The 72,089-nt window shown below is 41.6% G+C and overlaps 1 pseudogene; it reads right to left on the bottom strand.

Annotated features, from left to right (window-relative positions):
- Positions 1 to 50,503: 50,503 nt before the first annotated feature.
- Positions 50,504 to 51,139, bottom strand: LOC148031422 (uncharacterized; annotated as a pseudogene).
- Between the last annotated feature and the right edge of the window lie 20,950 nt (positions 51,140 to 72,089).

Here is a 72,089-nt window from a genome sequence, read left to right as displayed (position 1 = left end):
GAATATTCTGGGGTTTGTTACCAAGGGTTTCCCGAGTTCGCCATGCAATGGAACGTTCATAAGCTGAACCCACTAAGATTGACCTGAAATATCGATTCCTAGTTTTCAAGGTCTCCTAAAGCATTCTAGCATCAGGTTTTGGACATCCTCTTTATGTAGAGATACCCAATTTGAAGCAGACCCATACTACACTTGGTTCAAGGAGAATGGGAAACGAGAGGGACGCCTTGCTCAACCTCTTTGCCCATAGGGCATAGTCCCATTCCGGCCCCCTAAAATGGCATGAATTAGGGTTCTAACCTAACAATTCCTAAAGGTCAAATGTCGATAAAACCTTGTGAGAAGCCTCCCAGTTCTCTAGGACCACCCTAATGAGACCCGTGCAATATCAAGACTACAAAAGCTTTCAAATCGACACTTACAATCTGTACTCATTATCCGACGATGGCATACCATACATATCTTTTAATCTCTTGTTTGCATCCAAGAGAGAGAGCATCACTAACCTTTTTTCTTCCCTCATATCAGCATTTGCTAGGAATTTCAACTTGGCAATAGTAATCACTGAGTCTGGGCTATCAAACTTCAGTGTAAATATTCTATCCAACCATTGATCCCCTAGCTTGGGATCAAGCACATTAAGAACATGCAAGAAACCTATATTTAGAGATTTTACTGTAATGGGGAGTAAACTAAGAAGAAAAGGGGCCATACGTACCATGCCCATGCATCTTGTCTGCCAATCTTTTATGTATCTTGGCACGTTCCTTTTTCAATGTCTCCTCTCTGTTCTCAATAGAGACTATGTTTAATACCAAATCCTCAACCTTTTTGAGTTCTGAAGTATACTCAACCTTCACAACAAAAGAGAAGCTTTTAAATTTTACCCTAAAAAGGAAACTTATCTATTATAATCCCTCTTAATAACAACCATGACATGTATTACCTGAAATACCAATCTTGCCAAGTACCCCCTTGTCAGTGGATACCATTGTTGTTTTCCCTTGACATTGCTATCTTTTGCTCTCAAGGACTCCAACAGTTTTAGTTGATCCTGGGGTAAGGCACTCAAGAATGCATTGATGTCACACTTGAAGATATTGTTGCAGCTCCAAAGTACATCCCGCAAGCTAGGTTTCACGATGGCATACTCGTTCATGCTAATAAAGGAAAATTTGTAAGATTGAGTTCTATAGATAAAAATATAGATGTCAATTCATTGTAACAAATATTGATACACTCGCCTATTGAGTCTTTGGAGTCCAGCAAGAAGAGCAATCTCTGAAAGCCGTGTGGGATCAATAACAGAACAAACAACCCTGACATGGCAAGGTCTATTCTCTTTGTACATTTGTGAGATCAACTCCATCCAAGAAGTCAACCGATGATTTCCTTCCCATACGTAAAACATTTTACCAGAAAAGAACCTGAACTCCGGTTTTGCCAAGACCTCCTTCTCAAATTCTGCATCCACTTCACGCCATAGAGGAGACCAAGTTGACACTATGGTAGGGGTCACTAGTTTTTCTTCTCCTTTATACTTACATACAGACACAACAAATGAGCCCTTCTCTGGTAAATAACCCTCATATTGAAATGCACTTTTTTAAGAGGACATGTCTGTACGAATCCCTCTAACAACAGCATGTGCAATCATACGAGACAAGGGGATACGAGGGCAAACCTCTTCAGATAGAAGTCTACATTGACTTATTACATCTCCACATCCTACCATTTGCATATCAATATCGAAAACCTAGCTTGTTGCTTCCTCGTCTTCCTCCTACACCAGTTGAGACCCTTGCTCTACCACTGTGTCATCTCCTTCTTCACTTTCTTCTTGCAGTTGAGGATCTGAAGTCCCCACTACAACACTCGAAGTCTTTTCACTTTCTATAGTTGGTGTACCCTTCTCTAGAACTGTAGAGAGGGATGATCCACGAGTTCTTTTTTGTGGAGTGGCTACATTATCTTTGGATGATCTTGCATGACCTTTGCCTCTAGCCTTTCGTGGAGACATGATTGAAATACCACATAAAAGAATCAGTACATGTGTAGCGCTTGAATATATATCTATTTGTATTACTTGAATATGCACAAAGAGTACCTGAGATTGGCCTTTCAAAATACCAGCAATATCTCTACTGAGATGCTCAACACAAGTAGATACGTGTGAGAGACTGGATCGTTTGACCTGCAACATTTGAGACACAAAAGTCTCATCTCACTCTGGCTAAAAAATGCAAGCGTTTTAAAACGTTGTTACAAAATGCAAACAAAGTATAAAACACTGTTACAAAATACAAAGCACTGAGCTTGTAGAGAGTAATCCATTATTAAACGGCCAAACATTGCAAGTATAATGGCAGATAATGTCTTAAATCAAGAAATAATGTCTCAAACTCTATTCTTGGAGTACTTGGCAACTGTCCTGTAGCGCTGAAATGTAACATTTTAGTTTAAAGAGCAAGTCTAATTACTATACTCGCCTTCAAACGTTGTCTGCCCAATCATAGACAAAAGCCTCATCCATTTTTTACTGCATTTTAAAACACACCCTAATCTAGGTGCAGTCCATGTAACATCCATGCAACTTCACTTGCTTGCATCATGACTTTTGCTTGCATCATCTGGGCTATATCATTACTTACAATGGCATACAATGGGATCATCCAATTTCACTGCGTTTTCTCTCCATACAATGGCATCATCCAACACTTTGTGCTCCACATAAAATGGCATCAATAGCTCTGCATACATTAGCATCATCCAATTTCACTGCGTTTTAAAACGCAGCCCTTTTCTCTGCTTGTAACAGATCATGAGTTATCCAGTCATACTGCAGAAGTTGCAATCCTTAATAGATGTGACATTACATTATGGGTTTCGCATGTTATTGCAATCCAAGCTCAAGAATTGTGTTTTAAAACGCACCACTTAATCACCCAGTTCTCTGGCCTCTGCAGTTCCATTTCCTACTGTATGTCAACACAAGCTCGAGCTCCATGGCAGCAACTTCAACATAACCCAGAACCAGCCCTTTCCTGTACATAACTTGGAGTGCTGCCCAACCTGGAGCGACGTGCCAACAAAGCATTTATGGCCAACTGAGCAGCCCAACCAAAAGGCAACCCTTGGGAAAATTTTCACCCAAGGCAATGTACTTGTTAGGGTTATCAAGAAAGTCCAAAACTTCTTGCAATTTATGGAAGGTGTAGAGGAGTAAACAGGAAGGGGCTCTATTGCGGCAAATGCAGATAAAAATAGCTTCTGAAGCTGCCAGAAGTGTGGAGTATCACAGTTATGTTGCACCTCCCATCATACATAGGCATATCAAGAGCTCAAATTGACTTGGATAGTGGATGTACTGTCAGGATTTTTGATTTTAGGATTTCACACCTGGTCTTGGTGAGGATTTGCATGTCTTTGATGGCTGAAAACACACTATAGTATCAGCTTCAGCACCATACTATCACAAGCAATGTGTATAGATTTTGTGTTGTATTGCTTGAGTTTACCACAAGGGAACAGGCTATTCATAAAGCAACCCATGGGCCTGTCAACAAAGTATGCAGTACCCAGATAGGGGAAGAGAAATTGGTAACTATTTGGCCTGATCAGCACCGGCTACATCCTGAATCGTAACACCAGTCTCAGGTACAGAGATGTCATTTGTAAGCATGACACTGGCGCGATGGCCATCGACAGCAGTGAGCTGCAGGGTAGAACCATCCTTGCTGAAGTAGACCCTCTCCACTTTGCCTTTCTTGACAGCGTTCAGAAACTCGCTGTAGCGCCATTGGGTGCCCTCAGGAATTGAACCATGATGTGCTTCTGTGAATCGAATTGGCCATCATAATAGCACATCATAAGTGCCAGAGAGAAGCACATCTTTGTACAACGGAGCTTTCTTGAGCAAACTTCATACTTCTTGAAAAGCATTGATGGCTATTAGAGCTATTAGAGGGCCGCCTTGTAGGACTCGAAGAGGAAGCCCCATTGCGACTACGACTGCGTTTTGAAACGCACTTGAAACAGGCCATACATACGGAGCTTTCTTGAGCAAGTATTCATACTTCTCTCTCGCCTACACAGACTTCCTCTTGCAAAGTTTAGAGGGCCGCCTTACTGGACTTGCATCACTCGCAGATCCCCTACTTTGCGATTTGTAGAAGGCACATCAGCACTCTCTATTGCCCACTGTGTGGTTATGAATTGTGTTTTAAAATGCACTAGTAAACCTTGTTGGAGCCAGAGCAGGCCTTGTAGAAGCCCCAACATGACTGAGAGTGCATTTTGAAACGCAGCTAAAACACACACTCTAACCTCAAACACACCCAAGAGAGGCGAAGCACCTACCTTGTGGCTTTGATCGATGCAAGCTACAAGCCTCTGGCTCTTCACAGTCGACTCACAGAAGCAGCACCCCTGTTCTACCTGCGTTTTGAAACGCACCCATATTGACACACAAAACTTGCTCTCGCTTGCTTGATCGGTCCGCCTTCTCCTCTGTGCAAGGTTGTTTTGGTCCTCCTTCTGCTTGCTTGTTTGGGGGAGAGAGAGAGAGAGAGAGAGAGAGAGAGAGAGAGAGAGAGAGAGAGAGAGAGAGAGAGAGACCGCAGATTCTATTTAGAGGTGTCTTCTTCTCTGTCATGTGAGAGTGTGTGTGTGCCCGTGTGTGTGTGAAAGGACCATTAGTGTGAGAGCGTATTTTTGTGTTAGTAAATAAATAACACTATAAGAGAGAGTGTGTGTAATGATTGTCATTGAGAGAGAGAGAGAGAGGTGGAGTTAATGACCATCAGATGTGTTTGTGGCCATTACTGTGAATATTTAGTGCAGAGGGGGACTACAGTTCCTAATTAGAGGTTTCCTTTTTTTGTTGCAAGAGAGGGAGAGAGAAAGAGAGAGTGTGTGTGTAATGACCATCAATGTGAGAGAGTGTTTGTGTGTGCTAGTAAATAAAAACACCAAAAGAGAGTGTGTGTAATGATTGAGTGTGTGTGTGAGAGAGAGAGAGACAGAGGTGGAGTTAATGATCACTAGACGTGCTAGTGAACATTAGGTGTGTATATTTAGTACACACCTATCATTATGGAAAAAGTAAAGGTTATTATTAACATGACTGTTTAACCTTGACACTTACTATTTTCATATTGAGATCTATTTTCATATCGCCATCTTATTACAGTTACTTGAAGAACAACTCTTCTCTTGTTCCCTTTGCATAGATTGTTCTTCAACTCTATTGAGGTTCTAACTATGTCTATTGGCTTCTTAAGAAGACATTCACACAGACATGACTATTTACCTATTTAGCAACAATGCCAAACCTTGTGCAAATCAAATATGGTAGTTTCAGTACCTTGTCAATAAGGTATGACTCATGTTTCTGTGAGGTGGCATTGGAAGAGCTTAAGAGTCACTTTGAGATTGGTGATGATATTGATGTGGAAGTGCAACATGCAACAAGCAACCCGGGTGTGTACACGACCATGCCATTGATGAGACTAGAAGATGGTAGCAAGGTATTCATACTAGATGGTGGATAAAGCAGTGTCTATAGTCTCCAAGTTAAGCATATCCCTCTTATAAAGTAAATGACTGACTCAATGAGTGTGCAAGTTCTACTGGATAGGCTTCGCTTATCTAGTTCTCTTCATGTTGCATACTCATCTGTCAAAGAGATACAAAAGGTAGATGAGCTACCAATTACATACAATGGCTACAATATGTTTGAGTTGCCACCTAAGCCGATCGAGGGCAGCTCAATGCATGGAATGGACCAAAAGAATGATGGGCACACATGGGCAGATTACACTACTATTTCTCAAGATTTCTTCAATGGCATGGTGAGGATGAGTAGATGTTGTGGTTATCTTAGATGATTCTCCTTGGAATGTCCATATCTAGAGAGGACTGGTATTGCTAATGAGACCCAGTGGAAAGGTAAGTTGAAGAGGCCTCCTTCATCAATTGGCCCTTTGCAGCCTGAGGTTGGGACCCTGAGGTGTACACATTGTGGAATGTCTCCTGATGTAAAGGCTTGTGTTGCATATATATACTACTGTATTCCCTTTGACAAAGTGAATACCACAAGATGTGCTATTCATGTTGGTTTTCATGATCACCCTGTGCAAGATGGCTCGTGTCAACAAAAGCAAAAGTAGATTGAAGACATGGTGCAAACTCGTGCACAAATAAATCATTCCGTGTCATGTAAAAGCATTGAAGTGTCTGTTGGTCAAGATCTTGTGATGGAAATGTTGATTTCAAAAGAAGATTGCTCCGAGGATTTCAATGAAGCCAAGTTGCATGAGGTGCTGGAGAACCTTACCCCATTGTCTCAGAGAAGAAGGATGCAAAGGTCAGTAAACATTGCTAGAAGAGACAAGCGACATGCTGAAGGCGGGCTTGATGCAATTTTGGCATTGAAAAGAAAGTGCATGTACCCCTTCTTTCACAGTATTTTGTTTCCGCAACAGCTTGGAGATAATGTCATGCCACACATATTCAAGATGTCTACAATTGGACCAGGCTCAGGAGTTGACCTTGTTAATAGAATGCAACCTGGTGGATCTTTGGGAGATCAATGGATCCACTTTGACCATGTGCATACGGTGAAAGGTTGGAACACAATGGGAGCTCATGTTTATGATCCCCATATTCGAGAAATAATGACCATTGCAACCTGCGAGTTCAAAGTGGAGGATGAGCATGCACAAGTATCATTTTGAAAAATGTTAAATAATGTTATGATAGCAAATGGATTCTCTATCCCAAAATTTTGAGGTTTTATGGCAGATGCAGCACAAGCAAATTGGCTAGCAATTAGAATAGTCTACAATGGAGGACCAAGCAACATCATGCATGGCAGGGAAAGGACTTGCTCGTTTCATTGGGAGATGAGCATGGTCATGCATGCAAAGAGATGTGTCAAGGCCCCATATCTAGAGGAGCACAAACTTCTTTGTAGAAAATGGAAGGTTGCAAGGACAGAGCAAGAAGCCGAACAGTGCAAAGAGGCACTCTTAAAGTTTTGGTCTCCTGTCCATGTAAAGGATGGAGAGCTCCCTAGATTGATGGCTTGGTTCCACTGGTGGGATGTCAGGGTTTCCCAATGGGGAGGGATGTTCATAGAGTAGCATGAAAATGTAGGGTTTGTGCCAACAACAAATTTATTGGAATGTAAGCACTCGAGCATGCGAGCAACTCATGGGCAATCTAAGTATGTCTCACTCTATGAGGCATGTAGTGCTGATTTGGCATTGGCTGTGTTGCAAAGTGCACACTACAAAGCATTTATGGAAGGAAAGCACCTTGGTAGTGGACCAACCTTGCAAAGATTGAAAGAAAAAAATTTGTGTGGAGAATCAAGTGGTTCTAGTCAAAAGCTGATTGATTTGACACATGCAGCACTCTCAGAGGCAGGTGTGCAATCACCAGAGATGTTTAAACCACAACAAGAGACAAGAAGTGTTAGAAGGAAAAGGGGTAACGTAGACCCAAGAGTGATCTTGCCAACAGATAGCCATAGACCTGAATATTCAACAGTGATTGTTGGCAAAACAATGGGGTTTAGAGGTGATGGAATGGAGCAGAATTTGCAAAAGGAGACAGAAATTTCCTTGAAGATATGCAAAGAGAGCACAGCCCACCCTACGCATTGGGCCATCAGAAGTACAGAAGCACATAGTCTTGTGACTTGTTTTGGCTTCTTGGAGTCCAAGAAGGCTAGATGTGGGAAACTAATTAATCCTCTTGGTAAGAATGCAGCTGTAGGTGTGCCTGCACCATGTTTCAAAGGAAGGAGATGTTATAGTTCTGATGGTACAGTGGGACAATTCATATGGTTTTGTGGAAATGATGTTCTTCATACATGGAAGGTGGATAGCTCAGTGATGGGAATACCAGGAGATGCTCCAGTGACATGGAAGATTTCTCAAAGCACCATGGTGACAGAGACAGAGAAAGCAAACTTGCAAAGAGCTGGATTTGTTCTTGCAGAGAATGATGAGGTTGTGGATAGCTTCACAGTTCCACGTGATAGGCCACCTCTAAGCCATGATCGGCCACTATGGAGAAATGGAAAGCCTGTGAAGTGGAGAAGCAAGTTATCTAAATAGTTTCAAGAATGAATAAATAGGGCAAATTCAATGGTTGCAGAGGTTGTGAAAGAGAGTATTGTTACTCTTGGTGAAGCTCATGTTTACTTTCTAAAGACAGAAGGCTCAATAGCAGATGGGTTGACCTATTCTATCACTGTGTCACAATATCCAAGATGCTCATGTGAGAACTTTACTCAGCGAGACACGAAGAATTTGGTATACATGCCATGCAAACACCTATACTATGTCTTCATAAAGGTCTTGGGACTCAATGAAGTCGTGCATCAATTCATACACCAAGGAACTCTTACTAAGGTGGAGCTGGCTCAAGCACTACTTCCAAGAGTTGGATAGTGCGCTTTTTGGTCTTGTGGATGGCCAAAGCTTTGAGGAAACATTTCCCTAAATGTTTTTTCATTTAAAAAAAGTATCCTTTCGTCTTAAGGATTTTATATAGATAGTAAATCACTATGTTTAAGGTATTCGAGGCTAGGGTATTTTTGAATTCAACATATGGCCTTTTCTTTTTGGACATGTATAGCTCCTTTAATGAGCTTTCATCTATTGTGTCCATTTTGTTAGCTTCATCCCACGATATGGAATGATATAAGAAATACTTTTGTAATGTGAACTTGTTTTGTTCATTGGGAGACTGAAATTAGTTCCTCATCTATGTTTCAAGATCAAACTATTTTCTTACCACCTTCTTTGTGAGATGAACATGGATTACACTTTTTTGTGTCATTATTGGGATGAGTTATGTGAGCTCTATGTGTGTGTCTTCATTATATTTAATTTTAATCTACAATTTTTATCTGTATACGTCAATGATGCCTTAGGAGTAGGTATGTTAGAAGGTAGCTTGTTGCTCGAATTTTCATGCTCGATTTTCTAGCCTTGCTCGATTTCCATTGCTCGCTTTTCTAGCCTTGCTCGGTTTTCATCGCTCGCTCTTTGGTTTTCCTCGAGAAAAAGAAATACCTGTCAGACGTATTTCATGTCCCGAATATCACCAAGAATCTGGTTTTTGTTGGTCAAACGGTTGAGCAGGGCTTGTAGGTCAGATTTAATCCTCATGGATGCTTTGTTGAGGATATGAAAAATAAAGGTCGCTTGATAGCAAAAGGAAAGAAGAAGGGTAGAATGTTTAGGTTGGATGTAGACATGCCTGAATTGAGTGCAGTAATGTTTGCACATGGGACCGATGTAGTTGCAGATATTGAGATCTGGCATAAACGTATTGGTCATGTTAATGTACAGTGACTTAAATCAATACAGACCCAAAATATTGTTGCAAGATTGCCTAAATTCACGGTTGCGAAAATGCATAAGGTATGTGAAGCCTATCAATTTGGAAAACAGGCAAGGAAACCATTTCCTAGACATGTTCAAGAGAGTAAGAAGCCATTCGAATTAATCCACTCTTATGTGTGGACTACTAAAGCTGCATCTATTGGAAGCTGTCATTATTTTGTCACTTTTATTGATGACTATAGCAGAAAAGTTTGGGTGTATTTTATGAAAAAGAAAAGTGAAGTGTTTGGGAATTTCAAAACTCTTAAAGCTATGGTTGAAAAAGAAACAGGTCTGCAAATAAAATGCCTAAGGTCAGATGGAGAGGGAGAGTACCTCTCAAATGAGTTTGCAAGGTTCCTGCAGGAGTATGGCATAAAGCAGCAATATTCATGCAGTCATACCCCACAACAAAATGGAATTGCAGAAAGGAAAAACAGGCATATTGGAGAGGTATCTCATGCCATGCTCAACGAAAAAGACTTGCCAGATTTTTACTGGGCTGAAGCAGTTGCTACAACAATCTACATAATGAACAGGACTCCCACTGCAGCAATACATGGGATGACTCTAGAGGAGAGGTATACTGGTAGGAAACCATATATTTCTCATTTGAAAATTTTTTGTTGTATTGCCTATGTTCATGTGCCAAATGAGTTGAGATCCAAGTTGGATCCAAAAGCTGAGAAGTGCATCTTTATTGGTTACTCTCTGTAGCAGTAGAAAGGGTATAGATGTTATAACCCTTCTACTAAAATGGTAATGCTGCACATAATTCACAGCAGCAATCACAAGATATTAGTGGACCTGGAGTGTCCTCTATCAGTGGCTCACATTCTTCACCATGGACAGGCAGATTGAGATCAGGAGAATATTCTCAAAGCAATGCAGATAGTGGTATACAGGTATCACGAAAAGAAAAAGAGAAGGTAGATCAGCCCATCTTTGATGTGAATGCAGGTCACTCTTATGTGGATGGTGAATCCACTGGCTCAAAACAGAGCATTGATGATGAGTTGGGTATTCCTTCTGTTGCTACACCTGGAGTAAGGAAGACCATGGATGTTTTGAGAGCATCTGGAAGTGAGCCTACTTCGCGCAGGTCTACCAGAGCTAGAATGCAATTGGTTGTAAGTGGGTTTATAAGGTTAAGTACAATGCAGATAGTTCTGTGAACAAATACAAGGCAAGATTAGTAGTCAAGGGGTATGCACAAACATATGGCATTGATTATGAAGAAATATTCAGTCTGGTTGCAAGGTGTCAAGATTGTGGGAGAGAAGGAAGGAGTCTCACTTGTATCTTTCTTGCTTGCACAATGGGGGAATACACACAAAGGTGAAGGCTGAAAACAATTTTTCTCTTCTTAGTTGTGTAAGCCAAAAAGAACTCTAGTACATAGAAATAGAAGAACCCTATATATAGGTCTCAAAACCAAACTCAATTAACTAAGGTGACATACTAACTGAGCCACAAACTAGAGTAGATAAGGATAGCTGTCATCTAGCTATTATTCATGGGCGGTGTACCAACCGCATCTCCAGCTAACAAGCCGGTGACATAAATGCACAACGGTCACCCTGGCATATCACGAGTGGAGCTTGATATCTCAACACTCCCCCTCAAGCTCAATCCCAATTCCTGCACACCAAGCAGGTCTCTAAACTTGCACAACTTCTCTGTGCCCAATGCCTTCGTGAATATGTCAGCTATCTGATCCTTTGTGCTGACATAAACTAGATCAATAAGACCTAGTAAAACCCTCTCCCACACATAGTGATAATGCACTTCAATGTGCTTTGTTCTAGCATGATAGACTGGGTTATTTGCCAAGTGTATACTACTCATGTTGTCACAATAAATGACAACTGGCCCATCTGTAGGCTGATGCATATCATAAAGTAGCTTATGCAACCAAGCTACCTCACATGCAGCCATTGCTGCGCCCCTGTACTCAGCCTCTGTGCTCGACAAGGCAACTGTAGGCTCTTTCTTGCTGCTCCAAGTGACTGCAACACTCCCAAAAGAGAACACATATCCACTGGTAGATCGTGTATCAGAAATACTACTAGCCCAATCAACATCAGTGTATCCATGCAACTGTATCTGAACCCTAGTCTCATAAAATAATCCATATTGCAATGTGTACTTCACATACCTGAGTATGCATCTAGCCACATCCAAATGCGGTTTCCTTGGAGCCTGCATAAATTGACTTATCAATCCAATAGTATAGCTCAAATCTGGCCTGGTAATAGTCATATAAATCAAACTTCCTACTATGCGTCTGTACATAGTAGGGTCTTCCAAAAGCTCACCTGCATCTGTGCTCAGCTTCACATTCTGCTCCAAAGGAACTGAAATAGGCTTACAGCCTGTCATCCCATATTTGGATAGCGTATCCAATCCATACTACCTCTGTAAGAGCCGCATCCCACTTGGTGATCTAATCACCTCAATGCCCAAGAAATAACGCAGCTCTCCCAAATCCTTCATCTCAAACTTCTGCTTCAATAGCATTTTCACATGAAGGATATCTTCATCACTGTCACCTGTCATAATCAAATCATCAACATAAATGACAAGTAGCATAATACCTTTCTCTGTTTTTCTCACACAAAGTGAGAAATCTGCCTTGGAAATCTGAAAGCCAATAGTGACAAGATACTGTCCTATCTTGTTAGACCATGCTCTAGGTGCTTGCTTCAAGCCATACAAGGCTTTCTTCAACCTGCAAACAAACTCAAGATGAACAGCATGCACATAACCTGGTGGCTGCTCCATATAGACCTCTTCTTGCAAATCACCATGCAAGAAGGCATTCTTTACATCCATCTGATGTAAAGACCATCCCTTTGATGCAGCCATAGCAATGACTACTCTTACGGTTGCCATCCTTGCAACGGGACTAAATGTTTCTTCATAATCAATGCCATATGTTTGTGCATACCCCTTGACTACTAATCTTGCCTTGTATCTATTCACAGAACCATCTGCATTGTGTTTCACCTTATAAACCCACTTACAACCAATTGCATTCTTATATTTAGGCAAAGGTACCAATTCCCATGTAGCATTTGCTTCCAAGGCATCCATTTCTTCATCCATGGCTTTCTCCCATTTTTCTTTTCCCATGGCTTGCTCAAAAGAAGTGAGTTCTAGTTCCTGTATCACTTTGACCATATATGCATAGTGAATGGCTGTAAATCCATCATATTTCAGCCTATCCACAGGATACCTAGCTCTGGTAGACCTACGCAAAGTAGGTTTACTCCCAGGTGCTCTCAAAACATCCATGGTCTTTCTTACTCCAGGTGTAACAATAGAAGGAATACCCAACTCATCATCAATGCTCTGTTCTGAGCCACTGGATTCACCATCCACATAAGAGTGACCTACATTCACATCAAACATGGGTTGATCTACCTTCTCTTTTCCCTTTCGTGATACCTGCATACCACTATCTGCATTGCTTTGAGAAGATTCTCCTGATCTCAATCTGCCTGTCCATGGCAAAGAATGTGAACCACTACTAGAGAACGCTCCAGGTCCACTAATATCTTATGACTGCTGCTGTGAATTCTATGCAGCATTACCATTTTGTGCATCTACATTATCAATCACATTTACTAGTTTATACCAGCTACTCATCTCATCAAAAACAACATCTCTGCTCACTGTAAACTTATGAGTAGAAGGGTTATAGCATCTATACCCTTTCTGCTGCAAAGACTAACCAATAAAGATGCACTTCTCAGCTTTTGGATCCAACTTGGATCTCAACTCATCTGGCACATGAACATAGGCAATGCAACCAAAAAATTTCAATTGAGAAATATCTGGTTTCCTACCAGTGTACCTCTCCTCTGGAGTCATCCCATGTATTACTGCAGTGGGAGTCATGTTCATTATGTAGATTGCTATAGCAACTGCCTCAACCCAATAAAAATCTGGCATGTCTTTTTCATTGAGCATGGCACGAGATACCTCTCCAATATGCCTGTTTTTCCTTTCTACAATTACATTTTGTTGTGGGGTATGACGGCATGAATATTGCTGCTTTATGCCATGCTCTTACAGGAACCTTGCAAACTCATTTGAGAGGTACTCTCCCCCTCCATCTGACCTTAGGCATTTTATTTGCAATCTTGTTTTCTTTTCAACCATAGCTTTAAGAGTTTTGAAATGCCCAAAAACTTCACTTTTCTTTTTCATAAAATACACCCAAACTTTTCTTGCTCTAGTCATCAATAAAAGTCACAAAATAATGAGAGCCTCCAAGAGATGCAGCTTTAGTAGTCCACACATCAGAGTGGATTAATTCCAATGGCTTCTTACTCTCTTGAACATGTCTAGGAAATGGTTTCCTTGCCTTTTTTGCCAAACTGACAGGCTTCACATACCTTATGCATTTCTGCAACCTTGAATTTAGGCAATCCTACAATAATATTTTGGGCTTGCATTGATTTAAGTCGCTGTACATTAACATGGCCAATGCGTTTATGCCAGATATCAATATCTGCAACTACACCGGTCCCATGTGCAAACATTGTTGCACTCAATTCAGGCATGTCTGCATCCAACATAAACATTCTGCCCTTCTTCTTTCCTTTTGCTATCAAGCGACCTTTATTTTTCATATCCTCAACAAAGCATCCATGAGAATTAAATCTGACCTGCAAGCCCTGTTCAACCATTTGACCAATAGAAACTAGGTTCTTGGTGATATTCGGGACATGAAATACATCCGATAGGTATTTCTTTTTCCCATCCTGCATAGACAAAGGAATTTTTCCAATCTGCACAATAGGATGTGCAGTATCATCACCAGTCTCCACAAATCCTGGTTTTTCCATTTTCCTTGCATCTGCATCCATTCTGCATGACCTGTCATGTGGTTTGATGCACTTGAGTCAACATACCACACATCGTTGCTTTCTTCTGCACTTGTCATAGAATTGGTCATGTGCTGCACCATAAACAAATGCTCATTTCTGTAATCACCCTGTCTATGAGAAGATGCATAATTTCCTTGTTGCAATTTTTCATTCATGATGTCATTTTGCTTTTTATAGCAGTCTTTAGCCATATGATCCATTTTACCATAGTAGTAGCATTCAACATTGTTGTCTATTAGAAGATGCATAATTTCCTTGTTGCAATTTTCCATTCATGATGTCATTTTGCTTTTTATAGCAGTCTTTAGCCATATGATCCATTTTACCATAGTAGTAGCATTCAACATTGTTGTTTGCATTTTGGCCTCTTTTCCATCCACCACGACCTCTTTGGCTCCCCCTGCCTCTAGAGTTACCATGTCCTCCTCCATAAGACTGGCTTTCTTGAGTTTGCTGCATATTCTGATTTCTACCACGGCCTCCAAATCGGCCTCCTCTACCTCTGCCTCTACCTCTTCCAGTATTTGAGTAGAAGATAGCTTCTTTTGAAGTTCCTCCTGAAGAAGATACACCACCATTTCTCTGCTACTCAGAAATTATAAGAGCAATCAACTCCTCAAAATCAAGAAATCTTTCACGGACGGAAATGGATGTTGGAACTGTGCATAATCCTTTCCTAGACCATTCAAGGTCACAGAAACTAAATCATCATCTTCCACTGATGACCCAATGGAAGCAAGTGCATCTGCAATCTTCTTCACCTTCATGTGGTAGTCATTCCTGCTCATACTTTCTCTTTGCACATTGTGCAACTCTTGCTTGAGCTGCATTTTCCTAGCTTGCGTATTTGTGCTATACATTTTTGACAAAGTATCCCATGCCTCCTTTGGCGTACTTGCATCTTGAATATGCACAATCATGGAGTCTGAAATGCTGATAGACAGCCAGTACATAACTTTCCTGGCTCTCTCATGCCATGCTTTAAATGCCTGCATTTTCTACTACTTGGGAACATCAGGAAGAACTGGTTCTTCATTTCCTAGTGAAGAAAATTCATTTAACCACACAGTCACTTCCTAGTGACGATTTTGCATCAACAGGCAACAAGGATGATTCTATCACTCCCAATGTCTCCGCGCACAGGCATACGATGCAATTTCTACAGTAACTTTTCACCAACTTGTAGAATAGTGGCATACAGCATAAAATAGGGCCTTTTCTTGAGTGCATGTAGAAAACTTCCGCCTCCAAAACATGCCCCGAAATGGCCTCAAATCAAAAAAACAGAGCAATCAAGGGCTAAAGCTCTCCCGCAGCATATACTGCCCTCTTGCTACACTATGAAGGGCGTCTCAATCTGAGACAATGCACTCTTGCACTTTCTGAATGTGCTACCTGCAGAGACTTGCTCCCAAAATAGAAAAATGAAAGCAACACTAGTCCTCTTACTAGAACACCGCAAACTTGGTTTGCTTTCTTGAGCTCCTTACCACAAACAAGGCTCTGAAACCATGTCAAGATTGTGGGAGAGAAGGAAGGAGTCTCACTTGTATCTTTCTTATTTGCACAATGGGTGAATACACACAAAGGCGGAGGCTGATAACAGTTTTCTTCTTCTTAGTTGTGTAAGCCAAAAAGAACTCTGGTACATAGAAATAGAAGAACCCTATATATGGGTCTCAAAACCAAACTCAACTAACTAAGGTGGTATACTAACTGAGCCACGAACTAGAGTAGATAAGGATAGCTGTCATCTAGCTATTATTCATGGGCGGTGTACCAACCGCATCTGCAGCTAACAAGTCGGTGACATAAATGCACAACAATCACCCTGGCATATCACGATTGGAGCTCAATATCTCAACACAAGGATGGCAACCGTAAGAGTAGTCATTGCTATGGCTGCATCAAAGGGATGGCCTTTACATCAGATGGATGTAAAGAATACCTTCTTGCATGGTGATTTGCAAGAAGAGGTCTATATGGAGCAGCCACCACGTTATGTGCATGCTGTTCATCCTGAGTTTGTTTCCAGGTTGAAGAAAGCCTTGCATGGCTTAAAGCAAGCACCTAGAGCATGGTTTGACAAGATAGGACAGTATCTTGTCACTATTGGCTTTCAGATTTCCAAGGCAGATTTTTCACTTTATTTGAGAAAAGTAGAGAAAGGTATTATGCTACTTGTCATTTATATTGATGATTTGATTATGACAGGTGATAGTGATGAAGATATCCTTCATGTGAAAATGCTATTGAAGCAAAAGTTTGAGATGAAGGATTTGGGAGAGCTGCGTTATTTCTTGGGCATTGAGGTGATTAGATCACCAAGTGGGATACGGCTCTTGCAGAGGTGGTATGGATTGGACATGCTGTCCAAATATGGGATGACAGGCTGTAAGCCTATTTCAGTTCCTTTGGAGCAGAATGTAAAGCTGAGCGCAGATGCAGGTGAGCTTTTGGAAGACCCTACTATGTACAGACGCATAGTAGGAAGTTTGATTTATATGACTATTACCAGGCCAGATTTGAGCTATGCTGTTGGATTGGTAAGTCAGTTCATGCAGGCTCCAAGGAAACCGCATTTGGATGCGGCTAGACGCATACTCAGGTATGTGAAGTACACATTGCAGTATGGACTATTTTATGAGATTGGGGTTCAGATACAGTTGCATGGATACACTGATGCTCATTGGGCTGGTAGTATTTCTAATAGACAATCTACCAGTGGATATGTGTTCTCTTTTGGGAGTGCTGCAGTCACTTGGAGCAGCAAGAAACAGCCTACAGTTGCCTTGTCGAGCACATAGGCTGAGTACAAGGGTGCAGCAATGGCTGTATGTGAGGTAGCTTGGTTGCATAAGCTACTTTATGATATGCATCAGCCTACAGATGGGCCAGTTGTCATTTATTGTGACAACATGAGTAGTATACACTCGGCAAATAACCCAATCTATCATGCTAGAACAAAGCACATTGAGATGCATTATCACTATGTGCGGGAGAGGGTTTTACTAGGTCTTATTGATCTAGTTTATGTCAGCACAGAGGATCAGGTTGCTGACATATTTACAAAGGCATTGGACGCAGAGAAGCTGCGCAAGTTCAAAAACCTACTTGGTGTGCAGGAATTGGGATTGAGCTCAAGGGGGAGTGTTGAGATATCGAGCTCCACTCGTGATACGCCAGGGTGACTGTTGTGCATTTATGTCACCGACTTGTTAGCTGCAAATGCGGTTGGTACACTGCCCATGAATAATAGCTAGATGACAGCTATCCTTAAATACTCTAGTTCATGGATCGGTTAGTATGCCACCTTAGTTAGTTGAGTTTGGTTTGAGACCCATATATAGGGTTCTTCTATTTCTCTGTACTAGAGGTCTCTTTTGGCTTACACAACTAAGGAGAGGAAAACTGTTTTCAGCCTCCACCTTTGTGTGTATTCCCCCATTGTGTAAGTACTAAAGTTACAAGTGAGACTCCTTCCTTCTCTCCCACAATCTTGACATTACAGGGGTTCCTTGGTTTTATCATCACGCTCATGGCCGAAACTTTATTTGGCTAGTTTAACATCCACCACTTCAAGGCAGCTCTCGTCTATAGAATAAAGCTAAAAGATCCCTTACAAGACCAAGATTCACAAATCACCACTTATAGACAGCTGCCAAAAAATGCACCACCTATCGAGATGAAGAACGCGCCCAACACTAGCTCTCTAACACTAATCGGACCTCTAAGACACACAAGACACCCCATAGGGCCTCGCGGCCAGGAGCATTAAGGCTCACACTATACTAAACTCTAATATGGATTTTGCATTTGTAATAGGACACTGTCCAACATTTACCTTCCCCTACTCCTCCGAGGGAGATCCCATAACATTTAGGTATCATATACCATGTATCACATACAAAGGAGACAACCTCTCGGCTAAAACACCGTGGCCTCACTGCAGCTCTCCTACATCTTGGGGATTGGCTCCAAGATGCGTTGCTTTAACATAAGGAACAAGCATACAACATCCACTCTTTTGATTTATCAAACAATCTAGGAGTTAATGTTTCCTCACTAAACTTGTCTCAAGGTACCGCTCGTCTAGCCTACAGCAAAGGACTTCCTCACACTCTTAGTGTTGGTCAATGTTCAGCATACAGGTGCTATGCATCCACGATTTTATAACATGTGGCATGCAAAATACGAAAGTGGATACTTTTTGTACACAACCATTTTATTTTAAAACAAATGAGCAAAGTGGAGTGTAAAAATAAGCCTTTTAATGATTTTCAATCTATGCATTATTGCTGCATTGTTAGAGACTAGCACCAAGTTACCTCGTTCTGCTAGCCTCTTAGAACTTAAATTTTTATCGTCTTATATGACGTGCACAACCAAAATATCAGACTTTACTTCATTTCAGCACTTAAATTCTTCCACAACCCTTCTTTTTTCCCTATCACTTATGTGTTGCATCATTGCATAGGTGTAGGGTTTTGATTTTTTTGTCATTTTCAATGTATAAAGCAATAAAACCACACTAACATATAAAGACAAGGGTTGAACCAAGGCTATAACTCATGCTTCAACCTTGTCACACATTAATCATATTTTTCACATTTTTCTATCTCAAAAATCTCAAAAACCCTAATTGTTTTCATTTTTCTCTATTTTTCAATATTTATTTCTAATTATGATAAATGAAAATCACTCATTTTCCACATTTCATCCCTCATGTCTTAGCTTTCTCTTTTTTTCTATTTTTAGAGGGATTAGAACTCCTTTTTTACACACCTCTGTATATTTATATATTTTATTTCAGATATTTAGGGTTTTTCTTCTTTGGATCATCACTTTGCCAAGCAAGCTTTTCTAACTACCTCACAACTAACATAAACTCCTGGAACGACTGCCATGCGGAATAGGGTTACTAGGATTACCTTCTAAAATAGGTCTTTCAATGCTTGACAATGCCTTTGCAAGAGGCAACAATTGCTCTGACCTCCCACAGAAATACTAACCTATACCTGAGACTTCATGCCTTGATTTTCAATCCCCAACAAGAAAATAAATCCCTCACAAGTAACCAGACATATATAGTATAAAAACAAGGTACTCATAAAGGAAAGATATCACCTGGATTGGGCCAGGAGAAGCGATGGTGCATCAGAGGCCTCCCCCAAGTTCCATGTAATCTGTCTAGCACAATACTAAAACAAAAAATGTTAACTGCGCACACACTAAACAAACAAATGGCCCTGCATAAAATGGATAGGTCATTCTAATCCATGCAATACATGGTCTTCTTGGCATATACACCACATCCTATCAAACTGACCAAGTTACCAAGGATAACATACCATAAGAGGACTAGCCTCATGCTACTTATGTGCGTAAGCTAAAACATAATCTGGGTCCTTTGTAGATCCACTAGCCAAAGCCTTTCTATTGATATCTCACTAATAATAGCCATCTCTTCTTGGGTACTATGAGCTAAATGAATGACCTTATTGGGCTCATGAATCATAGCTGTGTGCTTATTTGAACCTTCCTTGTTTCGATTTTCGCAAAGGTCAATGTTGCAACCCAAACTAGGTAGAACTTCAACCCTAGGCCCATCACATTGATGCAACTTAGGGCTGTGCATATTGTTAGATGTGTCATTATGGCCGTTGATCTCATCCAATTTCGATATCATCAAGACATACCCACATGGAATTCCTGATTCCTCATCTCACACACCAACCATACATTTATCAATATTGGATCTCCAAACCCATCTCACATTCCTTTTTATATTCATATACTACCTCATTTTGTTCCATTGGTCTAATGGACTCAAAGCGAACTTATTGCTATAGCCAAATAGCCTCACATCCTTAAGACTACTATCGAGCACATGGGAACCATCATGTAGCTTCTTCATATGAGATGTCTTTGCTTGCCTTTGTCCATTCTGCAACTGCTTAGCCATAGGAATTGTGCTTTTACTAAAAGGAATAGTATCTACTCAAAAGCATGATTTATCCATAAATTGAAAAGGCTTCTCAAGAGACTTACTAGCAGTACAACTAGGACCGCTTATATCATGCTTTTCCATACTCATAGGCTTGATGGTCCTATCAATGCCACCATCGCAACTACCAATCATGGAATTGTTGCAAGTCTTGATGGGACTTTCTGAGCGTGGAATAATGTTATCCCTAGGAGGCATCTTATCACTGCTCATAGGATTTCCACTTTGTTCTTGGAGATTTTGACCATGAAGATCTCCTGGTAAGATTGTCTTGGTATTAGAGAAAGGATTTTCTCTTTGAAAATTTGACTTGATTTTTGGATGCACTTGCAACGACCTGGGAAAATTCCAAAAGTTTTCCCAACATCTTCAAATATACTGCTCATAGTTAATTGCATGCCTCTTGCCCTCATTTAATGACTTAGTATCTCCCATCCTCACTTGGATTTGCATATTAATCTCTAAGCCGCTCATAAATAGCTCACATAGCACATCCTTAGGCAACATAGTAGCTCTTCTTAGCCAAAGTCTCTGGATATCATCAAAGGCTCTAGCATATTCTTTATTAGCAAAAGGATAAGACTCTTGTCTTAATTACATAAGTTGCCTCATAGACACCTTCTTTTCATATTCATCTAAAAATTTATTGTGCACCTCCTCAAATGATTTAGTCAACCCTCTTGGGAGGCTCCAATACAATTTTCTAGCCTCTCCCTTCAGGATGCTAGAGAACATAAGCATCCGATGTGTGTCATCAAACCCACTTACAAGGCACTTTAGGTCGTATTCCTTTAAGTGCAATATCGAGTCCTCATTTACTAGCCCATGATACATTGGGATATCCCTATAAGGAGGAGGGCATTTAGTCCTCTCCCTCGCGATTAGTACTTGGTCATTAAAATCTTCAGATTCAACATGACTTGGCTCCAATGCCTTAGGGTCCCTAACCTCTTTTGTTTCCACCTTTATTGGTGTGGGAAGGTTAATATCATCCATGTCTTAGAGTCCTATGCTAAGCAATAGGGAGTCCACCCCATAACCTACTGATGGTGTTTTATTGATTTTGTCCTCATTTTCTATTGTTTTCCTAGAATAGAGGTAGGCCCCAATAGAACCTTCCTCTCTAACAAGGGTTTCCCACATATATAGATATCATCCAATGCCTTATGGATTTGTGAAATTGCGCTTCGGTACCCAACTGTATTAGGCCCTAGCATTGGATGTATATGTCACTCATAGGCATGTATTACTCCAACCAATGGCATCATAGTCTTTTCCTTCAAAAACTTATCGCTCTTGAGGATCACAAATGACTCTGTTATCCTAACATCACTTTTTCTCCCTATTCTTTCCTCTAGCTCCCATGGATATTACTGAAAGTTACTCCATGGGAGCTTCCCCATAGTGACCCAAACTCAAGCATGGTGTCACTTTCAGGGAAAAGGGTCAAGTAATTGGCCACATTTCTAGCCAAAAATCCCACTAAACCATCTAGAATGGACAAATTATCCTTAGGGCTATGGGGGCTCCTTAGTTTCATCATCACACTCATGACCAATTTAACATCCACCACTTCAAGGCAGCTCTCGACTATAGAATAAAGCTAAAAGGTCTCTTATATGACCAAGATTTAGAAGCCGCCACTTATAGGAAGCTCCTGGCAAATGCACCACCTGTCGGGACCAAAAATGGGACCAACACTAGCTCTGTAGCACTAGCCAGACCTCTAAGACACACAAGACACCCCACACAGTCTCTCAACCACCAGGAGCATCTAAGGCTCATACTACACTAAACTCTTATATCAATTTTGCGTTTGTAATAGGACACAGTCCAACGTTTACCTTCCCCTACTCCTGTGAGGGATATCCCATAACTTTAGGTGTACTATACCATGTATCACATACACAGGAAGCAACCTCTCAGCTGAAACATGATGGCCTCATTGCAGCTCTCCTACATCTTAGGGATTGGCTCCAAGACGCATTGCTTCAACATAAAGAACAAGCATACAAGCTCCACTCTTTTGATTTATTGAATGATCCAGGAGTTAATATTTCCTCATTGAACTTATCCCAAGGAACCACTAGTCTAGTATACAACAAAGCACTTTCTCACACTCTCAATGTTGGTCAATGTTCAGCATATAGGTGTTGTGCATATAGGATTTTATACCATGTGGCATGCAAAATGCAAAAGTGGATGCTGATTATGCACAACCATTTTATCTTAAAACAAATCAACAAAGTGGAGTGTATAAATAAGCCCTTTAATGATTTTCAATCTATGAGTTATTGCTATGTTTTTAGAGACTAGCACCGAGTTACCTCGTGCTACTAGCCTCTTAGATTTTAAATTTTTGTCGTCCTATATGACATGCACAACCAAAAGATCAAACTTTACTTCATTTTCAACACTTAAACACTTCCACAACCCTTATTTTCCCCCTATTGTTTATGTGTTGCATCATTGCATAGGTGTAGGGTTTTGGTTTTTTGTCATTTTCAATGTATAAAGCAATAAAAATGCACTAACACATAAAGACAAGGGTTGAACTAAGGCTATAACCCATGCTTCAACCTTGTCACACATGCATAGACATTAATCATATTTTTTCATATTTTTCTATCTCAAAAATCTTAATTTTTTCCATTGTTCTCTATTTTTTATATTTGTTTATCAAGAAAATAGAGCATTTACTGGTTTTTTTTATTATGACAACTGAGAATCACTCATTTCCCACATTTCATCCCTCATTCCTTAACTTTCACTTTTTTTCTATTTTTAGAGGAGTTACAACCCCTTTTTTACACACCTCTGTATATATTTATATATTTTCTTTTAGATATTCAAGATTTTTCTTCTTTGGATCATCATTTTGTCTGGCACACTTTTCTAACTGCCTCACAACTAACAGAAACTCCTAGAATGGCTGCCTAGCAGGTTAGCCGAACAGGGTCATTAGGATTACCTTCTAAAACATGTTTTTCAATGCCTGAGAATGCCTTTGCACGAGGCAACAATTGCTCAAGCCTCCCACAGAAAAACTAACATATACATGGGACTTCATACCTTGATTGGCGGTCCCCAACAAGAAAAGAAATCCCTCACAAGTAATCAGACATATATAGTATAAAAACAAGGTACTTATAAACAAAAGGTATCACCCGGATTGGGCCACGAGAAGCGACGGCACAACAAAGGCTCCCCCACCCCAGGTTCCATGTAATCTGTCTAGCATAACACTCAAATAGAAAAGGTGAACCACACACACACTAAACAAACAAATGGCCCTCTTGGCCTAAAATGGACAGGTCATTCTAATCCATAAAATACATGGTCTTCTTGTAATATCCCCCCCCTTTTTAATATTTTTTTAAATTAAGACAAAATTTTTCACTCTCCCCCTGCCGCCTGCATGGTGGGGAGAGAGAGAGTGTGTGTGCGTGAGTTAAGAAAGAGAGGGGGGGCATGCAGCCCCCCTAGGTGGAGGGTGGCAGCTGTGAACACCCGTCTCCCCTCCCCCATACCACCTTCCTCCCCCATTAAAAAGGGAGCCCCCTCGTGGGGATAGAGTACAGCGCCCCCCCTCCGTCTGGACAACACTGCCCCTCCCCTCCGTGTCGGCAAGCAGCAGCCACCCCTCGTAATTTCAGCCCCCCCTGGCCGTGACAAAAGGGGGGAGAGAGAGAGAGAGAGAGAGAGAGAGAGAGAGAGAGAGAGAGAGAGAGAGAGAGAGAGAGAGAGAAGAGGCAGATAGAGAAGGAGAAGAAGAGAATAAGAAGAAGAGGGAGAGAGAGAGAGAAGAAGAAGAAGAAGAAGAAGAAGAAGAAGAAGAAGAAGAAGAAGAAGAAGAAGAAGAGAAAAAGGAGAAGAAGAAGAAGAGGAGGAGAAAGAGAGAAGGAGAAGAAGAGAAGAAGAAGAAGAAGAAGAGGAAGAGAGAGAGAGAAGGAGAAGAAGAGAAGAAGAAGAAGAAGGAGAGAGAGAGAGCGAGAGAGAGAGAGAGAGAGAGAGAGAGAGAGGCAAGCCGATGCTAGAAAGAGAAGAGGAACGCACTCTTGGAGCAATGGGATTCTTGTGTCAAGGGTAGATCTAGGGTTGGAGATTATGAAAGTATCAACAAGTCAAAGAAAGAACAAGGTTTCAACTGAGAGATGGCACTTGAAGAACTTCGGAGTTTTCAAACACCTTTTTGATCTATGCTTATTGTTCTATTAGCCGAAATGAAAGAACTTCTATGGTTCTACACGCTCATAGATCATAGTCTTCATTTTAATATCCATTGAAGGAAAAGGATACTCATAAAAGCTATATGTTGGTTATGTATTCTTTCATTCCTAGTTGTTCATAGATGTAGACGATCACATGAAATTCCATATGTGGGTAGATTAGTGAATTGTTCACATAAAATCATAGTTGTTACATCGACACCTTGAAATAGTTGCATGAAATGAAAAATTGTCATAACTAATGGCCTGATAAGTTAGGATCTTGTTGATGTACTTGATTAGAATAAGCAATCATTAAATGGATTAAAAACCCAAAAATTATGATAGCCTCAACTCTTGGTAAATTGGAAACTTATCTTGTGGATCAAACCAAGACAACTTGCAATCAATTGGATAATTTCTATTCAACCGAGCCAATCTAGGATCAAGTTGTTACTCCAACGGGGAACTAGATGAACACTAGGGGGAACATGATTTCTCTAAGAAGAATTAAGAGAACTTAAGGTCAGAAAACCCCAAGAAGAAGAAGAGTATTGCATTCACTATGGTCCTCTTAGCAAAAATACTTGCTAGGTAAACCCTAAGATACGTATATATTGTTGATGTTAAGTTTAAGGTGGAATGCACCTAGGTAAAAAAAATGGAGTGCTAAGGAAAATTCTGTATAGTATCGTACTCGGGGATGAAAGGTTAGAGAGCTATTGTGTAGTAGACATTTGAACCTAAAACCGTATAAACCCTAAGGGGAAGAGCCACCTAAGTTGATTAGGTGATTGTTATCTTAGAAGGATTTTTACCTTGGAAAAGATTGTGTGTGAATTGAGCAAGTGTTTTGATACATCCAAGTTAAATTCTGGTTGTGCATGCAATGGGATTGCGATGCCTTAAAGCGAGTGGTTGTGCATTCAAACTAATTGTTAATGTGGTTTTGGATGTTAATCCAAGTGGGGTGTGATTGATGATTTCATGGCCGGGTCTGTGATTATTGATTGCCATGGGAACAAAGGATGTTTTCTTAGAAGATGACATTCACTACAACAAAAAGGCCTCATAGACGCACATTTAGTAGCGATTTTTGAATATAGAGAAATTCTTACGGGTGCGTCTATCCGCCCATCTATTTGCGCGTCTATCATTTCGCATCTATAATCGCATGTATCAACGAGTTTACACGCACAAATAGACACGCAATAGATGCACATATACACGCGCATATAGACACGTTGGTAGACGCGCTTTTGCAAGCACTGATAGACGTGAACGAAAAACAAAAAAGTCCTTTTTTTAAAAAATATATTTAATTTCTTTTTTAAATTTGAATTATGAAACACGTGTATAAGCGTGTGTAGTCTACATTATAGACGCGCGTATAAACGCGAATTATCTACAATTTAGACACGCTGATAGACGCACAAAACAGAACTGGGAAAAAAAAAACCAGAGAGCATGATATGCTCTCTGGTTTTTTTACAACCACATGCTCTCTGGTTTTTTTTTTCCCCTCCCATACATCAAATTGTGTATTTGGGAAAAAGACAATGTTTCTTACGGGCACGAGAATTGAAAATAAAAGTCCATGTATTCATTATATATCAAAAGCATTTACAAGGGAAGTTTAAGTGCTTGCAACCTAAAGCGTGGCCGCAAGCAATAGGCTCAAAGAGATATCATACATATACAAGAAAAGAAGGCCTCATGAGGAGGTATGGTGCTCCTCTACGAATCTGAAGAGGAAACATCTTCGCTAGTACCACCATGGCTACTAGCATCGCTATCCCCCTCCTCGCTATGCTCCACATCCGGGTTCGCCTACACACACAAAAGATCAGGGTTGCTTACATAGACAAGGTGGAGAAAAAGTTATAATTAGCTATACTTTTAATAGGAAAGTAAGAAAAACATACCTCCTCTGGCTGTCAAATCCTCATGGCCCGGTTGTATTGGTCCTCAGTGATGAGGCCCTCCTCATAAAAGTGAAGCCATGTCACTGCACGGTTATGGCCTCAATGGTAACCTACCTCTCTAGGAGTAAGTATCCTACCAACGATGGTAGTCTGCAAAACATTTAGAGATATACAAACAATTATGAGTCACAATATATTAGACTAAAATATATAAAGAATTGAAAGAAATATAAATTCAAAAAAACTAGAAATCAAAATATACTTACAAACTCTGCCTCCCACAACTCTCTGCCGCCCGATCCGTAATGCGATGATCCCATTGTTTCCATTTGGATCCGTCGCGCCTCTGCGTGCTAGCGCCTCTTCACTTTCTCAGTTGCTTTCTTCTTGGCTTTCTTCCACTCTATGCGGTGGCACATAGGTGGTTGGCTATAGGCTCCACGCCCCTCCTCCACCCTCCGCAGTGAGTCCCTGGCACGTGTCATGAGATGGGATCTTTTGTTGTGAAGCATATCCCTCACTTTTGTACGTCCCCAATCATCCGAGAATCGCAGACCCTCAGGATTTGGGTATCTCCTATGGACTTCCCTCAAGACCTCTTGCCACAAGCCACTTTTCTGATTTTTGAAGGCAATGAAACAATCTTTATATGTCGCATGTACAATGCTCCTCATGTACACCATTACATCCCTTTCCTCATCATCATGAAAGATGCCACCAGCATCTATAACTCTATAGTACTGGCGTACAACCTCCTCTATGTGATCTACTGGTGAGGGTGATTGCTCGCCACCTCCTAGGCAACCCCCACACAAGCCTTGTCCTCCCCCTCGACTCTCCCTCCTCCCTCTCTGTCGACTACCCTCTGCCTCGCTGGACGCACGAGCTTCTGCAGATGCTTGTGCTTCAGCCGATGCACGTTGTCGTGGAGTTTGTGCAAGAGCTGCTGAACACGGGGTTCAAGATGTTGCAAGGAAAGAGGCTAACAAGAAGATCTCAATTTTTGATGCCAAAGATCACTATATTGCTTGTCAAGTGAATTACAACAAAGAAGCTGCCAACTGCTCTTGACAAGAAGTTCTAGTTAAAGCATATCGTCTTAGAAAAATAACTTGAGATCCCAAGAAGACTGGCAAGTTCAGTTGAAAGGAAGCACTCTGGGTATCAAAGCCAATTTTGATTTCAATAACCATCACAATAACTCCATGTGAGATTCAACTCAAGGAACAATTTGCTTTATAATGAAGAAACCATGATCTTCCAAGGTGTCCCACAGAAATGTGAGTAGATATCTGGATCTTCATAGGAGAGAACACTAATTGAGGAAAGTAAACCTGTTTCTCTGACCACCATGAAGGTTTGCCAAAGCCATGAGTGCTATGACAGCATCCGCAAATCAGCACTGTCTGGTCCTTCAGTTCCTTCAAAAGGTTTCGGACATCAGTCCAAGTTCAGTCGCTCTTGCAAAGATTCTCAGAGAGAAACATGCATGAAACTCCTATGGACAGAGCTCCCAAAGGTTGAATTGACGGTTTTTGAACATGCCACATGCACAAGGATGACCAAGGATGTAGAAGCCTTAATAAAGCAAGCTCCACAGGCGATCACACCACAGGGAAACACGTTGCCAACATAGAATCACATACGATGGGATCACAACATAACCTTTGATACATGCTTTTTATCACAATTGGCCGCCTGTGACATAGGATTTTTCATTTGGGTTGACTGATCCACTTTGTTATACAGGAGTTGCCATCCACCACGAAGTTTTGCATTCTTTCTTTTAACAGTACAAAACTTGGTCATGGACTCCCTTGAGAGTCATCTGGGAGGCTCAGACTATTTCCAACAGCAGGTAATGAATCACCATACACACTTCTAAACTCTTCATTAGCATTTGATCTCAGAGAGACATGCGAATCAAACCAGACTTCATGAGGTCCACGAATCTTGAAAGTTGAAGGTCCAGCTACCTTTACTGACTTTGTCTGCAGGGCAAAAGGGTATTTGTGATCGTGCGACAGGTCTTTCTATGAAGCTTTTGTGCAATAGGGCTTGAGGGAGATTTTCTTTCCTTTAAGCTTTGAGAAGGGAGAAGCCAAGGTAAACAAGATATCTGTGTAGATTTTTTTCTGGTAATCACCTTCTTCTGTAGCCTCATGATTTCCTCCACATTCTGGTTTCAAAATGTCTCCTTCTACAGTAGTTTGGTTCCTAATCGTTGTCTGTTTTTCTTTCTCTCCCTTCCAAATTCGATCACACAAACATCTCCCGATTGATCTCTCCTATCAATAGGAATCAAAGCAACTCACTCTATCCTTAGCTTGATACGCAAGCTCCTGATTTTTCTCGGCTGTATCTTCTCCTCTGTTCCTCGATGGGAGACTCCCTCTATGGAACCGACCTATCGCTCTCACTCCATACACAAGAGAACAAGTGACATGGATCCTATCAGGTGCAAACCTTGGTGAAGAAGAGATGGAATAATAGCGGGTCTGAAGACGAGGTAAAACAGATGCAAAAAAAAAAGACGTCAAGAGTTGGTTTGGCAGAGGGGAACTCTCCCATGACTTCCCCCCCCCCACAGATTGTGTCGAACGAACGTTTACAGCACTGCTAATCTGCGGGCTTTCCGGTAAGACACGGATAGGCTGAAAGTTAACAGCTTCTGCGTCCTCCTCTTCAATTTTTTTAACTGGAACACAGTCCTTTTTACTCTCTGCATCCGCGAGAACACTGAATGTGCTACTGCTTTGGTCCAAAGTTTCTCCCTCCTCAACATCCGGTTTCGCGGACGAAGCTTCATCCTTTATATCAGTATCCGGCGCTTTCAAACTGAATTAGCTCATTTTTACCCCGGAATTCTGAACTTACTTCTGCAGATGCAGAACCATCATTCCCATTCAGAACAGACTCGATCTTGACTTCAGGCTCGCCCTTGGGAAACATGAATCCCTCTTGCTCGCTGTCAAGATGGTCCATTGAGATCAAATCCATTCCATCTAGATAGGACTCAATGAAGCCTTCTTCCGTTTTTCAGCATGTCCCCCCCCTTTCCACTGATTCCTTCGATTCCCTCCTTTATTTGCCTGGTAAAGAGTGAAAAAAAACTCCTCTTTGACAAGAATATCTTGACAAAAAAAAGCCCAACAAATTTAATTGCATCCATCTTTGTAAGTAAGGGTCAATGCCTTGAGACGCTCTCGTTTGCTAGTTTCATTTTTCTGTCACAGACAAATCTTCTCCATTTCCATTAGCAAGGGCCTATCCTTTGGCTCAGACCTGGTTTTATTGATGACTGAAGAAGCCGCTGAGCCTGAGTTTTTGCACCCTTTTAGAATGATATCACTAATATGTACCTTTACTCGCTCAAGCAGCTTTTGAGAGACTTCCTTCAACTCTATTTCATGGGAACTATTGAACTTAGATGATCGGCTTCCACAAAGCTTCCTTTGATTCCACGATTTCCTGCACTTTTCTTAGATATCATCATTGAAATTATCAGCTTGATAATGTCCTTTGGCATCAGTTTTTCATATTTTTCTGTCACAGGTACAAGATGCATACAAACTGAAACACACATAAACACAAACACACAAGTGGAGTATGTACATTGGATGCTGGTACTGAAAGGACGGATTATCTTAATGCATCAATCACACACAATGAATCGCACCCGAAAAGATAACACAAATGCACAACAAAAATGGAGGTGTTTATGGCTCGGATGCGCAGCAGCATGACATCCACCCCCTCTAAACCTACGCATCCTCCGGATGAGCCAACTATCTAGGATTATCCAAGTCCACAAACAGGTCGAGTCCTTCATCAGTTTCTAGTAGACATGTTTCTTCATCAGCTTCATCATCCATATTCTCTGCTTCTTCTGCTTGACTTTCTTCTACCTGCTCTTCTTCTGCCATGCTTCAAGTGAATATTCTTCATCTTCTCTTCTATTGAAAATCTTGACTCGTTTTCCAGCAATGGACACCCTCAATACTGTTCTATCTAATTCAGCCAACTCATAGGTAGCATTGTCAAAAACCTGTTTCACCTCATACGGTCCAAACCATCTTTGAACCATTTTTCTCATGCTACTATGCTGATTCTCTAGACTACTGTCGTAGACTAGAACCCAATCTCCTTCTTTTATGGCTCTAGGCCTCAAACGATGCCTCAAATCAAACCTGTCCTTGTTTCTGAGTCGGGCTGCCCTCAAACAATCAACTACTAGCTGCACATCTTCTGTCCTTCTCTCTAGTTGACAAATCCGAAGAGCTAGAAGCTCCTCCCTTGATAAAATCTCATGCCATGGAAGAGCACTCCACGTGAGAGCACATATTTTTGTAGGCATGACAGGTTTTTGCCCATACATCAACTCTGCAAGCATATATCCAGTAGTCACGCTATGTGTAGAGCGATCTGCCCACAATCCAAAAGGTAGTAATCTCAGCCAATCTCCAATCCAACCTCTACAAGCTTTTTCCAATGCCTTTACTATCGGCGGATGTCCTCTTTCGCTCTTGCCAATTCCCTCTGGATTATAGGCAATAATAAGAGCCAACTTAATCCCAAGCCATGAGAAAAATTCTCTAGCTTCGTCTGCATCTAGCTCTCCACGATCAGCTATAATCTTGCCTATACATCCATACCTACAAAATATTTCTTCCAGCAAGAATTTACATACTGTAGTGGTGGCCTTCATCCGCAAAGATCTGCCTTCAACATAGTTTGTAAGATCCTCCCTAGCCAAGACAAGATATCTCATCTGCCAAAGTCCCACTAGCAAAGTAACCAAGTCTACCACCCACTTATAATGCATACATAGTGGATAGGTCGGATGCAGCTCATCACGATGCCGCACTAAAGAGTAAAGCTGACAGTCTCTGCAAGTCTCCACAAAGTGGGAAACATCTTTATACATCCCTTTCCACCAGTATCTTTCTTTGATTTTCTCATAGGTAGCCCACACACCTCTATGACCAGCCCAAGAACTCTCATGAAACTCTCGCATAATCTGTATCTTCATCGCTACCTCACAAACTACTCTCAAGGGTAAGCCACCTCTCTTCTTTGGATGCTTCCAAAGAAAACCATATTTCAAGAAATACCCATAAGCCTTTCTTCTGATTTTCTTGAATTCATCATCTGTCCAATCAGCTCTTCGAGTCAATGAACTTAGATACTGTCCAATTTGTAGCCATTCATCATCATAGAGTTCTTCAATAAAGGCTTCAACAGTAGATACATGACAATCATGAACAAGAACAAAAGCTGCAAACTCTGTCTCATCATCTTCTGCAAGCATTGACTCCTCATCCTCATATCTCGCTCTAGATAGCATGTCAGCAAAAATTGGATTATCTTTCCCTGCTATGTGTCGAAATTCTGGATTCAATGATTTGATGTATGCAATCCACTGAAGCATTGCTATATCTGGAGTCGAATAGCTAGTAATCATGCCAAGCAAAGGCAAACAATCTGTTTCCGCAACAATTGAAGCACCAATAAAATACCCTTTATCACACTTCAGTGCAGTGACTACTCCCCACAACTCTCTTTTAATCTGCGGATATCTCCTCTGTCGCTCATTAAGAACTTTAGCTCCAAAGCGGATTGCATATCTTTTTCCATTAGCATCATCATGTCCCACTGCCCAACCTATGCCAATAGGGCTAGTATCGACTGTCAACATGATTGGTCGTCCACACTGATAGTCCGCCTTGCGAAGAGTAGGAGCTGACTGCAACAGCTTCTTGAGTTTACGCATGGCTTTTGAATGCTTCTCATCCCAATGAAATTTCTGCCCCTTTTGAAGCAGCTGATAGAGAACATCTGCTATGTGAGCAAAATGAGGAATCCAAATCATGTAAAATACACAAGCTCCCAAAAATCTCCGCACCTCTGAAGTAGTCAAGCAATACTCTGCAATCCTGCTTATGGTATCGACCTTTGCAGGTGAAGGCTTCCTGCCATAATAACCAACCATATGCCCAACTATGATGACTTCATTAACACCAAAGACAGATTTCAACCCTGAAAGAGTCAAGTTCACCTCCTCTAATCGTGTCAATATTTGCTCACAAATAACCAAGTGTTCAGCCACAAACTGTCTACATCCTCACAAATCAAGACTCTCATTCTTTTCTTCTTCTGCACAACCCTTAATAGGCACATCATCTAGGAAAGGCATGGTATACTGCGGAATATAGTCTCGTAGAACTCTATGCATAGCACTCATCATATGAGCAACTGAGTTGGTGGCACCTTGAGGCAAGGTACACATCCTCACAAGACCAATAGGTGTCCGCATAGTAGTAATATCCCTGCTTTCCAAGGCAAGCTGAAACTGATCATAACCAGAATACAAGTCACCTAGAGAATAGATGGCTCGTCCTGCAAAAGCCTCAGCAAACTCATCCACAACTGGACATGTTCCCACATTCCTGATTGTCACTTTGTTCACGGGCTACATATCTTGAATAAATCTCAAGGTACCATTCTTCTTTGGTACAATAAACCACTTGTTAGAATAGGGCGTAGAAGAAGGTTCCAAAATCCCCATCTTAATCTTCTCATTCAACAACTCTATCAGCTTTGGCAAGTGTGCTTTAGGCATAAGTATAGGACGTATATTCCATGGCACATGAGGGACAGTGAAGATGACCATAGGCGCAACCAATTTGGGACTAATGCAGCCAATTTCATGAGGAAAGAAAGCAAATGCCTTACCATGACGTCCAAGCATCTCTCTAAAGCATTCTTTTTCCACTGGAAGCAAGAAATCATCATTTCCAATCTTCAATTCTGCAAGAGTTTCAGTTGTAAATTTATGTCCAATATTTACAGGATCTCTCAACATAGGCTGTTTCATAGCTTTTTCTATCTGCTCATCACTATCAGGAGGAAGCGGCCCTGCAACCGGCTTAACCTTCTTATCAACTGTTTTATACTTCGTGTCAACCTTGGCATCAGTCAGGCACTCTTTTCTTTGCTGCAATTTCTGTAAATTTTCAGCAACTCTCAACTCTGTTGGCTAAAAAATTTCAGCCCTTTGCTCTATGGACTGCATAGGTGCAACCTGAAACTCTGTATGCTGAAATTTTTCAGCATTAAACTCTGTTGGCTGAATGGATTCAGCCTTCGGCTCTATGGACTGCATGGGTGCAGCCTCATACTCCATATGCTGAATTTTTCCAGCATTTAACTCTACTGGCTGAAAGGTTTCAGCCCTCTGTAACTCTATAAGCTGATCAAGATCAGCCATAGACTCAGTTTGCTGAGTTTTCTCAGCCTCTAACTCTGTTTTCAGCATAAAATCAAAAATTTCCTGAAACATATCCAAGGTTTGCACAGGTATGATCTTTGAACCCTTACATACATCAGTTTTCAGCATTGTTCCCATCTCAGACAATGTATCCGCATAAGACATCCCTTCATACAGTCCATCTACATGCTCTTCTACTTGCAAAATACCTGCAATCTTCAACTCTTTCTCCTTACGACCAATGTACTTCCTGGCAGCTCTAGACAAATCTGAAATTTTCTGATAACTCACTGAACTATCTGAAGAAAAACCAACAAAATTAGTGGAGAAAGACTGGCTGCCAGGAGGCGAGATCTCCTCTTTTCTCCGCTCCGTACCACTGGCGTCTCGCAAGAGAGCGGTACCTAATGAAAATCCAACTCCTTCGCAGGTAGTGGTGCCTCATGCAAGGAGTCCCTGTTTCTCGGATGATTTACCCCAACAGTCAAGCTGAACAGCTCGCATACCATCCTTACTGCGTATCCGTGCATAGGCTGAGCCATCATCCATCATTTTCGTCTCCATTCTTGCTTCTGTAATGAAAGGCTGTCCAAGAATAATCGGATAAGAGTAGAAATCATGAACAAAGCAATGATAATCCTCTTCAACATTACCAATAGAAATTCTGATGCTCGAACAAGCAGCATACATATCACCAGAAGTATTATTGGCGGCTCTCATGCGCCAACCATGCTCTGCATCCATAGGCCACTTGCCACTCTCATAAACACCTCGAGCAATAAGATTAATCTCGGAACCATGATCAACTAAAGCGACCAAAGGAATCTGTTTCTCTCCAATCCTTACCACCGACTCAGTGGTTGCTCTAGCCCAATGACTGCGTGAAAAATGGTTGCGAGGAATGAGGATAGGGGTATCATCATCTTCATACTACATAGGCTGAACTATTTTCTCCAATTGCGGACTGACAGAAGCATTCTCAACCATCACCGCATCATCATGCTCTTCCCCAAGAGCTCCATGCCATAATCCCTGTAAAGCAGGTCCTTCCATCACATGTCGTTTCCTCCGCAAAAGATCCTGCATGTGATCCTGTATTTCTCTTCTAGCAATCCCAAGAGCTTCTCCAACAGTAAAAGTGACTTCACTATTCAAAATTCTTTCATGAAAAACCTTACTCATATCCGTCTGTATATCAAGGTCTAACAAGAGCTTGAATCCTGGCTCCTTTCTTGGTTGCCTCTTCTCTTTCAATTGCTTGTCTCCCATAGGTTGTTCAGGACCTGATTGAGCTGGAGAACTTGTCATAGGTGGAGCTGTAACAGGTGGTGAAACAAAGTCACCCCCTCTAATCTTTTTGGAGGTGCTAAGACCCTCCTCATCTCTTCTTCTCTTTTCCTCAACCATGGCATCTAAACCCTGTGTTTTCGCCATATAAGCAAAAATAGAATACCTGTTAACAGGAGAATCCCATCCCGTTTCTCCTCGAATGTTGGAGCCCACGCAAGTCATAGTGGATACCTGAACTTTCCCTCTTCTCACTGTCTCCAAGGTAGAGGACCATAAAGCAGAGTCTCCATCTGATTTCTGTTCAAGCTGGACTCCATAAGCTGAAGCATCTCCTCTGACACTCACATAAGCTGATCGCGCAGCCATATCATCAACGAGCTTATTCATGCCTCCCTTACCAAAGTTCCTGTCAAGAGGAGCACCAGTCTCTGTTAGCCATATCTTCCCATCTTGTCCCCAAAACACTACATTCTTCTTACGCGCTTCCTGAAAAGCATCACAATCTCTGCAGTGTTGGTGCTCTATACTATCGCACCAAATACATCGTCTCCCTTTTCTTTGGCCAACTGGAAAAGCAGTCGCTGGAGCAGGTACTGACATAAGTTGCTTTTTTAACTTACCAACTTCAGCTTTGACTTCTTCAATCATCAAATCTGCCAAGCCTTTAATAACATCATCTACGGATAAGGGCACTGGAGCAGCAGGAACTGGTGGATTTACAACAGGAGGAGTAGGCTTAGGCATAGAACTTGCAGCAGGGGTAGAATAAGAGGTCTCCAAGGATTTTTAGAAACAGATCCTGTATAACGATGCAATCGTACTCTCCTACGCTACTTCTTAACAAGAGCATTCACAGCATCAATGACATGTCTCCACTCGGTCTTTAAACCTGAATCGGTAGCTTGATCTTCCAAAAGATCATCCAATTTTTCCTGTAAATCAGCATCAGTGGCTTGTAAAAATAATTCCACTTTCTGCATCTCCAAAGCTTGCTGCTTAGTTCCATCCAATTGATCATAGCGGCTCTCAAACTCTCGCAGAAGAGCGGTAACTGAAAGTCCCTTATTAGGCATAGAAACCCATGCTAAGAAATTTCTGCGGTTCATAAGACCTGTATCCTCCAGGAAATATTCATCTTTTAATGCCTTCTTAAACTCTGCCAACCAACATGTGTTCCTTGAATTTTTGAAATTCAGACTTCAAGAGCGCGTACCACGATCCGCAAGAAGTAGCGGCTCCAAACATCTTGAGAAACCCCAAAAAACTTCATCTTTTCTTCATACAAATGCAGGTAAGTTACACTTGTTGGCCGTTGAACTGCTTCATCTCCTGTTGGACAACTTTCAAGGCATCCATGGCATCACTATCACGTTTCACGTGAGCTTGCTGCTGCATATAGGTTGTAAATGACTGAAACAGGTTCTTCATGACATTGTCATCTGTCATCTCTTCTTGCGAGTCTCCCATCTTGCTGAAAATTGACGCAGCACTTTCACGTCGGGTTCACCAGAAATGTCGTGGAGTTCGTGCAAGAGCTGTTGAACACGGGGTTCAAGATGCTGCAAGGAAAGAGGCTAACAAGAAGATATCAGTTTTTAATGCCAAAGATCACTATATTGCTTGTCAAGTGAATTACAACAAAGAAGCTGCCAACTACTCTTGACAAGAAGTTGCAGTTATAAGCATATCGCCTTAGAAAAATAACTTGAGATCCCAAGAAGACTGGCAAGTTCAGTTGAAAGGAAGCACTCTGGGTATCAAAGCCACTTTTGATTTCAATAACCATCACAATAACTCCATGTGAGATTCAACTCAAGGAACAATTTGCTTTATAATGAAGAAACCATGATCTTCCAAGGTGTCCATAGAAACGTGAGTAGATATCTGGATCTTCACAGGAGAGAACAACAATTGAGGAAAGTAAACCTGCTTCTTTGACCACCATGAAGGTTTGCCAAAGCCACGAGTGCTGTGACAGCATCCGCAAATCAGCATTATCTGGTCCTTCAGCTCCTTCGAGAGGTTTCGGACATCAGTCCAAGTTCAGCTGCTCTTGCAAAGATTCTCAAAGAGAAACATGCATGAAACTCCTATGGACAGAGCTCCCAAAGGTTGAATTGACGGTTTTTGAACAAGCCACAAGCACAAGGATGACCAAGGATGTAGAAGCCTTAATAAAGCAAGCTCCACAGGTGATCACACCACAGGGAAACACGTTGCCAGCACAGAATCGCATGCGACGGGATCACAACATAACCTTTGATACATGCTTTTGGTCACAATTGGCCGCCTGTGACATAGGATTTTTCATTTGGGTTGACTGATCCACTTTGTTATACAGGAGTTGCCATCCACCACGAAGTTTTGCATTCTTTCTTTTAACAGTACAAAACTTGGTCGTGGACTCCCTTGAGAGTCATCTGGGAGGCTCAGACTATTTCCAACAGCAGGTAATGAATCACCATACACACTTCTAAGCTCTTCATTAGCGTCTGATCTCAGAGAGACATGCGAATCAAACCAGACTTCATGAGGTCCACGAATCTTGAAAGTTGAAGGTCCAGCTACCTTTACTGACTTTGTATGCGGGGCAAAAGGGTATCTGTGATCCTGCGACAGGTCTTTCTATGAAGCTTTTGTGCAATAGGGCTTGAGGGAGATTTTCTTTCCTTTAAGCTTCGAGAAGGGAGAAGCCAAGGTAAACAAGATATCTGTGTAGATTTTTTTCTGGTAATCACCTTCTTCTGTAGCCTCATGATTTCCTCCACATTCTGGTTTCAAAATGTCTCCTTCTACAGTAGTTTGGTTCCTAATCGTTGTCTGTTTTTCTTTCTCTCCCTTCCAAATTCGATCACACAAACATCTCCCGATTGATCTCTCCTATCAATAGGAATCAAAGCAACTCACTCTATCCTTAGCTTGATACGCAAGCTCCTGATTTTTCTCGGCTGTATCTTCTCCTCTGTTCCTCGATGGGAGACTCCCTCTATGGAACCGACCTATCGCTCTCACTCCATACACAAGAGAACAAGTGACATGGATCCTATCAGGTGCAAACCTTGGTGAAGAAGAGATGGAATAATAGCGGGTCTGAAGACGAGGTAAAACAGATGCAAAAAAAAAAGACGTCAAGAGTTGGTTTGGCAGAGGGGAACTCTCCCATGACTTCCCCCCCCCCACAGATTGTGTCGAACGAACGTTTACAGCACTGCTAATCTGCGGGCTTTCCGGTAAGACACGGATAGGCTGAAAGTTAACAGCTTCTGCGTCCTCCTCTTCAATTTTTTTAACTGGAACACAGTCCTTTTTACTCTCTGCATCCGCGAGAACACTGAATGTGCTGCTGCTTTGGTCCAAAGTTTCTCCCTCCTCAACATCCGGTTTCGCGGACGAAGCTTCATCCTTTATATCAGTATCCGGCGCTTTCAAACTGAATTAGCTCATTTTTACCCCGGAATCACAAGGAACTTTGGACACGAAACTAGATAGCAAATACACACATATCTAGTAGATACACAAATTTTTCTAGATAGTACCTAGGAAATTTTTAGTTGAAACTAGGTTTTTAGTTTTACTAGATAAAAGTGAAGCTATAACTAGTGAAATCCATGCCTATATGGTAAAGTGAGAAGATTTTCTATATAACATCTAATATAGCCATGTTTAGTAGATTTAAAAATCAAGCTATAACTAGCAAAATAATTGTAGATGGCAAATGAGAACAAATTTGTGCACAACATCTAACATAGTCATGCTTATGTAATTAAGTAACACACATCACAATGGATAGGCCTAACCATAATCCATGTAGAACAATTTCAAAAAAGACATTATGGATATATGCTCATAATGGAGATTGGAAGCTATTTAATCAACATCTATCAAAGGGAAGAGTGTGCATTGAGCATGATTTTGGTATGTTGAAGAATAGATAGTGCATTTTGCATGACATGAATGTTGAGTTGTAACACATTCCTATGTACATATTAGTGGCATGTTGTGTCGTGCATAACTTCCTCATGGATACATTAGAGGATGAACTAAGAGAGGATGATATTGACCCTCATCCCAAAATGATAATGTACCAACTCATCCCGTAAGGTCAAAATGCATTGAGGGCCAAGCTTTAAGATTAGCAGTCTTTAATCAGTGGACCTTGTGTATGCAACTAGCTTGAGTTTTTTGTATGCCTCTTTCTTAGCAAAGCTAAGACTATGGCTTTGTATTTCTCCATCATGCATAGCATTTTTGTTTCTCCATCATGCATAGCATTTGTATTTCTCCATTGTACTTTGTAATCAACCCTCAATTGAAGTTCTTCTATGTCATTAACGTCAAGCAATCTACATGTCAATGTGGTTGAATCAACGTGTACATTCAATGTGTGTGTCAATGTAGTTCAACCAATGTGACATTCAATGTGTTAGTTAGTTAGATATATTTACTTAGGTGCTTAATGTATACTTCGTGAGACATACTTTATTGGGTACTTAGTGTACATACTTAGTTCCTTAGTGTACATAGTTAGATGCTCAGTTAAATACTTTAGGCTTAGTTAGATACTTATATACTTAGATACTTAGTAGTTAGTAGTTAGATGCTTAATTAGTTAGGTGGTTACTTAGTGTATATATATACTTAGATACTTAGATACTTAAATACTTAGTAGATATTATTTAGATGCTTAGTTAAATACTTAGTACTTAGATGCTTAGGTAGATACTTAGTTAGGTGGTCACTTAATGTGCATACTTAGATACTTAGATACTTAGATACTTAGAGATAGATGCTTTAGTTACTTAGATCATTAGTTACTTTGGTTCTTAGTTTCTTAGATACTTTGATACTTAGTTGGTTTGGTACTTTATTAGATAGTAGTTAGATGATTAGTTAAATACTTAGTATGGTCAGTTATGTGCATATTTAAATACTTAGATTGATGCCTAGTTACTTAGATACTTAGTTACTTAGTTACTTTGGTAGTTAGTGACTTAGATACTTAGATACTTAGTTAGATGCTTAGTTACTTTGATAGTTAGTTACTTAGATACTTAGATACTTAGTTAGATGCTTAGTTACTTTGATAGTTAGTTACTTAGATACTTAGTTAGATGCTTAGTTACTTAGATACTTTGATAGTTAGTTACTTTGGTACTTAATCAATTTGGTACTTTGTTAGATACTTTATTGGCTTGGGCTCTTAGTTAGATACTTTGATGCAATTAGAACAAGTTGTCTCTCTCAAATACCAATCTCTGTTAGCACATACTTGGTTACTTTTCTTCTTTAAATACATTAGGTACTAAGTACTTTTGGGCATTTTCAAACTAGTTCAAAAGTGACACAACTTTGTAAATGAGATGACATCTTGCATTAAGATCAAAAGAATAGAATACAAATGTAATTTCATGGGGGGGTTGTATACCTTGTATTGGCAAGGAGTTGGGCAATTTGCAATTGAGTTTCTAGCCTCTTCTCTTCTAACACAATGTGCCTAAGCTCCACTTCTTTTAGTGCTTGTGCCCAGTTGCTCATGCCTTGCTTGAGTGTTGCACCAACATCGTCAATTGACATTCTTTTCTACTTTTTGTTGCATTGGCCTCAGATTTCTCTTCCAATAGATGGGCCCACATTGCTTTCTTTAGTCTTGTTCTCATCACACTTGTGCATAGCCCTCTTTATAATGGATGCCCCTCCATTTCTATGTCCTCCTCATGTGCCTCCAAGGGTTGTTCTGGGTCTTGACTTTTAGCTACTGGCACATTGGAATCCTCCTCATCATCTAGAGATAAAATGTTGAGACGAGAGCAAAATTATTTCCACCAAAAGCACCTTGAAGCCCATTGACCTTTGGGGTGGTTGATAGCATATCACCCATTCTTTCATAAAACTCCCATCTTGATTATTTTGCACCTGATATGGCCTCTTGGCATGCTCTTTCATGTATGCCTTCTTTAAGTTATTTCACTTATTTTAGCATTGAGTATCCGTGAATTCCATTCCACAACTTGCATTCATATCTCGAGCAAATTCAACCCAATGCTTAGTCTTCAAATTCCCTCAATTCAAAGAAATCCATTTATCCTAATAATAGTCAAGAAGAGTGAAAATTTGGAAAGAATACCAAATCTCATTCTTCTTTGTACAAGCAGTTGGCCCTTCCACCGCTTGGGTTGGTGTTGGAGAGACTTTTTGCAAGGATAGAGTATTTCTTTGTGAAGAGGACTGTCCAATGAGAGAGCTTACAAGTGATGGGTTTTTGACATTGACATTTGAAGAGGCACTACAAGATATAGACCTTATAGCGACGTTTAAAGCGACGAAAATACAAACAACAAAATTTGCCCCCGTCGTCGGAAAAAGCGTCGTTATTGACGACGCCATGGTATCGTCGCTATTTGCGTCGCTATATGCGTCGCTATTTGCGTCTCTATATGCGTCGTAAATTTGCGTCGCTATATGCGTCGCTATTTGCGTCGCTATATGCGTCGCAAATGCGACGCATATAGCGACGCAAATAGCGACGCATATAGCAACGGTTGCAGAGAATTTGCGACGCTGATAGCGACGACAATAGCGACGCCTGCAGTAAATTTGCGACGCAAATAGCGACGGTAACAGAGGAAAAAAAAATTTTGTGGCAGGGCAGCAAGCTGCCCTGCCACATATAGCACTGTGTGCTGTATGAGAGCCATACAAAATAGTTTCTGCACTGCTGCATACAAAGCGTTTGCAAACAAAAAGAATCTATACTGAAATCATAAAACTGATAGATGAAATAAATACATGATATCGCATAAAATGCGATTGGTACAATCATAAAACAATATCACTAATACATAGAAAATGTCTACATAGATCGGGCGACTAAAAACTAAAGGTATGTGAGCGCTAAGGATCCGAGGGCGAGCTACAAATCGTCGTCCCCCGAAAGCTCGTCCCTCTGCAAAGGAGCATCAAACGGATTCTGCAGAAAAAGAAACAACATATCAATCCACCATACAATAATGCATTCAAATATCTCATGGTAACTACGGACATGAAAGATGAGAGACTTACTGGGCCGCCGCGTCTGTACAATCGGTCGATCAATGATCTGAGACCGTGCCTCTCTGCATATTGAGTCTCAAGGCCTTGCGGATCACGATTTGTAATGGAGTGCTGCAAAGAAAACAAAATGCTAACTGTTAGAAATATGATTGTCAGTACAAATAATATCTCAAAAAAACAAATAAGCAAAACAAAAGAGAAACTTACAAAGTCCTCCAAATATGTCCTGTGGCCGCCACTCCCAAGATGATGTACCGATCCGGCCTCGATTCGTGCCCTCGCCGCCTCCCGCTGCTGACTCCAACGTCCTGGCGAATTTGTAGCCTCCTCCCTCAGTCGGCGCCAGTCCTCTGCATCTAACCACTCGGGCTTTGGAGCCCCACTCTTGATTGCCTTGCGTGCGTCGGATCGTCTATGTGACATGTATGCACGCATGCAATCCATCATCCAGCCCGTAGAGAATCTATCCACTGCGGCTGGCACCGGGAACTCCTCATGCAAGGATGCTACTATGTACTCCTTGCTCCCCTCCGGTATGTTCCTCCAATGATCCAGGACGTTGTGCCGAAAAACTTGTTGGCACAACTCCCTCATGCGAGCTATCACCCTCCTCCCCTCATCATTCATGATGATAGCTCCTGACCTGCCATCCACTAGGTATCCATAATCCCTAGGAGTGTGCCTCGTATGGGCCCTCTCCCATCTCCGTCCACGCTCCTGGGCATATCCAGGAGACCCCTGAACATCCGGTGTACCGACGGGGGTACCCTCTCCCGGAGTGCCACTGAAAGGGGTGCCACCAGAGGGGGTGCCACCAAAAGGAGTGCCACCAGAGGGGGTGCCCCCAAAAGGAGTGCCACCAAAAGGCGTGACATCTGCCGACGGCTGCGCAAAAGCCGGAGTAACTGGAGTGGACGTCCCCACAGGTGTGACAAATCCTGGAGGTGACCGAGCTCTAGCTGAACGACGAGACGGAGACACCGCGTCCGTGTCTCCACAGCAGCACCCCCCTGATCCTCCTGCAGTCGCAGTCCCTCCCTCTGGCCCAAGTCGCGAGCGTCGAGATCGTCTGCTCGAAGCTGAAGCATCTGATCGCACTGAAGCTGATCTAGCAGAGCGCCCTGACGAAGAACGAGACAGCTCCTGATCTGCTATCTCTCTGAATCTCGCGAGCTGATCTGGAGACATACGTGCCATCATCTCCTGAAACTCCTCATCGCTCATCCCTCGACTCATCCTGAAAATAAAGATACATGCAGAGATAAAAAATAATGTTAGAATAATCAATTGAAACTATACAAAGCGCATTAATATAAATCATTTTTGAAAAATCCATCTTAAAATGCATATCTTATCTACCTTTATGGAAGATCTAAACAACGAATTGAGTAATACAATTCTCCAAGAATGAAGTATTCTATGGTCCCATGTTAATCTCCTGACATAACTCTGCATACACTGGAAGGTCGATAGACATGTCACCACAAAAGAACGAGTCTGCCTCGTTCTCAAAAAATTCTACGACTTCTGTATTTCCATCATTGTTAGCCGATGCGGGCTCCAAGCTTGCGGTGGCCTCCACCCCTTGTAATTTCGATCCCTCTATTTGCATATATTCTTCATCTATGCCTGGAACATCGCTTTGATCGTATACTCTCGCACCTCTAGGAGTTGAAGGTATAACATACCACCATCGAGGTTGTCGGGGATTTGGATAGAAGATTACCTGTTCACAAACACTTACAAACCGTCTTCAAACCATTGTGACATAAAGCATGTCGTATTACAATTAGCAAGCAAATGACTAGAAGATTACCTGTTCACAATGTGCCGGCAACACAAAGGTGTCGCGCAAATCCATCCATTTTTTTTCGGAATCTATTTCGAGAAATCCAGATGGACCTCGTCGAACCGTTGCGCCAGCTCCTCCAAGTACCACTTTGAACCACTGCACATCGAATATTATCATGGAGAAGCTACGGTAATCCACCGTAATAATACTTTGCAAATTCCCAAAATACTCCATCTCATCCACAACCGTGTTCGGATCCGTTGCTCGTCGCCGGCTCTCTTGCTCAAACCTTGCCATGACACCACAGTCCATTGTGGAGCGCATTTTGTCAATACGCTCCACCCGAAAATGCCGTCCGCGCGACCACGCTGCACTATATATTTTGTACTGCACATTGAAACACTCAAATTAGATGTAGCAAACAAATTCAGATACGACACATTCTAAACCCCTCATTACCTTTGGACTACATCCCCTCGAGAACTCCCACTCCTCCATTGAGACCTCTGCCCCTTCGCTGGATGCTGCGATCAAGGCTCCATGCAACCATCGTGTTGACATAAACCGCGGCATCTCCTCCATGCCTTCGGGATATCGAATCGGTCGGTGACGCGTACTGCGTCGGAATTCAGCTCGCGCTTCCTCTCGATCTTGCCTTGCAATCTGGTACTTGGCGAGCCACGTCTCCATGGAGGCATGGTGCAACATACAAAAGCGATTCACTTTCTCTTCCATTGAGGCATCCATTCTTTTTTCTACCCCATTTCCAACCACCACATCTCCAGTCAGCCTGTCATCGTCCTTGAGCGTCCATAGCATTTCATTGTCTGGTTCCACCGTTGGTAGCCATAGTGAGATATGCACTAATGCCTCTGACACCAACCAACCCTCCGCCATGCTACCTTCCGGACGAGCTCGTTGTCGCACAAAGCCTTTCAGGGTTTTCATGAAGCGCTCCAGGAAGAACATCCATCGCGTATGGACAGGTCCGGCAATCTCCACTTCGTCCACAAGATGCACAAGAAGGTGAACTTGTATCGTGAGCATGCGTGTCCTTGATATACCATCTTCTTCATGGTTCGTGACCTTCGGGCGTCTAACTGTGGCCCACACAATGGACATGCATGATAACCTGAGGTAACGAGACCTGCAAGGCGATCCACGACCTAGTGAATACTTGATTGAATGAAATAAAATATAGATATTACCGGCGTGAACAAATGTCTGCTCACCTGAGCACTCTCCCAATCCCGGAAAGTCATGCATCGTCCACATGAGAATGGCTCGAATGTTGGCTGACCGCCGACCATCGCGCCTGCTCATATCTTGCACCGTGACCCCCTCCTCCCACAAAATCTTAAGCTCATCGACTAATGGACGAAGATACACGTCCATATTTTTTACTTTGTAGCGGCCCGGGACGAGCAAGCTAAGGATGAGATGTCCTTTCTTCGTAGAAAGCCATGGAGGAATGTTGTAGTTGACAAGCACTATAGGCCACACACTGTAAGAAGTCGAGCGCAGACCGAATGGGTTCACACCATCCATGGCGAGACCGAGCCGAAGATTCCTTGGCTCTCGCGCAAAGCCTGGGAAGGTAGAGTCAATGTGGCTCCATGCGCGCGAATCTGCTGATATTCGTTGCACTCCATCCGTAGACCTATTCTGCACATGCCACGTTGTCAAGCTTGCCATGGCAGACGTGCGAAACATGTGGTTTATGCGGGGGATGAGCGGAAAGTGTCTGAGGACTTTTTGAGGGATGGTCTGCCCTTGCAAGTCCTGTCGATACCTGTGAGCACCACACTTTGGACATGTCTCCATAGTCTCGTATTCATCTCGAAACAATATGCAGTCGTTGATACATGCATGGATGTTATTGTAGTCCATGCCAAGCTTCCGTAAAACATGTCGTGCATCATCACGAGACTCAGGCATGGTGTTTGCAGGTGGCAATATATGATATTTCAATAACCTGAAAACATCATAAAACACCTTGAAAAATCCATCCATATTTACAATAATACTGTTTAAAAAAAAAACAATGAAGTCTGTATGCAAGGTACCTGAATAACTCAGTCACACTCGTATCGCTCCAACCGTATTTCGCTTGCACACTTAAGAGTGCAAGCAATGTCTTCAACCGAGATACTCGGCACCCATCATATAATGGTATGGATGCTTCCTCTCTAAGCGGGTCAGATGTCTCAACATCCATGGGAATCAATGCATCGATCATTGCCTCCATCTCAGGCTCCAAGATTGTAGGCAAGTCGGGAAGGTTGTCTGTCTCCTCTGGCATTGACGATATAGATGGGCCTTGCGAGTGGTCTATTGGCTCCTGCCATCCATCCATCTCACGTCCACGAACTCTTCTAATTGGCCGCAAAGGGTGCTCTCCCCCTTGGGTCGAGACATCACCCCCCTGGACACAAAATTTGCCAACAAGACCCAATCTTATTGTGTATGGTTTTCAATTAGCTTGAGAGTACAATGCATGAAAAATGCTAACTTGAAAATACCGTTTGCTGAAAATCTGCAATCGCCTGATCAATAATCTCAGGTTGAAACTCGCCAAATCGTCGTACGTGTTCTATAGACAATCGACGTTTTCGTCTAATTGCCAACTTGCATTGAGAGCAAGGACATGGGACACGCTGATTAAGATACGACTCGCGGTCTTGAACAATAGGACCTTCTTCGTTTGCCATCTTATCTACATTACAGCAAACGAGGCTTAAATGGATAGCTTTTTGGAGATGTACGTCAACTTGCAAGTTGACCATAAACCTTGCATTGTATATAGTAGTCGAGAGATTTTCCGATGTTATATCTCGGCCTTGTATCATGCTCAACGATTTGTTTGTCCCGGTAGATAATTTTTTGTTATATCTCGGCTTTGAGTATAAGTAATCCATTTTAAAATTAATGCGCGCCATCTATGAAATTTTACAACTATAGTAATAAAATTTATTTCAATCAATTCTACTCATAGTCATAAGACCTGAGAGAAATTATCCTATACTCAATTTAAGGGATCTCCACTTCTATAACAATAATTTTGGGTTAATTTTGATGAAGTACGTGGCCGTATGCAAAGCACATTGCATACCATTATCGATACGTATATTATCTTAAATTTCATTCCCTTCCCTCTCCCTCTCCCTCTCCCTCACCCTCTCCCTCTCTTTCTCTCACCCTCTCCCTCACCCTCTCGTTCTCTTTCTCTCCCTCTCTCATTTCCTCCCTCCTCCTCCCTCTCCCTCTCCCTCCCTCTTTCTCCCTCTTTCTCCCTCTCCCTCTCCCTCGCTCCCTCGCTCCCTCTCCCTCCCCCTCCCTCTTTCTCTCCCTCTCTCATTTCCTTCCCCTCCCCCTCCCTCTCCCTCTCCCTCTCCCTCTCTTTTTCTCCCTCTCCCTCTCTATCTCTCTTTCTCTCTCATTTCCTAAACAAGCAAAAAATAAAGTGATTTAAACATCCTCCAAGCAAAAGGGAGAGGGAGAGATACAATGCACTCTCCCTCTCTTTCTCTTTCTATCCCTCTCTCATTTCCTTCCCCTTCCTATCCCTCTCACTCTCTTTCTCTCTCATTTCCTCTCCTAAACAAGAAAAAAATAAAGTGATTCAAACATTAAACAAGCAAAAGGGAGAGGGAGGGAGAGAGAGAATGCACTCTCCCTCCTTCTCCCTCTCTTTTTCTTTCTCTCCCTCTCCTATTTCCTCCCCCTCCCTCTCCCTCTCCCTCTATTTCTCTTTCTCTTTCTTTCCCTTTCCCTCTCCCTCTCCCTCTCTTTCTCTCTTACTCTCTCGTTTCCTCTCCTAAACAAGTAAAGAAGAAAGTAATTTAAACATTAAACAAGCAAAAGGGAGAGAGAGAGAGAGAGAATGCACTCTCACTCTCTTTCTCTCCCTCTCCCTCTCTTTCTCTCCCTCTCTCTCCCTCTCCCTCTCCTTCTCTTTCTTTTCCTCTCCTAAATAAACAAAAGAGAACGATTTAAACCTTCAACAAGTAAAAGAAAGAGAGAGGGAGACTCACCAATGAGATATGGCGAGCGTGGGCGGCTTCTCTTTGCAACGAGGGCTCCTCCTCTCCTTCGCGAACAACGACGGTGGCGGTGGCGGCGGCGGCGGCAACAAGTCTCTTCCTCCTCTTCTTTCACAAAGCCTTGGCTCTCTCCCTCGCTCTCGCTCTCAAAAGGCGAAGAAAACAAAATGAAAACGGCGCTCTGGTTTCGGCCGCGCTTTTTTTTTCCTGCGGCGTCGCTATATGCGTCGCTATATGCGTCGCTATTTGCGTCGCTATTTGCGTCGCTATTTGCGTCGCAAATAGCGACGCAAATAGCGACGCGTATAGCGACGCATATAGCGACGCCAATAGCGACGCCAATAGCGACGCCGATAAACGCCGTCGCTAATCGGCGTCGCTATTGCCCCAGTCCCTTGTAGTGAGGGTAGAGGGTTTGGGATGTTGGAAGAGGGTTGAGGACTTGGAACATTACTTGATGGTTGTGGGGTTGACATAGCTAGAGATTGAAATGGACTAGGCATAACAGGTTGGGATTCCAACACTATTTCATCTTCTAACTCATTAAGATCCAGGGTATCATGTGGACTACACAATGATTCCAAGAAACTATGGTGTGAGTTGAAAGATGGTCGTACAACACAACTTATAGCTTGCACAAAGAAATATACATACTATATGTCACTTATGCACTTATGCCAATAGAATTCCAACACAAGTTATGCACTTATGCATAAGAATGGGTGGAATAGGAATGGGTACAGTTAGAACTGATTAGAACAATTATTAATTTAATTTAAGATTTAAAACGTAGCCAAAAGGCGCGAGAGGAGAGATGGGCGCAGATAGCTCGGGACAGGATGCGCAGCATTTGAAGAGGAAGAAGAAGGGCAAACAGGGGAAGACAGAGTGCGGGAGAATCTCTGAGGGTAGGCGACTCCATAGCTCAAGCTTCAGCTCGATAGGCCATAGATGCGAATTTCGTTGGATCGACCGGGCAAACAAGGGAAGACAGAGTGTGGGAGGATCTCTGAGGGCAGGCGACTCCATAGCTCAAGCTTCAGCTCGACAGGCCATAGATGCAAATTACATTGGATCGACCGACAGATAGGGAAGGGATGACGACAGCAGACTAATCCGTAGATGGCAAAGGGATGATGGCAGAAGCTACTTGGGCTGCAGACGGCGAAGGGGAGAGGGTAGCAGACGACTGTAGCGACTGGACGGGACTGTAGCACCCACAATGGAAATGACAAAGCGAACAGAAATGGCATCCACCAATGGAAATGGCAAAGCAAACTAGAGGAGCTTATTGACTAACGAATTGTAATGTTGCCTAGATAGCCAATCACAGCCAAAGCAGCTTCGACTACTTCAAAGAACTTGCGTGCAATACCCAAATGCAAAGGCCTGATGTTTATGTGCGCGATGGTGGGGAGACACAGATTGTGAATCGACACAAGCTCCCGGCTTTGAGCGGTGCAGTAGGGTTTAATGTGGGGCTTCCTCAACCTTTTATTTCCTGCCATTGGCGGCCTCTCCAGGGTCTTTGTCGTGTGGCTCCCGCTCAACTTCCACAGTGTGCTGCTGCGCTTCTTCCATGAGGTCCTCGAGGAGAATGTGCATGGGAAGATCGTCATCATAACCGGGGATTAATCTGGCATCGACGAGGTATGATCAGAAACTTGTATTTTACTGAATTTATGTCATAGCTAGACAAATTTTAGCAATTTGATGTTCTCAGGACTAATCTGCCATATGGTGAAAGGAAGATAAATACAATCAATGACATTGCCAATGGGATAACATCAATTCCAATAGGGATGAATCCCATATACAACAGTAAATTGTATATAATGCAAAAGATGATTGATGATGATGAGAGTGAGAACCTGGGAGGATGGGTTCAGTTGGCATATAATGCAAAAGATTGGCAGAGAGTGATAGATCAAGCTTTATTGCTCCATCCCAATGGATATCAAAATGATTCATCAACAGAACGTCTAGATGAAGTTTATGGAGTCTTGAAAATAGCTTTGCTCTGCGTGAACCACATCCCAAAAGATCGTCCATCGATGAGGGAGATCCTAGATGTGCTGTGCGGCTTGCTCTTAGAGAAGCGAAAGGCTCAACATATAATAAATATGGGCTCAGCAACAACAGAAGCTCAGGATAGTCCTGACTCCTATCTCTGATAGTCTGCCAGCTTTAATGGGCTCAGTAGCAGTAGAAGCTCAGCTGCTCAGGATAGTCCTGTCTCTGATAATCTGCCAGCTTTAATGTAATGGTCTTGACTCTTGAAGACGCACTCGTCTCCGATTCCATCTCCAAGCTCAGTTACAGCCCTTCAGCTGCCAGCAGTACCAAGCCAATGTCCTCTACCTGCCCATATTAACAGCAATGCTCTCTATTATTAATAAGAGCACACCACCTAGTTAGTCACAGTATGAATTACTTATCTCTGAAAAGGGACAACACTAGCTGGGAGTACGTTAGTATTCAGATTTTCTCATTCTCAATGTTCAAAATTACTTATCTCTGAAAAGGGACAACAGTAGCTGGGAGTACGTTAGTATTCAATGATCATTATCTCATTATCATCATCATCACAATCTGCATGATTTGCTCTTACAATGATCATTATCTCATCATCATAATCTGCCTTGCTGAAATGATCTGCAATTTCTGATTCACAATGCCCTGCAATGTAACAGTTCTACCCTTGTGGCAAAACTCAAGAGATAAGGCATTCAAACCTATACTGATTTTCCCCAATGATTACAGCCAATCACAACCCAGGACAGCATCTATTGGCCCCATATCCAATGCCAGAAGATCACCTGCAAACTCATAATCATCAGAGAACTTGATCCTGGAATCCTGGCAACAATGTCTGCTAATCATATGTTGTCCATTTGATATCTCCACTTTCAGACCATGGTCTATCTTTGTAGCAACCAATCCCACTCTTTGCAATGTTCTGCAATTAATGAAACTGTGAGTGCTACCACAGTTTACCAATACATGAACAGATCTGCCATTAATCATTCATTTCAACCTGATTGTGTCAGCACTTTTGGCACCCATCAAGGCATGAAGTGAGATGGTATACAGTGTAGACTGGGCATCCCAATAAATCTGCTCATCATCCACAAGGACATTACCATTAGCATCACCTCTGACATGAAAAGGCATTGTAGGTTGATGCTTCAACACAGAGAGTGTTGGCTTACGGCCTTTCCTGCCACATGTAGGTTGAATATCAATATCATGCATCACACGAGTGGTTTGCTCAATAGCCCCACCCGGATCAAAGGGTAATGCAATCCCCTTTATGGCTTCTGTGTCAGGAGATTCATCTGCATCATGAGCTCCTGTCAATTCCTCATGAGAGACATCATGGGGGTGTGCTACATCAGCCACTTCATCATCATCTGATAATTCAATTATCATGTTGAGTTTGGTTGAGTTGACATTTTTCATTTTGCACATGTCTCGGTGCTCAGGTGTCCATTTCTCTCCACACCTAAAGCATAAATTTGCCTTTTTCCTACTATCCATTATGGCTCTGGAATGTTGTTTAGCTTCTGATTTGTCAAAACCAGAACTGGGTTTGACACCTGACTTTGCATCCATGGGCCTGTATGGCTTTGCATATGGCATTTTACTCCCAGTAACCGTTGGATATCATGGAAAGGGGGCAGCTGTTGATTTCTTATCGATCTAATCAGCAAACTTTGTCTTCCTGTCAGCCTCATAAAAAGTACCATAGGAGCTACATGACAAATGCTTATACTTGCTAGCATATTTTGGCTCAAACGCCTTAGCAAGATGGGCTGCTCGCTCAATGGTTTGAGGATTATGAGCTCTCACATCAGCAGCCAGAGAGGGATTTAAGCCTTGTATAAAATGCAGCAGCTTCCCCTTCTCGAAAATGTCCTGTACAAATAAGGAAAGCCTCAGGAAATATCCTGTACCATTGACACATTTAACTAAAAAGGATGTATCTTTTGTGTGGGCTGAGCCTCAAGAAAAGTCCTTTCAGTTATGGAAGAAGATGGTTTTTGTTGCACCTGTTTTGTAATCACCAGAATGGTCTTTACCTTGTCATATTTTTGTTGATGCATCAGATATGGCAATTGGGGCAGTTCTGATGCAGGAGAAGGTGAAGGGCTGGTATAGGCCAATTTACTATGCTAGCAGGGTTTTGTCATCTGCAGAAAGGAATTATGATGTGACTGAACGGGAAGCTTTAGGCATGATCTATTATCTGAATAAATTCAGACATTATTTACTAGGGAACAGGGTCATTTTTCATGTGGACCATCAGGCTCTGTTATATTTGATTGAAAAACCTCTGCTGACAGGAAGGTTGGCCAGGTGGGTGTTGTTATTACAAGAGTTTGCTTTTATGATAGTTCATATCCCAGGGAAACAACATGCTATTGCAGATTACTTTAGTAGGTTGGAAATAGGTGAACCACCCATTGGTGTGTGGATGATGAATTGCCTGATGCATCACTTTTTGAGGTTCAGGTTGTTGAATCGGATTCTTGGTATGATCAATTGTTATCATTTTTGCTTGATGGAACTATACCAACTAAGTTCACCCCAGATCGAAGAAGAAAGTTTGCTTCGAAGTCTAGGCCTTTTTTGGTGATTGCTGGAGCACTTTATAAGAAAGGCATAGATCAGGTAATAAGAAGATGTGTGCCAGATTTTGAACAGAAAACTATATTGCAAGAAGCACATTATGGTGCAGCAGGTGGGCATTTTACTGGTGAGATTACAGGGAAGAAAAATTTGCACGCTGGATTATGGTGGCCAACTGTATTGAAGGATGCATTTGATTTTGCCAAAAGTTGTGTAATTTGTCAAAAGAGTGGTCAGCCAGATAATGCAGACAGAATATCTGATCACCCGGTTTTGCCCTTAGAATAGAACCATTCCAAAAGTGGGGCATGGATTTTGTTGGACCAGTTAAGCCAACCACTCCAAGAGGGAACATGTATATTCTTGTTGCTACTGATTACTGCACAAAATGGGTTGAAGTAGTAGCACTTAAGGATAATAAGGCTGCCAGTGTAGCCAGATTTCTTTACCACAATATAATGACACGATTTGGATGTCCGGTGGAGTTGGTAAGTGATAGAGGTTCTCATTTCCTTAATGCTGTGATTGTTGATTTGACTAGTACTCATATGATTATGCACAAGAAGTCTACAGCCTACCATCCTCAGGCGAATGGTCAGACAGAGAGTACTAATAAGACACTGATAAGAATCCTCAAAAGAATTGTGGTGGAAAATCAAAAGGACTGGGATGAGAAATTGGATTCAGCTTTATGGTCTTTCAGAACAGCCTTTAAGGTGACAACAGGTATGACTCTGTTTCATTTGGTTTATGGGTTAGAGGCTGTTGTACCAATGGAATATGTGGTACCCAGTTTGAGGGTAACAGCTGAAAAGATGAGTCCAAAGTTGTCTGTCCAACATAGATGCAAATATCTGATGCAGTTGGAAGAGGATAGGTTTATCAGTTCTTATATCACTGAAGTCATTCAGAGAAGAAGACAAGCTTGGGTCAGCATGAATGTTAAGTTCAAGGTTTTCAAAGTTGGTGATTGGGTGATGGTGTACAATTCTAGGTTGGGATCTCATCCAAGTAAACTTACTTTGAGGTATAAAGGGCCGTATTAGATTATTGAAGATTTAGGTCAGGGAACCTTTGTGGTTGCTGATGTGTTTGGCACACAAGTTGAAAAACCTATTAATGGGTTCAGGTTAAAAAAATTTCAGGGGACCCCACCTCATTTGGATCTTCCTACTTTAGCTCTGATACAGCCTGATGTTCTTGAAACTGTTACAGCAAGAACAGATGATGAAACCAAGAGTTTTTTTCTGTGTATTACTTCAGATATGAATATATTTTCAGGGCATTGGATGTAGCAGGTGCAGGAGTTAAAGCATCAGTTGACTATGAAGACAGTAGTGGTGGATGTATCAGCACCAGAACCAGAGATTCCTAATGAGGATGTCGCAGAGCTAGCTTCTATTCCAGTAACTACAGATCCAGCAGAGGTGGAGGAGTTTGCAGGGGTGGATGTTCCTAAAAGTGATGTCACTTCCACTATGCAAGCTGAGCAGGTTTCTGATCTTCCTCCTGAGAACTGATGCATCAGCAGTTTTTTGTTATGGCCGGCATTTTGCCTGATCAAGGGATGTGTGGATCCAAGTCTGATTTCTTCGAAATCCACCACCGGGCTGTGCCATGTGTTGAAGCTCAGTCTAGATCTAGTAAATGGCTGCTTAGTTGGATCTTGCTTAGCCATATTTCTACTCGGTCGGATTCTGTTAGAAAGTTGCTGAATCAGATTTTACCCAAGATGTCTTGTGAAATGGAAGTTAGGTCTTCATAATTGTAGTCTCGTACTCTATATTAAGTGCTTGTAGCCATCTGATTGGTAGACGAAAGCAATGTACGAAACTGGTTGGCTGAATTTGATATATGGTATTTACAAATTGTCTTTAAGCTTTCTCTCTATCATTCTCATAGCAGTCCATTTCTTGCTGTGTCTGATTCTTGTCTTCAGTTGAAATGGGTGTTGCTTCATCTGTTTGCCCCTCCACTTGAGTGCTTGTCTAAATCTGTGTGGGTGGAATACCCTAAACAATCTCGGTGAGTGGGTGGCATAGAAAAAGGCTGAGAAGAGGACTCGCCTCTCTCCCAACTGCCTTGAAACCCAACACCCAATCCAAGCATGCTCGCCATGGGCGGAAATATGCCAGTAGGCCGGCCCAAAATGGACGGCTCAGCCAATGAAATCTGCGAGCCAAATGACGATCTGGAATCAAAAAAGAAGTGCTCAGCGGCACAGGCAAGGCATCACCTGTATCAACATAATCCCCATGCTGGGGTGCATGCATAGAACCAGCATCATAAGTGCGACGGCCATCAGCCATAAATCCCCTGTGTGGGTCAGGAAAATCACCCTGGCTATCCGACTGATCCCCGTGCTGGGGTGCGGCCTGCTTACCCTTATCATGCATACTGATGGGGCAGTAGTGATCTGCTACCTAATGTTCTGACCCATCTGGGTGATAGCTGTATCGTGCATAGCCATAGCAGTGATGAGCTGCTGCCCCAACTACTGACCCATCTGTTGAAAAGCCCCCTGAAGCATCAAGGCCAATGCATCCAAAAACTGTGTGTCTGTAGGTATAGTAGGAACTAGCTGTGAGGGAGGTACACCCTCTGTAACTGGCATCTGCTCCTGCTGAGCAACACCATCGCCGTGCTGAAACGTCTCATCTGATCGGGGTGCACGCTTGGGGGCCATGAGTGCGTGATGGAGTCGATGAAGAGGCTTGAAGAAAACTCGGTGAAGAGGATGGAGAGAATGCTCGAAATGAGCCACAAAGGTGGCTAAGAAGGGCCCAGAACACGGCTGTAGAAGTGCCCTAAAAGAGGGGTTTTTTTTTTTGGGAAGTCCTAGGACTGTCCTAGCCTAGCTAGGACTACTAGGACTGTCCTAGCCTATCTAGGACCGTTAGGACTGTCCTAGCCTAACGAGGACTGTTAGGACTAGACTAACTAAACTAACTCACAATTAACGAGTTAATTACCCCTCAGGTTAACTAACCTTACTAACATTAGGAAATAGATTAGAAAATTAGTCTAAGGTATGAAAACGTTGGTGGAAGCGGTGGCCAGCGGAAGGTGCGGGCAGGTGACGGAAACGGTGGCGGAGGAACGATGGAATCGCGACAATGTATGACAACAAGGGGTGCACCGAACAGGCGCGAAGAGATTGTCAGTCCGGTGGAGATGGCGCAATGGCGGGGCAGTGGAGATTGCAGGCCGATGGAGATGGTGTATTCCGGAGGAGATGGCGTATTACTACCTCGTGGTCGAGCAACACTGGCGAAGACGGTGGCAGGCAGTAACGGTGACGTGAACAGAAAAAAAAGACGCACGGAACTGTAGCGAATGGACAGAATAGTGAGGGCGACGTGAGGCAAAGAAGTGACGGTTGAAGCGAGGCTGTTGGTTTCTCCAAACGAAATGTTGAGTTCGTGATTGGCGGAAGCAAACGGAATGGCTCACTAGTGGAATCAGTGTGTGAGCGAGTTTGGCCGCCCTGAGTTCCTTGATTCCAATTGACCTGCATTCTCTTTCACGTGCTGGATTCCGCTTGGTTCACCTAGATAACAATAGTTCTGTCCATCAATGCAAAGCTGCTCTATAGGTGTCAGAATTTTAGGCTTTGATACCAATGCAATGAAGGGGAATTGGGAGATGGAGGAAAGCCACGGAAGGCAAGGGAAGATAGAGAAGGAAGGGGAGATAGGAGTAGCGTGAATTGAGAGAGAGCACAGGTGAGGAAGGAAGCCGATTGAGTTGGAGATTAGATGTCAAATCAAATAGGTACCTTACAATCCTTTTGGGGTTGACTTATATAGCCCCCCACATTTCCCACATTTCCCCTACTATTTTCCCATCTATTTTCCACATAAAATCCATGCTTTTCCCACCTTCATTACAGAGAGAATGTAGTGTTCAAGACAACTTTTTTAGTGAATTCAATCACAATTCTATTGCTAATAATACAACATTGTGAACAAATCGTGATTAGTTTTCTTAACACGATATATTAGTGTGATAATGGCTTGTATTAATAATTCCAACTAGTTTTCTTGTATAGGAAAATTTTACTATATCTATAGTTTCAACTAGTTTTCTTATCTAGGAATATTTTACTAGATCATCAACTAGGAATTTTAAAAATTTTCTATATAGAAATATTTTACTAGATCACTAACTTGTAAAGTGTTCCACTTTTACTAGTTGAGACTTTTTCTAGATACTTTGATAAGTATCTAGAAAATCTCTCTTTTTTTACTATATGGAAAAGTGTTTAAAGTTCCTTGTGAATTCTGAACTTACTTCTGCAGATGCAGAACCATCATTCCCATTCAGAACAGACTCGATCTTGACTTCAGGCTCGCCCCTGGGAAACATGAATCCCTCTTGCTCGCTGTCAAGATGGTCCATTGAGATCAAATCCATTCCATCTAGATAGGACTCAATGAAGCCTTCTTCCGTTTTTCAGCATGTCCCCCTCCTTTCCGCTGATTCCTTCGATTCCCTCCTTTATTTGCCTGGTAAAGAGCGAAAAAAAACTCCTCTTTGACAAGAATATCTTGACAAAAAAAAGCCTAACAAATTTAATTGCATCCATCTTTGTAAGTAAGGGTCAATGCTTTGAGACGCTCTCGTTTGCTAGTTTCATTTTTCTGTCACATACAAATCTTCACCATTTCCATTAGCAAGGGCCTATCCTTTGGCTCAGACCTGGTTTTATTGATGGACTGAAGAAGCCGCTGAGCCTGAGTTTCCGCACCCTTTTAGAATGATATCACTAATATGTATTTTTACTTGCTCAAGAAGCTTTTGAGAGACTTCCTTCAACTCTATTTCATGGGAACTATTAAACTTAGATGATCGGCTTCCACAAAGCTTCCTTTGATTCCACGATTTCCTGCACTTTTCTTAGAGATCATCATTGAAATTATCAGCTTGATAATGTCCTTTGGCATCAGTTTTTCATATTTTTCTGTCACACGTACAACATGCATACAAACTGAAACACACATAAACACAAACACACAAGTGGAGTATGTACATTGGATGTTGGTACTGAAAGGACGGATTATCTTAATGCATCAATCACACACAATGAATCACACCCGAAAAGATAACACAAATGCATAACAAAAATGGAGGTGTTTACGGCTCGGATGTGCAGTAGCACAACAACGTGGAGCACGTGGAGTACCTGCATATGGAGTACCTGCATATGGAGTACATGTATGTGGAGTACCTGCATGTGGAGTCTAGGAAGTAGTGCCAGGAAAAGATGCCAGAGGCGTCCCAGACATGACACTGAACACCTCGTCCGCTGTGGGAGAGCGGCCAAGGTGTCTGGTAATCTCTCCCATGAAGTCTTCCCTACTAGGAAAACCTCCAAAAAATACATTGACCCCCCTACCAAAGGAGGCCAATGTATCATTCATGCGATCCACATCTGGGTCATTGCTAGATGAACCAGGATACAACATCTGCAAGAAAAACACAGGAAAAATATAAATTTATTTGCATACAAAAAATCATATATTACCTACATTTTCAAAGAGCTTTCTTTAGACATTGAGCATAACACTTAAGAGCTAATGCTTCTCTTAAACAAGAAAACTGATAAACACAAACATGGGATTGGTCACATTCATCATTGCAAAAATATATTGTTTACTATCAGAATTGGGAGACCTGGCCCATGTATCCCCGCATCTACACTGCAGGTTAGACGCACCCTCAGACGTGCTTCAGAGTGAACCTTCTGTCCAGCGCGTCTATCTGCGCATCTAAGATGCAACATAGACGCGCTGTCAGACGTGCATCCCAGGTCAATGCACGTGTATAATCGCGTGTAGACTACAGGTCAACCTTCTGTGCAACGCGTGTATCATCACGTGTACACTACACAGCACACGTGCCAGCACACACACTCTAAGACGCGTCCTCAGACACTCTGAGAGAAAACATTTTTCGTGTCTATGTCTGCGTCTACACTGAGATGTAGACGCGCTATCAGACGTGCTCCGTCGGCCAATTTTAGGCCAACGACCGCCATTGATGATTTACAAAATGCAATACATAATGGAATCACAAATCCTAAATACACAGACAGATCAGAGAGAGGAAGAGAGAAACAAAGAGAGAGAGAGAGAGAGAGAGAGAGAGAGAGAGAGAGAGAGAGAGAGAGAGAGAGAGAGAGAGAGAGAGAGAGACTCACCTTGGGTGTTTGGTGTGGCGGGTGGTGGCGCTTCTTCCTTCTCCTTCTTCCTCTCATTGGTAAGTTACCCTCCCTTGATGCTTGCTTGCTTGCTTGCTGCTTCTTCTTGTTCTCCTCTTTCTTGTTCTCTCTTTCTTCCTCTCCTTGGCTTTCCTTTTTCCCTTCTTGTGTGCTTGAAATGAAAGAAGAGGTGAGTCATGAGGAGGTGAGGCATGAAGAGACTAGGTGAGGCATGAAGAGACTGCATGTTGCTAAACTCAAGCTTCAGAACCGCAAAAAATGCAGGAAAGGAAAGGCATAGTTTGAAAAGAAATGATTTAAGTATAGTTTGAATTTTGACATGTGCATTTATTTTCGTGTGTATATGTGTGTCTATTGTTTAGATAGACGCGAGTATAGACGTGAATATAGACGCCAGTATAGACGCGTAGTTAAACGCAAATATAGACGCGCATTTGGGCTTTATCATAATTTTTTGTTTTTAAGATAAGTTTTGATAGTGAATTCTTATCATAAGTTTTAATGTATTTATGATGATTTTTGTGTATTTAAAATTGAGATCTTATGTAAACATATGAATGACAAATATTTTGATGTTGTCATGAATTACGTTTAATCATGTCGACATCGTCATCACCTAGTGCGATGCAAGCTGGTAAGTTAATGAGCACATCCTCAAGTGAGGATGAAACATTCCGTCTTCATAATCGAGAGGCATGGCTACGATGAAAAATTAAATGCATGTGTGATCATTGTCAAGGGTATATTTTTCGAGCATGTCGAATTGCAATGTCACACCTCAGCTTGTATGGAGAATGGAACCAAGAAAAATCACCGGTATTCATTGTTTTTTTTTACCACTAAGATTGCATGTCTATGTTACGGGAATTATATATTAACATACATGAAACTCCCTTTTGTGGTTGAGTAGGATGCGGTGCCACATCCTCAGATGCTCCCTCCCAGGCGTCGAGAGGCTGCAAAATGTCGACACGAGGAGGCAGAGTCTTCAAGAAGAGTAGAGACTGACGACCATGATAGTAGCCCTCATGAAATGCCCCATCAAGTCGTAGAGGATGAGATTTTGGACAACATGGTACACCATCTATTTTCGCAACCGGTTCAGGGAGAAGGTCACTCTACAAAGCCAGATAATCCACTATATGTAGCATCATCTACTCCGTTGTATGAAGGTTGTACGTACTCCATTCTTCGTGCATCCCTCGAGATGCTTAACTTGCAAACAATTTATGGATGGAGTAATGTCAGTTCAGATGCGTTATTGAAGTAGGTATCAATTCAGTTTGGCTTATGAATCATAATATTAATTGTTTTATTTTGAAATCAGACAGAAATATATGTTGGTGGTTTTTTAACTCACTTTTAAAAATATATGTAGGTTATTATCACAAATGCTTTCAAAAGGAAACAAATTGCCAACTAAGAGAGAGCAAGCAAGATATTACTTGACATCTCTAGGAGGCCGCAATTATGTCAATATCCATGCATGTGTCAATGATTGTGTCTTATTTCGTGGGATTCATGAGTTCACACGAGAGTGTCCTGTTTGTGGCGAATCAAGATACGAAGTGGAGATGAAGTCAATGGATGTGCCTCGTAAGGTTTTGTGACATTTTCCAATTGTTCCACGTATAAAATTTATGTTCAAGTGTAAGTCTATTGGAAAGCTCATGTCATGGCATGCTAGTCATCGTTCAAGTGATGGAAAATGGAGGATCCCTGCAGACACACCGGCATGGCAACATATAGATAATTTATGGCCCGTTTTCAAAGAAGAGTCAAGAAATTTAAGATTTGGTTTAGGTATGGATGGAATCAATCCATTTGGCATCAAAAGCACATCATACAGTGTATGGCCAGTGGTATTGGTAAACTATAATATTCCTCCATCCATGGCAATTAAAAAGGGACATGTGATGTTGTCCCTTCTGATTCCTGGAAAGCATAAGGTAAAAAACATGGACATTTACTTAGAGCCTTTGATTGAAGAGTTAGAAATGTTATGGGAAGGTATTGAGGTGCAAGATACAAGTGCATCTGCATCCTCTAGAGATTTCACATTGAAGGCCATGTTGTTGTGGACCATGCATGACTTTCCAGGATACGGAGAGTGTTCAGGTACATGTATATAACTCTGTATTTGAAATTCAAGACTTGAATCAATTGCATTTTATTAATTCACTTGTTTTTTCAGGTTTAACCACGTCAAGATATCATGCATGTCCTATTTGCGGTCCCTCTCTAGTTTCCTCTAGGCCGGCACGTTTAAAGAAGGTTATCTACGACAATCATCATCGATTTCTTCCTATTGACCATCCCAAATATGTTCTCCCTACTAATGGAATGACTCCACAATCTCTAACCATTCGAGATTGGAAGGAGAGATGGATTAATGCCGACAGCCACCCTCCACTCGGCATGAGTTGGTAAGAAGTGCATTTCTCTCGATTGACTTTAAAGTATTTAGCATGATGAATTGTTTACATAATATATTGTTTGTTTGTTAAGTTCTCTATATTTTTTTGTCTTCCATATTGGACTATCAATCACCTGTTGGACCCCATGCACATATTCAAAAATGTTGTATCTACATTATGGGATCACTTGATAGGGGCTCGTGATTCAGTTAATGTAAGGGAGGATTTACGTAACATTGGTCACATGAGACGAGCTTGGCCATGCATTAGACCCAGATGAAAGATTGAGCTATCCCATGCACCTTGGATGTTGTCAAAGAACGAGGAAAAAATGGTGAAGGAACAAATATATAGCTTTTGAACACCCATAGGATGTATGAGATGTCTCAAGGGAGCCTTCATAAAGAAAAAGAAAAGAGGTGTGGAGCAACTATCTGGTTTGAAGTCCCATGATTGGCACAAAATGATTCAAGTAAGGGTATCTCTAACCATGAATATAGTAATTAGTGGAGTAACTATGTGTAAACTTTGGGGTATGATGACTTTTTCCTCAACTAATCATTTGATCTATGAATATTGTTTACATTCAGTTCGTACTTCCTACTAGCATATCCCATTGTGTATCCAAAGATGTACGTGATATCATTTACAAGATGGGAGAGCTTGTGAGGTGTGTATACATTGTATTTTTTCATTATATATCTTTGAATTTCTATACAAAAATAAACAATTCTCAAATACATCTTGACAGATACGTGAGCTCGAAGGAAATTGATCCAAACACATTGCAAGATGCTCGAGTATTATCTGTTGAGGTGGTTTGTTTGGTGGAGGAAATTTTTCATCGATCCATTTTGACTACTCAATTACATTTACTCGTACATTTGATTGATGAGATCGCACTTCATGGGGCAGTTCATGTAAGGCGAATGTTTTTTCTTGAGCGCTTCATGAAAACCTTGAAAGATTTTGTGAGGCAAAAAGCATGGCCTGAGGAAAGCATGGCTGAGGGTTGGTTGGTGCAATCATCCCTTGTTTATATCTCTGAATATCTTGCTAAAGTGGATCCCTCTCAACCACGACTATGGAAAGATGATGAAGACTTGAGGATGACCTCTATAGTACCTCAAGGAATAGGAATGGGTAAAGTGCTAACAAAAGAAGAGCTTTGTAAGTTAAATAGTTTTTGTGTGCTCAATAGTGATATAATGAGCAGATGGGTGATACTATATAATGAAGCAAGGGCAAGAAGAAAAAGCGAAAGACAAGATCTTCGCACTAGATATGGACGTAATGTCTCATTTCCAGATCATCTAAATGCGCTCCCACGTCATATTGATATAGATTGGTTACATGAGGAAATGGAGAGAATGGAAAAAGAGGAGGAAATTAATATATCTCAAGAAGAGTGGGAATACGCACGAGGTTGCTTATCAAAGATGAGACATACTATCAATTAATTTGTTTCTATAAGTTTTATTTTATATAAATAATTGACATGTTTAATCTTTTATCTTTTACTTCTAATGCACATTATTCAATGCACTTTGGTGTGAGGGTAAACATCTTCGAACTCAACGTATAGATAAAAAGAGAAATACCCAAGATTGTGGTGTCCTTGCTCACTTCGAGGATGCCAATGGTACCATGGAAGGTTATTGTGGCTTGATCCAAGATATTCTGAAGCTTGACTTCAGACGATTCTTTCTATATGTACTGGATGTGAAGTGGTTTAAAGAAGTAGTAACAAATGGTGAGCATTGCATATTCAGACGTCATCCAAGTGGTTTTGTAATCATTGACTCTACAAAATTTCACCAAAATAAGAATGACACATTAGTACTACCTCAACAATGCGAGAAGGTATATATGCAAAGGCTATTTTTTTTATATGTATACATGTGATACATATACACAATATAATAAGTACTTAAGTTTTTTTCTTTTGTTTTTCAAATACAGGTTTTGTATCATCCAATGGTAAACAATAACTGATGGTGGTATGTCATCCCTATATCTAATCGTTCAAAACCAATATATGGTAATATTACCGACATGGAAATAGCAGATGACAATCCAACAATTAATGATGATGTGCATGATGAGACCATAATGGATGATATGCGTGATATAATACAAGATGAACCTCGCGAGGATGTTCAAGGAAACACAGAAGAAAATAATAATGTGATTGTCGATGATATTGATGAAGTTATTGAGCAATATAACAACACATCTGATAGTGGGATAGACTTATTTGTTTCGTTACCGCTTGGTAACATAGACCTAGAAGTAGATAGTTTAGCAAGGGCTGATCTCATTGAAGATGAGATGGATCATTCACTGTAACATACTTAATTTGCTTATTGATTCAATGTGTATTCCTAATTCTATGCTTTTTATCATGCGCACACGTGCATACTCAAGAATCAATAGTCAATTTTAACGCTAAATTGTATTTTCCATAATAAAAAGGAAGTATCTTTTATCATCTTCAAGTACGTAGAGAAATTACGAGATACATATTGCAATGCTTGCTACTAATTGTAAGGTTTCTGTCGCTTGCCGCTAATTACTTATATCAGGCTTGTCAACTCAAGGAACTGCCATTCATTAGAGAGCAATGAAAAAGTAAGTATTAACTCTATTTTTTTAATTCAATGATTCAATGTGTATTCTTAATTCTATGGTTTTTATCATGTGCACATGTGCATGCTCAAGAATCAATTTGAGGTGGTTAAATAATTATTAACTTTGGTTTTTTAATTATGTGAATTGCTAATTTTAGGTGGTTAAATAATTGTGCGTCTGCTGGCGCGTCTATATTAGAGTCTATTTGCGCGGATATATAGACGCAAAATTTGCGTCTATTTACACGCATGTTTACACACACTTATAGACACTCTGATAGACGCGCCCAACTTTGCGTATCTAACATGCGCGTCTATGCCTCATTTCTGTTGTAGTGATTGGGCTAGTTCCCTTGATTGTGCTTGATTCTTAAAAGGATTGATTAGGGAAGGATTCCTCTAGTCCAACTTCCCCGGCTAGCAATGATGCCCTATACCAAGGGGGTAATTTTATTCTCCGCACCAGGAGCTTGGACCGCCTCCTGCTGCAAGAGGTCTCTCCACAGGGTTTACGTTTAGGAAACACAGTGCTAAGGGTGCCCGAGGGGACATAGGCTGTAAATCCCTTTCACTGTCTAACCCCTTGCATGACTCAGGATGGGATCCTGAGGCTCTGGATACTAGTACAGGCAGCAAGAATCTTGGTAGGGTAAACCTTCGGGTTTTTATTTTCGGGATATAGAAGGATTATTCATGCGGAGGCAGAAAGGGACACTTAATTCTCCTGTATGAGTGGGAGACAAACATTAACATGAAGATAAGTTAAGGAATTGTTTGATCTTGTTTTATCTTGTCTTTGTGTCCATGCCCTAAATTACATAAAGGAACTTGTGATTAATAGGTTAATTAATGAAGCTGCTTTTATATGTCAAATATAATGTGATGTAGGTAATTAGATAACTAAAACAACCCCCGAGGAAAGTGTGGTGGATGTGAACCCAATGGATCTATCCTATGGAAGGGTGGTCTCAGTTAGTTGAGAGCTTTCCTCAAAGGAAATGTTAATGAGAAATGTTAGGAAAGGTCGGACGATGACCTTAGATAATGTTGGTTAGAACCCTGATTCATACCGTTTTAGGGGACCGGAACGAGACTATGCCGTACGGGCAGAGAGGTCGAGCGATGCATCCCTCTCGTTTCACATTCTCTTTGAACCAAGTGTGGTATGAGTCTGCTTTCGTCCAGTTGTATCTGCACAAAGTGGAGTAGTTGTAGACCGACGCTAGAAGGCTGTTAGGAAGACCCGATTACTAGGAACCCGGACTTCAGGTCGATCATAGTGGGAACTGCCGGATAAGTTTCGTTGCGAGGCAGACTTGAGAGACCCTAGTTGGAAAGCCCCCTGTCATTCCTTCTGAGTGTGGGGCAGCATCTTCTAGATTTATCTCTCGATGGACTCCTAAGATGTGTCCTGCAATTTGAGGGGCGGGCACATTACACTTCTTGGCATATACATCACATCCTATCAAACTAACCAAGATACCAAGGATAGCATAAAACATGACGACTAGCATCATGCTCCTCATGCAAGTAAGCTAAAACATAATCTGGGCCCTTTGTAGATCCACTAGCCTAAGCCTTTCTATTGATAACTCACTAAAAATAGCCATCTCTTCTTAGGTACTATGAGCTAAATTAATGACCTCATTGGGCTCATGAATGATAGCTATGTACTCATTGGAACCTTCCCTGTTTGGATTTTCGCATAGGTCAATGTTGCAACCGAAACTAGGTAGGGCTGTGCATGTTGTTAGATGTGTCATTATGGCCCTTGATCTCATCCACTTGGGATATCATCAAGGCATATCCACATGGAATTTGTGGCTCCTCATCTGACACACCAACTATACATTTAGAAATTTTGGGTCTCCAAACCCATCTCACATTCCTTTTTTATTCTTATATTGCCTCACATTGCTGCATTGGTCTAATGGACTCAAAGCAGACTTATTGCTATAGCCAAATAGCCTCACACCCTTAAGACTACTATCGAGAACATGGGCACCTTTGGCATCATCCATATTCTTCATATGAGATGTCTTTGCTTGCCTTTGTCCACTCTGCAATGCTTAGCCATAGGAACCATGCTTTTACTAAAAGGAATATCGTCTACTCAAAAGCATGATTCATCCATAAATTGAAAAGGCTTCTCAAGATCCTTACTAGCAATACAACTAGGACCACTCATATCATGCTTATCCATAATCATAAGCTCGATGGTTGTATGAATGCCACCATCTCAATAACCTCTTGTGGAACTGTTGCAAGTCTTGATGAGACTTCTGGGCGTGGCATATTTTTATCCCCAAGAGGCATCTTATCACTGCTCATAGGATTGCCACTTTTTACTTAGAGATTTTGACCATGAAGATCTCCCCCTAAGGTTGTCTTGGTATTAGCAAAAGCATTTTCTATTTGCAAAATTTGTGGGATGTTTGGATGCACTTGCAACGAGCACGGAAAACTCCAAAAGTTTTAATATCTTTCAAATATATTGCTCATAGTCAATTGCATGCCTCTTGCCCTCATTGAATGACTTAGCATCTCCCATCCTCACTTGGATTTGCATATTAATATCTAAGCTGCTCATAAAGAGCTCAAATAGCACATCCTTAGGCAACGTAGTAGCTCTTCTTGGCCAAAGTCTTAGGATATCATCAAAGGCTCTAGTGTATTCTTTATTAGCAAAAGGGTAAGACTCTTGTCTTATCTACATAAGTTGCCCCAAGACCTGGGTCATAGGCACCTTCTTTTCATATTCATCTAAAAATTTATCGTGCACCTCCTCAAATGATTTAATCGACCCTCTTGGGAGGCTCCAATACAATTTTCTAGCCTCTCCCTGAGGATGGCATTTAGTCCTCTCCCTCGTGATCAATACTTGGTCATTAAAATCTTCATATTCAACATGACGACCTGGCTCCAATGTCTTACAGTCCCTAACCTCATTGGTTTCCACCTTTATTGGTGTAGGAAGGTTAATATCATCCTTACCATCCCTTTCTGTGAACTCATACAGTGGTCTAGGGGTTCCTATGCTACACAATAGGGAGTCTACCCCATCCCCTACTAATGCTGTTTTAATAATTATGTCCTTGATTGCTAATGTTTCCCTAGAATCAGAGGTAGGTCCCAATAGAACCTTCCTCTCTGACAAGGGTTTCCCACATCAATAGATAACATCCAATGCCTGATGGATTTGTAAAATTGCGCTTCGGTACCCAACTACATCACATTGTAACATCGGATGTATATCTTGCTCATAGGCATGTATTACTCCAACCAATGTCATTATAGTCTTTTTCTTCAAAAACTTATTGCTTTTGAGGATCACAAATGAGTATGCCATCCTAACATCACTTTTTCTCTGTAATCTTTCCTCCAGCTCCCATGGACTATTACTAAAAGTTACTCCATGGGTGCTTCCCCACAGTGACCCAAACTCAAGAATGGTGTCAAATGAGTATGACATCCTAACATCACTTTTTCTCCCTAATCTTTCCTCTAGCTCCCATGGACTATTACTAAAAGTTACTTCATGGGTGCTTCCCCCACAGGACCCAAACTCAAGAATGGTGTCACTTTCAAGGCAAAGGGTAAATTAATTGGCCACATTTCTAGCCAAAGATCCCACTAAACCATTTAGAATGGACAAAGTATCTTTAGCGTTACGAGGGTTATTTGGTTTCATCATCACGATCATGGCCGAGACTCTAATTAGTCTAATTGAACATCCATCGCTTCAAGGCGCCTCTTGACTATTCAATAAAGCTAAAAGGTCCCTTATACGACCAAGATTCAAAAACCACCACTTATAGGCAGCTCCTGGAAAACGCACCACCTGTTCAGACAAAAAATAGGTCGGACACTAGCTCTCTAGCACTAGTTGGACCTCTAAGACACATAAGACACCCCACATGGCCTCGCGGCCAGGAGCATCTAAGGCTCACACTCCACTAAACTCTAATATTGATTTTGCATTTGTAATAGGATGACACAGTCCAATGTTTACCTTCCCCTACTCCTCCGAGGGAGATCCCATAACATTTAGGTATAATATACCATGTATCATATACATAGGAGGCAACCTCGTGGGGCTGAAACACCGTGGCCTCATTGTAGCTCTATTACATCTTGGGGATTGGCTCCAAGATGCATTTCTTCAACATAAAGAATAAGTGTACAAGCTCCACTTTTGATTTATCGAACGATCCAAGAATTAATATTTCGTCATTGAACTTATCCCAAGGAACCGCTCGTCTAGCCTATATCAAAGGACTTCCTCACAATCTCAGCATTTGTCAATGTTCAACATACAGGTGCTATGAATCTAGGATTTTATACCATGTGGCATGCAAAATGCAAAAGTGGATGCTTATGGTGCACAAAAATTTTATCTCAAAACAAATGAGCAAAGTGGAGTGTAAAAATCAGGCCTTTAATGATTTTCAATCTATGTGTTATTGTTGCGTTGTTAGAGACTAGAACCAAGTTACCTCGTGCTACTAGCCTCTTAGAACTTAAATTTTTGTCATCCTATATGATGTGCACAACAAAAAGATAAGACTTTACTTTATTTTCACCACTTAAGCGCTTCCACAACTCTTCCTTTCCCCCTATCGTTTATGTGTTGTATCATTGCATAGGTGTAGGGTTTTGGTTTTTTGTCATTTTCAATGTATAAAGCAATAAAAATGCACTAACACATAAAGACAAGGGCTAAACTGAGACTATAACCCATGCTTCAACCTTGTCACACACGCACAGAAATTAACCATATTTTTCTGCATTTTGCTATCTCAAAAAGCCTAAAATTTTCCATTTTTCTCTAATTTTCCATATTTATTTATCAATAAAATAAATCATTTTCTGGTTTTTTTATTATGACAAGTGAGAATCACTCATTTTCCACATTTTATCCCTCATGCATTAGCTTTCTCTTTTTTTCTATTTTTGGAGGAGTTAGAACCCCTTTTTTACACACCATAACTCTCCTCCATCATGAGTTTACTCTTCTCCTTTCATCCACCATAACTAACTGCCATGCTCTAGATCCATGTACTTTCACATGGTATCAGAGCTCAGCTGAGCATGGCTTAGCTCTTCTCTGCTCTCTCTCAATTTCTCTTCAACTCTGTTCACCACAATTCCAGCCCATGACTTCATCTCTCAACTCTACCTTCACTTGAGCATCCATGGCAGCCATAGCCAACATCACCCTATCAGCTTGAAGCTCTTATATCTCATTCCACAGGTCAAATCTCTTGGTGCTTCCTTATGGAAAAGTGTTTTTCTACTTCCAAAAGTTCTTCTTGACACCTCAATCAGCGAGATTGGGTTCCTATAGCTCCAGCATTGTCATTCTTATTTGCTTCTGTCCTGTGGCCACCATAGCGAGCCACGACATACCTCTGATATAGGGCTGAGATATCCCTCTATAGGCCAAATTAGCTTATGACCTCATCTTGGAAGATGTTCCCCAACATTAGGTTCAACTCCCTATCACATTGATTGATGACATTGTTGCTCTCTGGCCCCGGCATTGGAGAAGTCAACTATGCCTGTCCTGATCTGCGCCCGATCTGATTTCATCACTTTGACTGCCCTGCGACGCAATCATGACAAGTACTATATGGCTTTGATAGCCCATGAAGTAAGCTATCTTTCTATAAAAAACTTTTGAAAATGATCAAGTATTGAGTTCACAGCAGAGCTGAAAAACTAGGCCCCTGTCTCAGAAATCCAAATTTCACCATAGCCAAAATCTCCCAAGCTCATTTTTCTCTAAGTTTCTCACTCTTGCCAACCACTAAACCAAGCTAAAGCCTACAAAATCTGAAGTTCCCAGCATCAAATCAAGGAGGGAAAGATTTTGATTTTGAAGATCTTGAAGAATTTTGCAGATTTTGGAAGACTCAAGGAAGAAGATACAAACATAGTGTCCATTGACACTCATCTAGTGCTCTTAGCACTTGTATCTTGTGACACAACCAACTCTTTTGCTGCTGAAATCTGAGAAATTGGTGTTGATTTGCTGCTACTTCAGCCATCCAACATGGGAAAAGACTCTCCAAATGCTCAGTTCAAGGGAGTCAGGTTTCACACCTGGCAAATCGGCATCAAGCTCATTCTGATGAAGAAGGGTCTTTGGGCCGTTACCAATGGCAAAGAGACTAAACCTCGAGATGTGGACCTTACAGTTACTTGGTAGAAGAATGATGACAAGGCACAAGCCATCATTAAGCTGGAATTGGATGAGAGCTACATCCATCATGTGGATGCTTGTGACACGTCCCATGACACTTGGAACAAATTGGATACTTTATTTGGTGCATAGTCAAAGTCGTCTAAGTATGGTCTATTGATTGAATTTCTCTGACTCGATATGAAGCCTCATACTTCCCTGGCATCCCATCTGAACTACATGGAAAGCCTGCTTACTCAACTTGCAGGGATAAAGCTAAAAATGCATGAAGATGTTTGTATTGATGTCTTGTTAAAAAGTCTACCTCCTGCCTATGATAATGTATCAACCACTCTAACCAATATGCCTGATCCTCAACTTGTTGATATTAAAGCCTCTCTTCTAGAGGAAGAAAAGAAACTTAAAAGCAAAGAAGAGCCTAGCACTTCAAAGGATGAAAAAATGTTATATGTAAACAGCAGATACAAAGGTAAAAAGGAACCGCTCTTCTGTGACTTCTGCAAAAGGACCGGACACACTGAGAAGTTCTGTCATGCTAGGAAGAGGTCCCAAAAGGCCTATCTTGCAGCTGTGAAAGAAGAAGAAGACCATGGACCAAAAGACGAAGATCAAGATGAAGTTGAAGACCACCAGGATTGGAAGGACAAGCCTCATCAGTCCTTCTACTCTCATTACTCTAATAGGTTGTTTTAAAAGCCTTGTATTTCCTTGTCCTAATGCTTCTTGTCATAAGCTTTGTAAACTCCTCATGTAACTTGGCATTATAGTCCCTATACACTTTGTGAGGCCCCTGTTATAGCCTCTGTATGTCCATCATGTTTTGGTGCCCACACTTAGCCTTTTCTGCGACAGCCTTTGGTGTCTACCATGTTTGTGGTGTGCCCACACTTTGCAGGTAGTTCTCATTACAACCTCTACACACTTTGTGCCTTTCTAGTTGTGATTGAGGAGGGGTGTTGAGATTCAGTAATCACACTCACTGACAGCCTCTTTGTATGGAGCTTCAGGGCCAAGGACATGCAGGCTTACCTATCCCATATGCACAATGGTGCCTATTGCAGTTTCCTACTTTCCTATAAAGCATTGTACTTGCTTCCTTTTCTTAATGTAATGATAGTACTCTTTTCTTATCAGTAAAGTGTCAGTGTCATTGTCCACATACACAAGATTGCGTTTATGAGTCCAAGTCTCAATCTTGGAACCTAATTCACTTGTGTAACAAACAGTGTCTTTATCTCCTCCATCATGAGTTTACTCTTCTCCTTTCATCCACCATAACTAACTGCCATGCTCTAGATCCATGTACTTTCACACCCCCCCAGGTTCTATATAATCTGCCTAGCACAACACTTAAACAAAAAATGTTAACCACACACACGCTTTAAAAAAAAAAAAGGTCCTCTTGGCCTAAAATGGATAGGTCATTCTAATCCATGCATACATGGTCTTCTTGGCATATATACCACATCCTATCAAACTAGCCAAGATACAAATGATAACATAAAATATGAGGACTAGCCTCATGCTACTCATGCAAGTAAGCTAAAACATAATCTGGGTGCTTTGTAGATCCACTAGCCGAAGCCTTTCTATTGATATCTCACTAATAATAGCCATCTCTTCTTGGGTACTATGAGCTAAATGAATGACCTCATTGGGCTCATGAATCATAGCTGTGTGAACCTTCCATGTTTGGATTTTTGCATAGGTCAATGTTGCAACCCAAACTAGGTAGAACTTCAACCCTAGGCCCATCACCTAGATACAACTTAGGGCTATGCATATTGTTGGATGTGTCATTATGACTGTTGATCTCATCCACTTGGGATATCGTCAAGGCATATCCCCATGGAATTCCTGGTTCCTCATCTAACACACCAACCATACATTTAGAAATTTTGGGTCTCCAAATACATCTCACATTCCTTTTTATATTATTATACTACCTCATTTTTCCACATTGGTCTAATGGACTCAAAGCGGACTTATTGCTATAGCCAAATAGCCTCACATCCTTAAGACTACTATCGAGCACATGGGAACCTTTGGCATCATGCATCTTCTTCATACGAGATGTCTTTGCTTGCCTTTGTCCACT

Source organism: Lygodium microphyllum, chromosome 9 (assembly GCF_053477565.2).
Source record: "Lygodium microphyllum isolate KBCC chromosome 9, Lygodium_microphyllum_v1.1.10, whole genome shotgun sequence".
Classification (NCBI taxonomy): domain Eukaryota; kingdom Viridiplantae; phylum Streptophyta; class Polypodiopsida; order Schizaeales; family Lygodiaceae; genus Lygodium; species Lygodium microphyllum.
Note: the sequence above shows the minus strand (reverse complement) of the source record. Positions and strands in the feature narration are given on the sequence as shown.